Source organism: Centroberyx affinis, unplaced genomic scaffold (genome assembly GCF_046629955.1).
Source record: "Centroberyx affinis isolate AG114_WGS23_722 - 3 ecotype Tasmania unplaced genomic scaffold, CSIRO-AGI_Caff_v1 ptg002037l_1, whole genome shotgun sequence".
Classification (NCBI taxonomy): domain Eukaryota; kingdom Metazoa; phylum Chordata; class Actinopteri; order Beryciformes; family Berycidae; genus Centroberyx; species Centroberyx affinis.
This window is the reverse complement of record NW_027280373.1, coordinates 1-55,000: the sequence shown is the minus strand read 5'-3', so window position 1 is coordinate 55,000 and position 55,000 is coordinate 1. Positions and strand designations below refer to the sequence as shown.

The 55,000-nt window shown below is 42.1% G+C and overlaps 2 protein-coding genes across 2 annotated transcripts; one reads left to right on the top strand and one right to left on the bottom strand.

The window, feature by feature from the left end:
* Nucleotides 1-10,122: 10,122 nt before the first annotated feature.
* On the bottom strand, nucleotides 10,123-29,918 carry LOC139654097 (serine/threonine-protein kinase VRK1-like). Its single transcript, XM_071531132.1, has 13 exons — nucleotides 29,851-29,918; nucleotides 29,088-29,247; nucleotides 28,706-28,761; nucleotides 27,462-27,531; nucleotides 26,678-26,765; nucleotides 25,621-25,729; nucleotides 24,905-24,997; nucleotides 22,240-22,372; nucleotides 21,699-21,819; nucleotides 19,488-19,546; nucleotides 16,021-16,193; nucleotides 10,615-10,714; nucleotides 10,123-10,482 (listed from the first exon to the last, which is right to left on the bottom strand). The coding sequence occupies exons 2-13, from the start codon at nucleotides 29,245-29,247 to the stop codon at nucleotides 10,313-10,315; spliced, it is 1,332 nt and encodes a 443-aa protein (XP_071387233.1). The 5' UTR covers nucleotides 29,851-29,918; the 3' UTR covers nucleotides 10,123-10,312.
* A 1,662-nt stretch (nucleotides 29,919-31,580) lies between these two features.
* On the top strand, nucleotides 31,581-53,580 carry LOC139654098 (protein phosphatase 1 regulatory subunit 37-like; the record flags this gene model as incomplete). Its single annotated transcript, XM_071531133.1, has 7 exons — nucleotides 31,581-31,594; nucleotides 31,981-32,147; nucleotides 35,699-35,799; nucleotides 47,393-47,438; nucleotides 49,813-49,913; nucleotides 50,112-50,231; nucleotides 53,433-53,580. Coding segments are annotated over exons 2-7 (679 nt in total), but the record flags the coding sequence as incomplete, so codon positions are not given.
* Nucleotides 53,581-55,000: the final 1,420 nt, after the last annotated feature.

Here is a 55,000-nt window from a genome sequence, read left to right as displayed (position 1 = left end):
GGCAGAGAGCGCGGCCCCGCGAAGCTGCTGTTAACAGTTTCCCGAACGCAGATATTAAACTTTTCTCTCTCGGATTGCTTCTTTGGAGTCGTTAGCTGTTGTTTATCTCTTTGTGAAATATGTAGCGATTGAGGAAATGAGGCAACATCACATTCAGTCTGATGTCTTCATATGTTATTTTTTTAATATTGTGTTATACACTAATAAGGGTAATGTGGGTCAGTTAGAAAGCAATTGTGATTCAAAAAATGATTTTAGATCATGTGACTCTAAGAAAAATGGATAAAAAAAAAAAAAAAGTAATAATAATGTGATACTCTATATATTCCACAGGGAGGTCAGTCTTTTTACTCAGGGTTTGGGCCACTTCACTTTCCATTCAGTCAATTCAGTGCCATTCACATAATTATGATAGAACCTTTATTTTTGAAAAAAAGCTTTTAAGGCTGGATATAAGAACCTTTTGTAAGTGCACTTCAAGCACTTCAAGGGAAATAGTGTTTTCTGTTGCCCCCCCCTCCACATGGAGGTTAGAGGTTAGAGGTCAGAGGTCAGGGGTTTGAACCACTAGGACACCCTGCTGCCCCAGATATAAAAAAATATATGACATGCAGTTTCTTTGCAGCTGCATATCACATATTTCATATTGGTTTTATACTGGGCAGCTCCCAGTGTGAATGTGTGGAACTGTATGAATGTGAAGCAGGGTGTTTCTAGAAGAGAGGAGCATGGAGGTCTGTCAACTTTCCACAGATGAATAAAAAAAAATAAAAAAAAAGAATAAAATAGAATAAAAGGAACTCAAGCCCCACAGAAGACAAAGAGAAAAGTCACACAGGATCTGTTCTCCGGCTGACCGCAGCTCTGATGTTGCTGAACCCACAGAGAGCCTTACCGCAACATTTGTTCTGTGGGCTCCTGGTGTGGGACGTCGCCCCGGGCTCCCCCACCGGCCCTCGGTGTTCGCTGAGCGAGCGCGCCTCCCCCCCACCCCCCCCCACCCCCCAGCTACAGCACTCAGGCCCTGGTCGGAGGGAGCGCCGCCTGGGGCCAGTCTACCAGCCGGACCCTGTCGCCACTTCCAGACATCCAGGGGAACAAAACAGGGCCGGGGCTCCCCCAGGACTGACCCCCCCCCCCCCCCCCCACCTCCCAGCAATGCCACACATATGTGGGTCTGAAGTGGTGGAAGGGAGGGGGGGGGCGAGTATTGTGTCAGGAGACAGCTACAGAGAGAAACCATCCATATGAAAGGCTTGGAGTCAAGTGTGATGTACAGAGCTGGCAGTGTTCTTCCTATAGGGAAGACATGTATTGGGTGGTAATAAAGTATTAACTAGTGGGTAAGACATGCTATATATATATATATGTGTAGAATGTGTGCTCAAGTTGCATACAAAGGTAAAAATAGCAACAAAAAACACACCAACCTCTTTTCTGAGACTTGGTGTTGAGAGGTCTACATCTTCATAAGTCTGAGGTATATAAAGTCTATAAAGTCTATAAATCCCTCCAAGTCTGCATATTTCATAAAATATTTCAGTTTCATACTAATCAGAACACCTTGCATTGCAAACACTGTCAGTAGGTAATGCCTCTCATCTATTCATTTTACCATATCATAAGCCTGATTCAACTAAAAAAAACGTACAAAAAAAATTAAACCAAATAAATCAATGCAGTCAAGTAAATTCAACCACTTATGGAAAGGGGGCGAAATCAGATGCTGAATAAGCGAAATCAAGGCCAAAAATCAACAAAAAAAAAAACCCATACACATGATCAAATTTCAGCAACAAGAATTTGCATGAACTATGAACTTGTGCGTACAAAATAATTAAAGTAAGCGTCCAAGTTAACTAAAAAGAGGGATCGAAGTCTATCCCGTGCCTTGAAAACTGTATCCTCAAAATATATATTTCTCTCTTTCAACTCCTGGGTTCTGTAATGATAACTATAGTTTGGTTCTTTTGTTGTGGGATAGGTAAACGTAGAGATTAACGACGGATGCCACAATTTTTGCGCGTGAATTACTTTTTCTCTTACTTTGATTACATTTGATTACATTTTTTGGGATTGAATTAAACCACTGTCGGTGTTCAGAAGGATAACATGGGGATGATATTCCACCTGAGCCTCTATTTCAGCCAACAGGCCGCCCTGATTAGCCTCTAATAGATGTTCCATGGCCCGAGATGCAAATTGCTTAATAAATATGTCCACATAGGTTTATTTCCTCTTAATGGCACTCCCAGCATGGCGTCCATTAGTCGCTGTGACCCAATTTAAGCGCCATCGCTCACACAGCAACATCAGAGCACTGGAACGTCTCCGCTGCCACTATGATTTTTCAATCCTGCCGACTTCGACCGAAAAAAAAAAACGACCCCCGCGACCGGACCGGGAGGAAATTTGAGGAGGGGTTCTGGGCTTCGGCCTGGGTGTCGTGAGGGTTTCGTGCGTGGGTGGGTGGTTGTGTGAGGGGGGTAATGGGGCGAAAGTAAAGTTTGAATGGCGTCTTTTAGGAGCCCCCTTCAGGGTTTGTTAGGTGCCTCGGGGGGGTGCGAGGCTATGCCGAGACAGCGCGGGATTTGTACCGGCGTCAACGCAATTAAGGCTGGCCTCATCGCTGCCACGGGACGGCTGTTGACACTGGAGGATTACAGATCCCCCCCCCCCCACACACACACACACACACGTTTGTATGACTATGCTTGTGAGGGCCTTCATTGACTATATTCCTTCTCTAACGCCTAATTTAAACCGAATCCAAATTCCAATTTTAACTCTAATCCCAAATCCTAGTCCTTAAGTAACCCTGAAAGGACTACACTGACTTTTTGGGGAATTTGATCCATTGGTCATCTTACCCAATATGGCCTATTGTTCACCTTACCCATGTAATGAGAGGATTGGCACCAAAATCATCGTTGTGTCTCCAGTAGATGTATGTTAACACTTTAACATGTTGAGTAATCATAGGCGACTAGCATAAAAAGCTGAAATGCTAAAAATGATCAAATTAAAACTTGTAGCAGTTAATAGTTAGTTAATTTTAATGACGTGTCTAAATGCGTGTCATTCAAATTATTTAGTGGTAAAATAGAGATAAATTTTGCACTTTCATTGGCAGAAAGTCCCTCTTGTGCGAGACTTTGAGAGTAACGCTAAGTGATCAAAGTTAGCCAGAAAGCTAAATTTTTTTGCGCTGTTTATCCGTAATGGACTTCACTAATGATGAAGAGATTTTGTTTCAGAAGTTATGAATCTACAGGCCATGGAATAAAAATAAAACAATGAAAACTTTGGTTTACTAAAAGGTTTATCTTCATGCTCAAGACATTGCTAATCGCCTACAATGCTAACGCATTAGCATGTGCACCAGACAGAGCTATCTACCAGAGACATAGATCAAATTGGGTAAGGTGACCAATAAAGGTAAGGTGACCAACCAAAAAAAGTTGTAGTCCTGTAACTTTAACCCTTACCGTAACCTATACCTAATCCAAATTCTAACCTTTACCCGATTTGAAACCTTCTTAAACCAAAGTCCTAATGCTTAAACTAGCCCTTTAAAGAAGTGAGGACCAGCCAAAATGTCTTCACTTAGGAGAATTTTCCTCATCTATCTGTCCTTGTGAGGACATTTGGTCCTCATAAATATACAAATACAACAACACAACACACACACACACACATACAGTAAGTGGCCAAGGTTCCCAGTCGTCACATGTCCATGCAGAAGAGTGGTTGAGAGTGACGCGAGGACTGGAGGGGGTACATGTAATAAAGAAGTGTGTGTGGTGGTAGGGGATTGGGATGGAGGGGGGGGGGTCTCCACACCGTGCGCTGATGAACATGTCTTGTTGATGACCGCCGAGGCCAGTCAACGCCGCTGCCAGCGCTAAATCAAATTAAAGCCCCTCCATTTGGCCCGCGGCCGTCCCGTCCCCTCCCGTCCCGTCCCGCCGCTCTCTCGCCTCGGAAGAAGAGTCCGTCGCCCCGAGGACCCGAAGGGAGAGGAGGGTTTGCCGCTTGTTTCGACGCTCGCCCCGTCACCGACACACAGACACATGCCTAAACACACGGATATTGTTTTGTTTCGATTTAACCCAGGAAGAGTCGACAGAGATTAGAGCGATTAGTTGTCACCTATTAAATTAATCGCCAACTATTTTGATAATCGATTAATCGGTTTGAGTAATTCAAAATTCTCTGATTCCAGCTTCTTAAATGTGAATATTGTCTGGTTTCTTTCCTCCTCTATGACAGTAAACTGAATATCTTTGGGTTGTGGACAAAACAAGACATTTGAGGACGTCATCTTGGGCTTTGGGAAACACTGATCCACATTTTTCACCATTTTCTGACATTTTATAGACCAAACAACTAATCGATTAATCGAGAAACTAATCAACAGATTAATCAACAATGAAAATAATCATTAGTTGCAGCCCTAACAGAGATCCATCTTTCTTCACATTCACACTGGAAGCTGCCCAGTACAACCACAGCCTTCTACTGGAGCAGCTGCATAGACATGAATAGACAGAGGACCAAACATATTCGCTACATATTGATATGCGCAGGCACACACATATTCACAAGAAGGGGGAATCAAACAAGAGTGAGATTTAAAAAAACCCAACAACAATTGTTTACTTTTTCCTGCCCCAAGTTCGCCCTCGCCAAAAAAAAAAAAAAAAAAAAAAAATAACGAAAAAAAACAACAACATGAAATTAAATGTGTGCGTACATTTTATCATGTCTGGTATCGCCTTTTGAAAATTGCAGGTAGCGGAGTGTTTAACATTCTCTTGTCAAGCGTCCTCCTGCTGGGACAATAAATGCCTGTCCAGTTTTGCTCACAGCGGCGGCTGCAGATTACAAACAGCAGGAGCACGCTGGAGTCTGAACACAATACCGATAAGGACGCCCGTCTTAGCGCCGCCGCTCTGGCTGGCTTCTCCTGACGCCAGCAACCCGCTGCTTTCTAATATTTACACACAACTAGAATGGCAAATGTACCGTAACTTCACCCGCATGCACGCACACCTCCCCCCCCCCCCCTGCACCTGGAATTGGTGTGCATATTTTTTTTTGTCTTTTGGGAGAGAGGGGCCTGTGTTTTTTTGGGGGTTTTTTTAGGCGAAGGAGGGGAAAGGGAGGGCTAAATTACAGCACAGAACAGAGCGAAAATTTCCACGTTTTCAGCCGGGAGTTTTGGGGGGGCGGAGATAGGTGTGGATGATTGCGGCTGTGAGAGAGTTTTTGTTTCACGTTTTTTTTTTTTTTTTTGGAGGGGAGGGGGCACAGATGAAATGCAGATTTACTGCCTAAGCTGTGACAATTGAAGAGATAGGGAATGTAGACGGAAGACACGGGAGGCCACTGACACAGCATATTATTCACAATGGCAAGGCGAGAAAAAAAAAGGTGGTAAGTCACAATGAAATGGAAAAAATGATTTTTTTTTCACCTTCTTAGTGAATGTGTATCATAAATGTCCAAAAATATGTCAAAATCCCATTATTTTTACTTCCTGGAAAACACTATTTTTAGGGGTTTGCTTCATGCTGTACCAGTAGGCATACATGAAAATCCAACCAATAACACCATCACAGAACAACCCCCCCCCACCCCCCCTCCTCCGCCAATCCTATCATATGAAAACTTACGAACTTTCAAAGTGTGAGATTGGCAACATGGCACGGCGGCGAAATCCCTGTTTCCTTTTCATAAAACACCATTGCGGCTGGAATCGATTCATTTTGGAAGAATCCAGAATTCGTGAACGCTCAGGATCACGGGAACAGTCCCTTCCTGGCGTTGACATATCGTTTCAGCCGGAATGACGCTGAATTCACGGAACCTACGGAAGCAAAACACCGTCGAAAGTTGCTTCCTCGTGACTTTTATTCTTTCGCACAGCCCCCTGACAAAGACGACTCTTTTTCGAATTCTGGAAAACGAACAAAGGAGTGCAAACGCTCTTGGGAGTCAGAGGAGAACATATTTAAGGCATCCATAGCTAAAACATGCGTCCAACTCTTGGGAGAACATATTTAAGCGTAGGTGAGGGGGAGAAAAAAAAAAAAAAAAAGGAGCACTTGGCTAAAAATTCTCCCGTGTTCACGGTGTTGCGTCACCTCAGCCCTCTCCAGCCGCTACAGCGCGTACAAAAGCTGCACAGCGGCACATATGTGGACACACTCGTGCACTCTCCCGTATACGTACGAGCTCTCCGAGACACTTGTACACCCACTCTTCCCTGGCACACGTCCATTTCACATACTGTACATATACAAACATACGAACACGGCACACGAACTAAAAAGGAAAAAGGCAAATACCCGGGAGACGGCCTGGCAGATGTTCCGGCTACATTGCCGCACACATGAAAACATGGAGAGATGGTGTGGAAGTCACGGAAGACCTCCAAGGTTCCCGCACAGTTTCAACCTCCAAACTTTTTCCAGACTTTCCTATTCTTGATTTGAAGATGTTGGTATTCATTGTGATTTACATGGGTCATCTTCTTAAACTATGCAATATCACTCTAGAAAGTATTATTCTTCACAGTCACAAATGTCAGAATATGTTAAGATGACAGGATCTAAAACTACAGAAAATGTGTTGTAGCCTATGTACAGAGACGGTACAATAGATTTTCTTTTCAGTACTTTGCCAAAGCCTTTCTATAATTTCCAAACTTATAAATACCAGGAAATTAACCAATTATTTTTCCATACATTTCCAGGACTGCCTGACTACTTTTATGTCTTGAGGTCCATTCAAAGCTGTGTGTGTGGTGTCATGTACCAAAAACACTCTCAATCCATTTTTACACATTCATTTTCCAGCATCTCTCTTTAAGGCTCATTAATATTAACGACCCCTCTGTTCCGATTGGATAACCGTTTCAAGAGTGAAACGTGAGACGCCGCGGCCTGGCAGCTACAGGTAGGGAAAATTCTCCGGTAATAAACGACGACAACCGCTCAACCGCTTTGAAAAAAACTCTTTGTTAGTCTATTATTTCTTACAAAAATGATAATGAGCGAACCTTTGTGACGCCACAAAGTTACGGAAGTCCAAACGGCTCGTTTAGAGGCTCGCTGCACTAATATGGATTGGTTGGATTTAGTTGGCGACCGTGCCTTTTGATACTTTCACCATGTTTAGATAGACCATCCAACTCCTTTATCATCACAGAGGCAAGGGGAATCCTGTTTTACACCATATGGGACCTTTAACATGAGCTACATGAATGGAAAACGTAAAATATGAGCAAAAAACTCCAGTCACGCTTGGAACGGTCTTTTAACTCTGAACTTTTTTGGGACACTGCATGAAGCCTGCCTTAACTGCGCCTCACATTCGAGTTGGAACACTTTGGATTTCTCCCCCCCCCCCCCCCCCTCCTCCACCTCCACCTCCACCCCCACCCCCACCCGACACCAAAAACGCCGCCAATTGTCACAAACACAGGAATCCCACCGGCGGAGCGAACGGTTATCGAGTTATCGGCGCGTGGGGGCCCGGGGAGGGGTTTCGGGCATCCGTATCATGGCTCGAGTCTGGAGGGGGGGGAGGGCGAGAGCGGCGGTTAGGCCACCGCTGGGAGGCTTTCATGCTCCGCTGGCTCGCCCGTCGGAGGCCGACCGCAGCAAACACACGGGGCGACAGCCGCCCGCCACGCCGGCCACTGGGTAACACATCCGCGCTAAATCAGAGGCTGGCCCGGGGAGAAATTGTGCACTCTCTCTCTCTCTCTGCGAGCAGCAAAGGTAGGTAGTGTTGTGTTAAAGTGCCGTCCCTTTCCTCCCCTTCTCACTCTGATGTCCTGCCTTCCCCCCCCCCCCCCCATCTATTTGCTATCATTATGTACTACTGCCCCCTACTGCGGGACCACAGCTGTGGCGCGCCCCAAGGTCAGTGGCTGGGAGGCGGAGAGGGAAAGCCGGGCGGGGGTGGGGGGGGGCTCTTTACTCCCGAAGAGGCTAGAACGATCGATGGCAAACCGCCAGCCGCCGCAGGGGCCGCCGCCCCCCCCCCCACCTGAGGGCCCTCACAACACTAACATTAGGGGAGATGTCTTCCTCTACGTGGGGAGGGAATGGAGGAGAGAGGGGGAGGGTGGTGGTGGTGGGGGACAGCCTGTTGGGAGTTAATGAGGAAGGCGGGGGGGGGGGGGGGCATCAAGAGCCGAGGTGGAGGGACGGTCCATAGAGTGGAGGACAGGGGCGGGTTGAAGGAAAATGGACAGCTCGTCAGCAGCTTTTCATGTGTGAAATATTGCCCTGTACAGTCATGGTGACAGAAATATGGCTCTTATGGTTTTGACATGAGCTTGACAACGCTTTGACAAAGATCGTTCACACCACTACACCCAAAAGATGTGGCCATTTCACTGGCTGAATGGACAGAAAAGGAAAGGGGGACAAAACAAAGAGCTGCATTTTTTTTTCGCAAATGCATTTGATCACGTCTATTCAGAAAATGGGGATGAAAATCATCCCATCTCCTCCAATCCATATGCTTCGTACCCCAGTGCCCCAGTGTTCCTTCAGAGGTGGGAGAAAGTTAAAGTGGCCCTATTACAGGAATTCAAATTTTCTTCCATACATATATAGTCAGGTTTAATAAAATCATTGTTAAAATTAGATTTTGTTAAGAGTGGTTAAATATAAAGTCATTGCATTTTCCAAAACACTTTTTTTTTTCCAGGCAGTTTTAGATTAACTTCACGCTTCACAACTGGACTTGGTCCTGATTGGCCTCCCTTCACTAAACTATTACTAAAATCCAACCAGTTTGCAGCATTTGAACTGGAAAGCCTCCACTCAGCAGGTTTACCTCATTTGAATTAGAGGAGCTGCTGTTGTCGGCCAGTCAGGGTCCAGTATTGCAAGGACTTAGTCTTCAAAATGAATCTAATAAATACCCTTTCAACTAAACTACATTTTGTAGTTTAGTTAGTTTAGTCAGAACATTGTTCTTATCCTGACCCAGAATTATTTGAAAACAAAATTGAATTTGTGGCAAACGACGGAAGTTAACTTGCGGTCCTGTTCAACAGTTTAAACTAACTTTTCAAATGGCCATAATCAATAGTAAACTATAGTCAAACTCAACATGAAACTCTGTCCTTAACTGTGAACTCAAACTCAGATTCACAGGCACATACACTTGCAAAGAAATCGGTTTCGAGGGAGGCGCAAATAGCATCAATTTAAAATTGGCTGGGAAATAATCAAAAGTAATGGTAACACTCAAAGATAAACCTTGGACACAGGTTTCATATTAAAGGTCCCATATTCTACACTTTCCAGTGTCTTATTTTGTGTCTTGAGGTCCATTCAAAGCTGTGTGTGTGGTGTCATGTACCAAAAACACTCTCAATCCATTTTTACACATTCATTTTCCAGCATCTCTCTGAGCCTTACCAAGAACAGGCCGTTTCTGTCGCCGTGTCTTTAAGGCTCATTAATATTAACGACCCCTCTGTTCCGATTGGCTAACCGTTTCGAGAGTGAAACGTGAGACACCGCGGCCCGGCAGCTACAGGTAGGGAAAACTCTCCGGTAATAAACAATGACAACCGCTCAACCGCTTTGAAAAAAACACTTTGTTAGCCTATTATTTCTTACAAAAATGATAATGAGCGAACCTTTGTGATGGAAGTCCAAACGGCTCGTTTAGAGGCTCGCTTTTCTAATATGGATTGTGTGGATTTAGTTGGCGACCGTGAGTTTTGATACTTTCACCATGTTTAGATAGACCATCCAACTCCTTTATCATCACAGAGGCAAGGTGAGTCCTGCTTTAGATAATATAGGACCTTTAAAGCTACTTGACATATCTAGCAGCTTTTGTCAGTGTTCATCACACAGGAAACCATACCTTCATTTCAATTACAACTTTGATGCTACCCAAGTGGTACATAATGAATTAACGTCAAAGATTTGTGTCACGGTAAAAAGGTGGTGTAAACTATTCCGGCGAATAATAATGTGGATAAATTGGGTGGATAAACGTGGATTTACCCTCCACTACATTCCCGCTCTTAACCCTCAAACCTAAAATTAAAAACACAAGCCTGACAATTTAATTTCCTCTTTATTACAATGGATTTGTCCTCAACACCAACAAAACGAAACCTCAAAATCTGAGCAGTGCACAACACATACAAAATACTGTATCCATACTGTACAAAACCTAAAAAAACAAACAAAGAAGGCGATTATTAAAAAGCAGACAGAGGAGAGGGAGGGAGGATGGAGGAAGGAGTGAGAAGGGAGATAGATGGTCAGGCTTTGGTTTTCCTGGGTCTGCCCCTGGGCTTCTGGAGGGCGAGGCCGGGCGAGGTCTGGGTCTCCGTGTCCACCAGCCTGGACTTGGGGACGGCGTGTTTTCTGGGGGTGGTCGCCTTCCTTGGTCTAGCGGTCTTTTTAGGACTCTTCTTTACGCCGTTCACCTCTGTGGGGAGAACAGAAAACAGAAAATGTGATCGTTTTAATTTCAATAAAAAGAGTGCAAAATGTACTTTTGTTTGGTATCTTCTATTTGAAGAGCACTGAAGAGGCAAAGAGAGGGGAGAGAAAACTTTACCTTTCTTCTTCGGGGCTGTCTTTACTTTTTTCTTGGAGCCTCCATCAGCTTTCTCGGCCCCGTCCTCTTCATCTGACGCTATCTTTCTCTTGGCCGCCTTCTGAAAGAGGGAGAGGAAAAGAATTGAAAGAAAATTTCACCTTCAGATACTCTTACACTGTTGGATATCGTCAGTCTGTGATGTTCAGTCGCAATTTACTTTTTTGTTGGCACCTACTTTACCTCAACCTGCTTTGTGTACTTCTACTTCAGTTATCTCCTACGTTTCCCAGAATGCCTTTCAACAACCCCGAGAGAACGGGGCTGAACTTTCGAACCAATGTGAAAGTGTGAGTTCAGCTGTGGGTTATGTGTGTTTATATATGCTTCTATGCCCCTTATTCAAGACGCAACCTGTTTTGTGGCTGCATTGGATTCTGGTCTACTGAGGCTACTGGCCGTGGAGAAATTGGTCTCTCTTGCCTCTTCTACGATGGATTTCTCCCTGGATGTCTCCCTGCTATCAAACTCTATTGTAGGTGTGCTGGAATATTTCGACTGTATGGGTTGTAGCTGCTGCGGTAGCGGGCCAATCACACGTCGCATTAAATCGAAGAACGCTTGCGGTGATTTGGCTGCGAGCAAAACCGTACAAATAGTCATTTTTTTCTAGATCTGTGTACAAAAAGTATCGAATGCAGGTATCGTTTGACTGGAGACGCTTCGATACTACTTGGTACTGGGTTATTTCGGTCGATACCTTAAAAAGGTATCGAGTACCGATACCCAGCCCTAGACATGACGTCACAAGGCAAGAAATGCAAGATACATTGGTAATAGATGTTTTCCAAGTGTTTTAGGGTGGATTTTCCCTCAAAGAAAGACAATGACAAGGCGTGGAGCGTCGTTTGAGGCTGAAAGGCATAAAAGAAAGACTAACATTAAAGTGAGGCCCGGACTGAGGCGACCCGACTTGTCGAAGCCTCCAGCCCTTCTTGCTGTGAAGTCTTGAGCGAACGCAATTATCGCTCCAGCTACCGGGGACCTCGCAGACATTAATCCATTAAAACATCCGATTATACGTTCTTGCTGTTTTTTGAGACGGCAGCTGCTTTCCGCTCCTCTTCCTTTCTGCCCGTAAAGAGCGTTGAGACGGCGGGGTCAAACGGAGACGGGAGGTTTCTCGAAAAACGGCCGCCGATACGCGGAGCCTGTCGGAGGCGTCCGTTTCCGTGAACCCGTGACTTTATTATGTCTGCCCGTCTTTACAGAAATCAAAAGGTATGGGGTGGGAGGGGGGGGGGTGGGGAGGGTGTTGCTGAGGAAATCAAGAGGAATAAAGAAAGAAAAAGGTGGCCACTGGAAGAGTCATGCACTTAACGAAGGCAATCAAGTCCTCCGTCCTCCCTCCGTTCCTCCTCCTCTTTCCTCCGACTCTAAAATGAACCTCCACTCTCAGACCTGAACTATCACTCAACCCCCCCCCCCCCTCTCCATTTTTGCCTCCATTTTGACAATTGCTACCTCATGATCACCATGCGGCGCCCGCTGAGGTGAACAGATTGGCGGGATAATTACATACAATAACCGGCGCCGGGGCCCGGTAACCCTTCGGCTGGCAACGCCACGTCCCCAGTGGCATCTTCCATATGCAGTGAGAGAGAGAGAGAGACAGAGAGAGAGAGAGAGAGAGAGAGGAAGAAAAAGAAACTGGAGAGAGAGCTAAAGGAAAAGAAATGGGGATAGAGAGAGCAGGTCTGCAAATTTAATTGAGTCAACTGTAAGGCTATTCTTTTTTTATTAGATAGTTTATAGTAAAGAGAGACAAGACAGACTGGGGAGAGAGAAGGAGGGAAGACATGCAACTAGAGCTGCAACGATTAATCGATTAGTTGTCAACTATTAAATTAATCGCCAACTATTTTGATAATCGATTAATCGGTTTGAGTCATTTTTTAAGAAAAATAAGTCAAAATTCTCTGATTCCAGCTTCTTAAATGTGAATATTTTCTGGTTTCTTTCCTCCTCTATGACAGTAAACTGAATATCTTTGGGTTGTGGACAAAACAAGACATTTGAGGACGTCATCTTGGGCTTTGGGAAACACTGATCCACATTTTTCACCATTTTCTGACATTTTATAGACCAAACAACTAATCGATCAATCGAGAAAATAATCGACAGATTAATCGACAATGAATATGGTTGACAATGGTTTACTTCTCACCACGAAAACAGCACACTAAAAAAAAGCAACATTGTTCCAACCTCTGTAGGAAAGAAAATCGGACGCTGTGTCAGACATTTCATACAAATAAATGTCCGTCTTGCTACTATCACCGATTGATATGACATAATAGTTCAACCTATGCCCAGTTCATGAAAGCTTTTACATTTGCTGTTCTAAACACCCGGTGTCTGATATATATATCTTTCCTGGGAAAAATCCACTGGTGCAAAGGAAGGGATGCGTTCTGCGTTTCACGTCGACAGAATATCCAAAGAAAAAAAGACGTTGCAGTGCTGGACACACTGTTTGATTGACAGGTGATCTCTGGGAAGAGCAGTGCAGAAACACCACAGCAATGAGTGCTGAGCAACAAAGATTGAGAAAAGAAACCTCAAAACAATAGGATCTCCGGGATTTTCACTTTTAACTGGTGAAGACAGGGTATATGCAGGTTTATATGCACGTTTCAGAAAGTCAAATTTAAGACTTTTTAAGACAATGCTACCTGGAATAGAATTTAAGACCAATTTAAAAACCAAAATAAAGTGGTAAAACCAGCCTGTTTCTGACTGACCATGGCTAATAAAATCTGTGAAACTATAAATGGGTAGAATAATAACAACAAAAAACAACTGAAATGAATTGTTATGGGACATGAAGCCCTACTAACTCTACTACTAACCCTGTTCTAGATCAATCTAAGAGTGGACATGCAACGTAAAGAAACCTGTCATTAGAAAAATAAGAAATACAAAAGGTAGAGAGATAGAGGGATGGAGGAAGGAAAGGTCAGACCAGCACAGTTTTACAATAACGCTGTCAATTATTTTTTTTTCATCCAATACTAAATAAAATTAAAAATAAAAACTGCCCACTGCAGCAGTATTATGAAGCTTTTGCGGTGGATGCACATGACAATTTTGTTACAAAAAAAAAGACATCACAGTGTAATTTATATTGGCTAAAGCAAATACCCTGAAATAAAATGATGCTGTCATTAAATTATGCCATCAAAAATAAGAAATATATTGTTATATGTCATTTTGACCGTATTGACCAGTCCCAACGGAGGGAGAGGACAACAGAGATGAAAATGAAGATGAAAGATGGGAGGAGGGTAGAGAGAAAGAAGAGGGGATGACAGGAGGAGGAGGACAGGGAGGAAGCAGTGGACTTGACTGGGTTACTGTTCGGAACAGCATGTTGTCAGGTTACAGTCTTGATACCACATTTCATTCTGGATGTTAAATTTGACTTAAGTGAGGATATGAAAATAGTTTTTGCAATTGATTTGGGTAATATTGCTTTAATACTGCTTTAATACTTTGATATATGCTACATATGAAAAAAGCTGTGTACTGGGCCTTGGTTTGCGGGGCACGGTCCTTTAATGGACCGTGGGGCGACATGGCTCCAGCAGTCGCAGAGGATTTTTTTTGTTGTTGTTGTGTGTGTGTGAGTGCATAAACATAAGATGTGTGTGCGTGTGAAATACTTTGTCATCACAAAAAACTAAATGAATAAATAGGTTTGACACTACAATTGCCCCATTCCATTCGCGACAGCGGTCTGTCAGACCATTATGTAAAACTAGTGGAGTGCTGCTCGCCCTGCCCCGCTGCTGCACAGAGCGCTGTTTGCTTGTTTATTCAAAGTTTATTAATATTAATATTGAACGTGTCGCGTGTCCAATCCGACACTGCACGTCCCCTGCAATACACCCGGCAAGTGTGAAGTCGATCGGACGAACGGTTCTCGAGATATGCGAAGGACACACATACAGACAGAGATTCCTTGCTTTATAGTATGATGAGCTCAACAATAAAAGAATTTATACTGAAATAAAATCAAAAGGGAGACTTAACGGCACAAAATTATTATTGCAGTAATGTGCTTTGCCCCGCAGTACGCCTCCAAATACCACAGTATGGCAGTAATGCGGTTATTGTTGCAGTCTTAGAAAGACCTGGGGCAGCTGAACTGTCTCCTACTGGCCAGTGCATTGCCTCTAACCTAAGCAAATATACCATCACTGGCATAAGTCCAGATGGTGACACAGAGTGCTTGTTGGAAGAAGGTAGTTCAAATTCATTCTTTGTGCCTAATCGAAGTTGACAATGATGACAAAGTGGTTTACTTTCAACAATGCTAATTTCATTAATGGAATGTGGTGAACCTGGGCATAAAGTTGTGCACGCCCTGCATTCAGCCACAGGTCCACCCACAGTGAGGGAGGACACGGCCGAGCCGAGGAAAAGGGACCAGCTTCCCACAAGTTTCCCCCAACTGAAAACTCACTGTGCACTTATGTCAATAGTTATTATATAAATGACTATTTTGTGTAAGTCTTTGATTGTGTGCAGGCATTTGGAAACTTTCAAATGATTTAGTGTGAGTGAATCAGGCTCCTTGTCAAAAGGCCCCAACTGTTTTTTTCTGGGTTTGCTATGTACTGATTATATAGAGCACTGTCAGGTGACATAACAGCCTCTGGCGGCCATATTGGAGGTCAACAGCTCTTGGGCAACAATGCCTTTGAAGGTCTGATTCAGTTTTTAAATGTACAACTTGGCCGCCTCAACACAATTCAATAAACATAGTTAATTTCTGTGCTGTTTTTGACTGGGAACTTAGTTCCCAGTCAAACATAGTTTTTTGTGTTTAGATAAGGTCAGCTTGTTAGCTAGCTAACCATAGTATCTGATTGGCTACCCATCACTGTTGTTAACGCATCTGATATGCACACAAGTTAACGTATCTAGTAGAAGCTGGGGTTGGTAGTGGCTGGTATTTGCGTTACCATTACCACTAACATTGGTTGCTTTGCTAAATGAGCCTGCTGGCTAGTTAGCTAGCTAACAGTTTGTTCAGGTTAACTGGGATAATTATTCTGAAGCTACAACTCCGGAATCTGGAAACAAATCTACCTCATCAGGTTATTCACTTTCACGTATGAAGTTATTGCCCACACCCCAACAATCTTTTGCAAGTAACTTTCCTTGCTGATATACTGTATATTTAGACAAACTGCAAAGCCTCTATATGGGTGGCCCACCCAGGAAAATGATCAGCCACACAAATAATATATGTATAAGACCACATACATAGGTGCCGAAATGACCTGCCAAACTGTGGGAAACATTTTGTGCATGTACGTGTGTGTATATATTTGTGTGTGTGTGTGTGTGTGTGTTTACCCGGCCAGGGGTCGGTGCAGCTGCGCTGGGTGGAGTGTTAAATTCCAGCTTGCCGTCATCTTTGGCCTGGATGGCCTTCAGTCCGGCCTGCAGGATGCTGCGCAGCTTCTCGTACTGTGGTTTGTCATGGTAGTCCAGAGTTTTAACCTCCTCCATGAACCTCTGGATCTCATCTAAAACACGACGACACAGCAAAGCCTTAAAGTAAGATTTCACCCCTGTCAAAGCCTATCATTGACTGTGTTTACATGGACTTGAGTATCCCGGTTATGAGGCTTATCCCGGTTTTGATCATATGGCGTTTACATGGAACACAGAGAAATCTGGTTATTCATATCCCCGTATACATGATAAATACTAGTATCCCGGTTACTGATTACTGCATGCTATTTGCGCAGGCACCTGTGATGTTTACAACACAAACCGGCAATTTTGAAATCGTTAATCTGATATTCCTCTGTAACTGTTAATCTTAAATTAATTTGACTGTGGCTATTGAAAATGCGACCACTTTGGCTTATAGTGGGCTTAGCACCGTTGCACAAGGGAAGCTGATGTCAACACCACCGTCTTCTGTAGTGGCCAGCGGACGGTGACCAAGCATCTCGTCCAAAATTTTGTAAAATTTGAAATTTGCTGGATCAGAGCCACTTCTTTTGTTTTGATGTTTGGCCGTAGTAATGTTTCTTTAGTATTTTCCACCGTGACCTGACTTGCTCCACTGTACGTGTTGGAAACCGGCGTCCTGTATTCCATGCTTTCTCCCATCTAAACTGCCAAGTATATTTAATTCTTTCATTACCGAAAGACAAAACTCTGTTTCCTCATCGCTCCAGAAGTGAGACGCTCCCACTGTTTGTGTTTTTCTGTTACATCACTTGGCTGAAGCCGCGCCTGCGCAGGTAGTCGGCAGCGGTCAGAAACCGTGATGTGTACATGCAACAGTATCCCGGTTTCTTTCAGAGTACTGCAGCTAGCATAATCAGGTTTCTCAAAACCAGGATAAGGGCTTATCCAGGTTTCTGAAATCAGGATATGATGTTTGCATGTGCAAACACAAAAACGGGATACTTCAAAAACCAGATCATAACCGGGATACTCAAGTCCATGTAAACGCAGTCATTATCTGCTCACCCCAATGTCAGTGGAAACTCCATTGAGGTTTCGTAAAGACCGCCAAACAGTGAATTAGCTACTGCAGCTCCATCTCAGCTTTGTAACAAACTATTCAAGTGAAAAGGGTATGATGGTCCAAAAACTGGAGAAAATGAACATTAAAGTGTTTTGTAGACAAACAATTGAATCCAAAGGTCCTAGATCTACCAAATGATGTAGCCGAATAGCACGATATAATGATGCAAATTTGGACTAACAAGGCAATCGGATTATGCAACAGGAGCAGTTTAGAGAAATTTGCTGGTTGTTTTATATCCATTTTGATCAAGCACACCCTCCGACACAGCTGACTAGGGTGTGCTACTGGGAGACACAGCCAAAAAAAGACATGATTGCACTACAGACCACCATCCTACACATTTATCCAGAAAACACACACACATTCAACAGAAGGGGATGCTGACCATCTCCCATCCTCATGTTATTGACTGTCTTTGGTACACATTCGTCACCATAGCGTTCTAACGTTCTACTACGGTGGCAGAATCATGCTTAATTCTGTTTGGTGTGACTTTCTTCAGTCTGACACACACACACACACACACACACACACACACACACACACACACACACGCAGATGGAGTTGTAAACAACAGTTTGGTCGCGAGCGGCGGAGCAGAAGGAAGGAGGTGTGACGCTTCGTGTTCCGTCTCCTCCGTCTGAACCGACAACGCTGCCTGGAGGTCAAAGACATTAAGCAGCAACTCTCACCACAGCAAGATAACAAACGTCACAGCCGCCATTTACTGCCAGGACTAGAAATATTTGCCACAGTGTGTGTGTGTGTGTGTGTGTGTGTGTGTGTGTGTGTGTTCTTGTACTTCTATCCTTGTGAGAACCGATTTGAGTTTTTCACCTTCGGACTGAAGACGTTTTGTGAACTGAGGACGTTTTGGCCACTCCTTCAAAAGGTTAGTTTAGGTTAGGTTTGCGGGTTAAGGCTAATTTATGATTAGGGCTTTGGTTTAGGGTTAAGATTAGAATTAAGTTTAGATTAGGGGTGAGGGTTATGGTTAGGACTTGTTAGCGTGTTTGCAAGCTAACCATAGTGTCTGCTCATGTAACTATCAGTGTCTTGTCAGCACATCTGATTTGCACATAGGGCTGCGTGATTATGGCAAAAATGATAACCTTGATTATTTTGCTAAATATTGTGATCACGACTTAATCACAATTATGTCTCAATTTCAGGAAACAATTATTTTACTGCACTTTTGCACTGTTGCATACATTTTCACTTTTTTCTGTACAGTATTTCTCAAAGTAGCAGCAACTAGAAAGTATTGCTTTTAACTCTTATCGTCTTAATCTTATTGTGGTCCTTACTTACAAAACACAAATACTTTGGGGCACAGCTACAACCCTTGTGGCTGGTTTCTGATTGAGCTATTTATTTTCCCTCATGGCAGGTGTATGACTGACGTACGACAACAGTTTTGTCAAAATTCTTACTTTAAGGGGTACATTTATTTTGTTGTGCTGTGTTACCACAAAGTTGCTCCTATCATTTCCACAAATCAGCTACAGTTTCTTTATCCTGCCCTCAATGCATTCCTATTGGCTGGTCAGCCAGCTGTTTTCAATCTAGAAGGTATTCCTATTGGCTGAGGAGTCAACAAAGCCTATCTGAAAGGGCTACAGATTATCTGTGGCATATCTCTTGACAGGAACTAACAACAAACATCGTTGAGGGTTAATTGTCGTTTGCTGAGACACTATTTGAGGCACGGCTGATTGCATCTATTGAAGGAAGTTTGACAAGCCAAATACCAACCGCTTGTTCAGGTTACCTCGGGTGACTCTTCTCAAGCTACAACTCTTCATGTTTTGGAGTAGAGACTAGGGCTAAAGACAAGACAGTTTACTGTGTCACAGTAACCTTCATTTGGAAACAAATCCACCTTATTCACTTTTACTTAAACATTATTGAATTGCCCTACATCCATACACAACCATCTTCCTGGCACGGTTGCTATAATTTTAGGCATTATTTGTTCACACGGTCATTCATTCAAAACCTCTAATGCTCTGTTCCCACTTCTTTAGCCATTAAGCAAACAACATCCATCCTTCACTCAGAGGATTTAAGACCCAAATGCCAAATTTAGTCATCTTGTCATATAAATATCCTGTGTACCTTCTGAGTATTAAGGCGTGCCCCCTTGTGCACAATCCATGTCTTAAAGTCTTCTTTAAGCCGAGAGCTTTCACCTGGATTCACTTGGTCAGGTGGTGCGAATACTTTGTACACTCAGTGAATATTACTGTGTGTGTGTATGTGTGTCTCTCACCTGGCTTGTCTTGAGAGGAGAAACACTTGGACATGAACTCAGAGATGTTTTCTTGACTCCTGGAATAGAGGAACAAGCAACATTATTTTTCTTCCCACCAAAACTTTGACTATATGGTTTAATGTGGTAAAATGTGATGGTAAAATGACAAAAGTTGCTTTGTTAATATTTGTTTTACCCAATAAACAACAAAGCAAACATTTCAGAACCCTACTATAAAGACTTGAAATATGATCAAACTCATAGCTGGGTTAGAAAAACAATCAGTCTGACACAAAAAGATGTTTTGCCAATTTGTTGCGAAAAAAAACACTGGTTTTCAGGTAAATGAAATTCGACAATTTACCTAGCTGCAATCCCAACCTTGCAACTCTTCACCATGCCAACAACATCAGAAGAAAATACTATACTTTCTTTTTTTGAATATACGTATATACATTATACGGTAATCAAAAAAGGTAAAAATGGTCAGAATTTATAATCATGATTGATATAGATTGTGGCTGCCATTTGAACATCCATGTTTCTCTAGCTAGCAGAAAACAATGCATCTAAAGTTAGTCAGGTTGCAACAACCAATGACCAACGCAAGTCCTTTTTGCGTGAAATAAAATATGAAAGACAAAAGCTGATTCTTTGGTCTCTCCTCTCTGCTGTGTGACGAGGTCAGCACATATGCCACACATTCCCAACTGCAGAGCTGGAACGATGTCCCGTTTTCTAATATTTAAAAAAAAAAAAAAAAAAAGGCAGAATCATTTATGGCCGCCTTTAAAGTGGCAAGCCATAAATGGGCTGAATATAAAATGACTCCCGTGTATAATATTAAATCTAACGCCCACATGTCTATGGCAGTGTGTGTATATGTAGATGCAGGTGCAAGAGTAAATATGTCTGAGATAAATGCGTGCGTGCGTCAAACCTACAGCATTCCAAAATACTTTTTGTCCCCCATGATAAAATCAAAAAGGAAGGACTATGGAGCAGCCCCGGTCAGTCTGTCCGTCCGTCACGCACAATATCTCTGACGCCACTGATCACATTTTGATGAAATTTTGCGGAATGATGGGAATCATTGCTCCATTCCAGCATTTGCAAAATCACACCGATCGACCTGAGGACGGTGCTAAACATCACGCACGCCGCTGATCAGATTTTCATACAACTTAAGGAAATGATGCTTCTCACTGCTGGCATTTTCAAAATTGCAGTGATTGGCCTAAGGGAGAGCTACAATTACAGCTCAAAACACGGTGACATATTTGGTACTGATTGGCCTCGACAGGGACTTCATCATTTCTGGGGGACGACATGTTTACTGTTGGCTTGTCATGATTTGTTTTAGCCTACTTACAAAGGATGTCAGAGGATTTAGAAAGTGACAGGAATGTAAATAGTGTCTGTTTCATGTACAGGGATGCACAAAATAATGGAAACAATATTATCAAGTATCTATTAAGGAGTATGGCAACCCTTTTCCTTCAGAGCAGCTTCAATCCTCTTTGTCCTGCTGTCATACTGCATCCTGAACTGTGTGTAGTGGATATTAGACCTTCTTTCAAGAAGGAAAACTCCAGTTCTTTGAGACAAATCTTCTTCCCATAAACATTCAATGATTGTTAGATCTGCTGACTGGGGCCTGGAAGCAGTTTGACTTCACCCTGCTGTTCATGATACCACTCTTGTATTTGTTTAGCAGTGTGCGTGGAGCATTATCATCTTGGAATATCGGAGCATCAGGAGGGAACAGTGTTGGCAGGGCGCTCCTGGTCCTGTAAAATGGCCTCGTATACCTTTGCCGTTATACGACCATGCAGCTCAATCATCAGACCTATTGACTCCCAGTGGACGGCTGTCAGGCCATTACAGATCCACCGCCATGTTGCACTGAAGGCATCCCGTGGCTTCCTCCAAACAGAAATAGAATAGAGGAAAAACACTGAAAGACGAATCATCAGATCACTTTTTTCCATTGCTCAGGGATCCAGGTTGTGTTCCTTATGTAACAGGAGTGGAACCTGTATATATTAGGGGCCGGCCAGCTCTGCTCTGTCTCTCTTGTATTTCCATGTATTAGGCTATTAGGGGCTCGACTATTTATTCTTACTCTGTAGTTGCGATTTAGTTCGTATTTCAAGTCTTTTTCATGTAGCATTTACATTTTGTCCATCTCCTGTAGTTGAGCAGTAAATCCAGGTCTGGCTCCCTCACCTGATCTTGGAGTCCCTGACGTAGAGGGGGTCCTGGAGCTTGTCTTCCCAGGGCAGACGACCACACAGCCACTGAACCATGCAGTAGGACAGGATCTCCAGGTCCCCTCGCCTACATGAAGCTGGGGCCAAACAACCACATCAGCAGCAGCGATACTATTACCGTCTTAACTGGCAGCAGCAGCAGCATCTTGAGTACCGGCATCAATAACATTACCGTCATTTAAGGTGGAAATGTCTAGAGATCTACCAAAGCAATATTATCTAGTTGTGAGGGCTACAATGCAAATTCTTAGTGTTGTATATGATTCTGGCTTCCAACAAATTCATGAGAAACAGGCATTTAGAGTGCTGCCATTCCCATGTTTTTCCTTGGATTTTTTGGGAGCCAGTTGGTAATATTTATTTATTTTAAGATATCCCAGAATTTAGACTGGGGAAATCTTGGTTTTATGTCTTTCTCAGCAACTTCTTCTTGGCTTCTTGGTTTTCGAAAGTTGTATCTCAGGGTATAAACATAGTAGGTGTTTGCTTCTACCTACCCACTCCTTTGTGGGCATCGATGCTGGTGAACTCGATGGTGCCGTCGTGGCACCTCTTGGGGTCCTCCTTGTACTCCTTCAGGACTCCCTCGGGTGAGTACCTATATGCCAGCCCATAATCTACTAAGTAAACCTATAGTTCACAAACAAACACAGACCAATTCAGGCATGCAGACAGATGTTCACAAAACAAATGGATACTGGCAGATAACAGGGTATCTGCCAGTTTCAAGACTTTTAAAGTTACTGAAGTTGAATTTAAGACCAATTTGACAATCAAAAATAAAGACAAAAAACAGAACATACAGTAGCTAATGAAAGTTCTGCAACTACTTAAGGACAGTGTAAGAAAAAGGACACCAGAAATGTAAAAGAGTGGGCATGCATGTGGGTCAAACTTACTGTGACCAACTGTTAAGTGCAAGTAATGAAATAGATCATAAGAATCAAACCAAAACTACTGATGGGCCCATTCAAGTCATTGGTGAAACAAAATTCATAGCATTTGCCTTATTTTCCCTTACTTTCCAACTCTGCCTCAGCTAAATATCACTAAATGTAAAGAATCTGTTAATACCAGTTTACCTCTCATTGTGAAAAAATTTGGACCTTTAATAACCAGATACAAGATGTTTTAATACTTTAGTACTTTTTACGGGCTTAACTTGACCTGCAGATAGCCTATTCCACGTAGATTGAAACTGTTAAAATGAATTCACCTTGTTTTTTGATTTTAATATATTCAAAAAGCATCTTTCAACAAAAGGTCTGTATGTAGGGCCAAAGCTGCCATTTGAATATGATGGCAAACAGGCAGCTTGACTGACTCATCACTCCCGATCTCGAGTTTGGAGATACAGGCTCCTCTTTAAGAGGAGTGGAAGAAAAAAAAACAACTCATGAGGTAGGCAAGGTCCTTTGAGTTGGCTAAGCACTATTCTTTAGTGAGTTACACTTTCATGCCATTAATAATGTTTTAAGAGTGTCGCATTTGCCAAAAGGTGGAATCTCATTATTGGACTCCAACTCTTATTACCACTTATGTAAGCTTAACTATTATCATTTGGCCTACGGCATGCTCATATACTACAGCTGGTTACTGGTTGAGATAAACACAAACATAAGAAACATAATAAAGCCAAGCCAACATTCCCAATAACTCCAGGGGAAGGTATCAGACCAGCGCAGCCACAAAAAACCTCAGCCCCTGCTGAAATCCCGAGGGGACGATTTCTAAATTGTCATTTATAAATAGCGCTTTAATAACACCACCAATGATACATTATTAATCTCCAAATTAAATATTTGCCCCTGCCCCCACCTTGTTTGCTAGAAAAAGCTCTTTGCTGCTGTCATCTAATCCCCCCCCCCTCTTTTGGAACACACACACGGCACACACTCCTTCTCCAGGCCTTAATTGAATCTAATGAAGCAGCACAAGTGCATTATGATCAAAGAAATACATTCATCTTCCTACTTTTGAGTTACAATGCTGGGGTCAGAGAGTGCCTTGGTTTCCAACACCGAGAATTACAGAGCTGAACCGTCTGCTCTGGAACTAAATTTCCCATTCATTTACCCAATTATTAGCCATAACGTTTTAGCAGTGTAAGATAGGCTTTTAGATGGTGAAACCATGCATACCTACATATGTTCCTCTAGAATCCATCAGTCAAACTGATTTTTAATTTTGTTGATAAGAACTAATTTTATTCCTGAGTTCCTTGTGAAATACTACACTACCCACAAGCTTTAACGAGTTCCCACCAATCAAAGACGTCGCTGTTACCATAGAAACATTACCTGCTGCAAAGTTGTGCATGGTTGGTGGCCAAAGTAACTTCAGCTGCCTAGCAACCTGTATCTATGATTGACACCACTCCACCATGGTTTTACTGTCAGACATGATGAAAATTACAGCAAATCAGTAATCGCTATATTATTTAGTATCACTGTTCTCTCAAAATGAGATAAAGGGAATCAATGATGTCACTGGTGGCAATGATGTATGGAATGAATAGTTCATTGCCTCTAAAAAAAAAAAAAAAAAAAAAAGTCTCACCTTGTACCCTTGCCCTTTTTTTTTGGTTTTCATGTATGCTTTTTTGTCAATCTATTGTTATAAGCTTGGATTTTCTGAAATGTCTATGGAGAAAATAAATGAGAAATTCACCTCCGGGACCCGGGCCACTGAAAAAGGGAGCAGGCACGTTTGAGCTCTATACTCCTGCTAATGTCTCTATTAACTGCTAATAACTCTGAAAGCTTTAGCTCCGTTTGCTCTGGAAGAACAGCGCCCTCTTCCTGTTTTGTGCTGTAAAGCGATCCAGCAGATTTCCCGCCAAATCTGACCCAGTGACACACAATGTAAAATGCAGTGTAGAGGCTGCCAATATTATCAGCCTTGGTCTCATTTGTCTACTGTAATTATAATAATGTCCAGGGTTTCCGTTGGTCCTGGAAGATTTCAATGTCCTGGACAAATGGGAGAAATTCCGGTGTGCCGGTAATTACCGGATAACGGAAACCCAGCTAATGTCTCAAGATTAATGTGGTAATGACTTATTAATGTTAAAAAGCTACATGTAGCACCTGTAATCCATTTAGTATTATATAGAAAACACAGTGTTTCAATTTTCGTAGGTAGGTAGGAACTGCTACTGACCTGGTTGGGATCACTGTGGCTCAACAGGAGGTTGGACGCTTTAATGTCGGCATGCACATACTCATGCTCATGGATGTACTCCAGAATATCCAACTAAACCAGAAGGAAAGATGTTATGTCTTCATGTTAGTATTGGAAAAAAAGACATATCTTCTTCAGTGTTCATCTCGCTGTTTAGTGTGCAAAATCAGATACTAAGGGCTTTGTATAATTGTCAGAAACCAAAACAAAGCAATTCAATTCTTTGCCTTTTTCCCTCAAGGGAAGGATGGAAGAGGTCAAAATGGATTTTACCTGCCTAATCATTTTCTTACAAACTAATTGTATAAATCTATATTGTTCATTAAAAGTACTTGAATCAGTACTCTGTGTCAGCTGTTTAAGTTTATCACTCAGAATTGGCATCGATAAGTGCCAATGCTGCATCCCTATGCTGAATATCATGTACAGTTTTCACTTTACCTTTAGTAACATACATTACAGTGAAAAATACATTCTACTATCGTCCTGTAAAGTGAGTCCTATGTAAAATTCCCTGATATTCCCTAACTTTTCCAGAGAAAGTATCAGATTCCCTTACTCTCCCTGTCTGGGATAAACCTCTCAAAATTCCATGACCACTGGGGGCATCTAAACGAATCATATTCACCACTTAATCACAATTCATTACGCAATATACAAGAGAAATAAAACCATCTGATAATTGAATAACCAACCAGTCGGAGGCCGAGCTGCAGAACCAGTTTTCTGGGGAACCTCTTCCCGCTCTCCTCAAACTTCTTCTGCAGGTCTGTGCCACACCTATCCATAACCATGAACCGATACCTAGAGGGGAGGGGAATTAGTTCTTAAGTAGAAATACCAGTTGTCATGCATCAGGGAAGCTCTCATGATAGGGAGTTAGTGTGGGTGTGGTGATCGTCAGCAGTATCAGCAGGGGAGATTGGAAAACAAACCATAAAAAAGGCACTTTGAATCGTTTGACTATTGGCACAATGCGGCCATCTGACCAGCAGAGGGCGTTAATAACAGAACTCGGCAATTGGCTAAGCAAAGGAACCAGCAGCAGGCGTCTCATTGGTTGTGTAAGCGGGATTTCCCCACTGTGCTGATTAATTAAAACAAACCCTGTGGCAGAATTGGCGACTTTGTTGCTAGATGTAGCAAATTCTCTGACCACAAATGTATTCCTCAAATGTGACGACGAACAAATCCAGCCGCTTTTTCGAACTACGGGGGACCGGTGTTGGCTCCCAAAGCATTTGGCATTTTGGGTGTCCGCAGGTCCTGAAAAAGTCTTTAAATGTCTTGAACAATGAGCAATTTTATTATTAAATTTGAAGTCTTCAAATTTCTAAATTCAAAGTCTTTAAATACAGCCTTTGAGTCTCCAATACAGTTTTAGAATACAAATGTTGTGGTTTGTTTGTGTGCTATTTTTTCTAGTGAGAAATAGACCTGTTTTCTGGTTAAACTTCCCCCCCCCCCTATTTTCACAATCATTTCAGTGAGCTTGGTCTTTTATTTTGATCTAAGGTTTTAAAAAGTCTTATAATTACCTTGATGAAACATACAGACATCCTGAAATCAATACGGCTGATGCCACTTCTGTGCAAATTAGCATATGTCATCTTGTCTTTATGCCACAAACAACATTTTTGAAAATTGAAATAGCTTTCTTTTTTTCAGTTTTCCCCTTAAAGAAACAAAAAGGCCAGGTGGAAACATGGAAAAGTGCTGAGTGCAACCCCCTGTGGAAAGTCCGGGTCTTACCTTTTCCCTCCTCTCTCATGCAGACCGGAGCCCCAGTACTTGGGAACTCCCAGATACTTCATCTTGTGAGACTTCATCCAGTTCTGAACTACAGAGAGAGAAGAAGAAGAGAGAAAACCCATCAGCAAAGCTACTTCTCCTGGCTAAAATGTTCCGAAAGCATGTGGATAAATCTATGAAATACATATTGTGTAAATGAAAGACAGCATGGCAAGTCAAGTTAACATTCCCTACAAATTATTCTGAACACTGCAGGCTGCTCTTGATAAAAGTTGCTGGTGGAAGTGGAGGTGGGTGATGGTGGTGATGCTCAAAGTAATAAGGGTATAATTCCGTGGGGGGGAGCCGGGCAGCGCGGCCGCAAGCTAATCTGCTGGTGGGACAAATATTTACCAACAACGCGAGATTCCACCATGAATAAAATATGAGCCTTTGGTTCCTTAGTAATATAACAGTTAATTGTCAGGGGAGATTGACATTTGGATTGTTATTATATAAAATGCAAAGCTGTGGCCTGGGGGCGAACGGCGCAGCCACCAAAAGCTCGCTGTTGGGGAGAGTCTTCCTCTGCAAGGCCCCTTCGTGGCCGAGTTACGAGTTCGTCTTTTTTAATTAAGAAAGTTCCGTTTCTTTTATTTGTTTGCCCTGGTGGTAAGAGACTATGTTGTGTTTGTGTTATGATCATGAGGGTAAGTTTGACTTGGTGGCATACTTCTAGGTGTGTGCGTTTGTGTGTCTGTGTGTGTGTGTGTGTAAGATGATGAGAGATGGTGTGGTGGCGTACTTAGATCAGGCTTGGCAGCTCTCATGTAAAACTTCAGCTCGGAGAACAGTGGTCCGTTGTCGCTGGGCTCCTGTGGTGAAAACAGGAGGTATAGTTAAAACCTAGATCAGACTGCAAGACAGTTCAGGTGCCCAACAAAGGCAGTTCAGACTTAACAGTGGTGGGAATCTCTGAAGTTGTTGTTAAATGTGACTTCTTTTGTGGTTCATTCTCTTTTTCTTCCCCCTGAATCTAAACTCCCCATTGTAGTGTGAACGGGCTTGAGACTGCCGACTCTGGCCGTTTGGGCCGACACGATTCTTTTCAAACATGTTTGACTTTGCCGGGCTGAGTTTGGTCGGGCTCATGTAGTGTGAAGCAGTACTCACCAAGACTGAAATCTGAGAGTGACACTGGCCACAGCCAATGGGAGTTCAGATACAGGGGGGAGAAAAGAGAATGACCCAGAAGAGAAGTCATGTATAACCACAACACCCGCTCATATAGATTAGTTTATATTAGTAAGATTCTCAACTCCCCTTCCTCAACTATTTAAGTTCCTATACAATTTCCTTTGGAGGAATAAATCTCATATAAAATGGTATGAAATGGTGACAAGCCTGTATCAGCCCACATAAGTATGCAATTACAAATTAAGTGAAAGAAGTCTTTAAGACATTCTTAATCAACATAACCCTTGTAATAATGTCACTTCAGGTAGATAGATAGATAGATAGACCTATTTTATAACTGTTTTTTATAGTGTACTGTTTTGGACAAATGGGAAAATGTTTTTGAATGACAGAAATTTGGTAGTGTGAGATCCCTCATCTTTTTCCTGTCACCTAGTGTCAACAGCCTCCTGACACAGACCAGTAAGCAGACCAGTCGTTTAGTGTGAACCAACCTAGTTGGGAGAAACCTGAACGGTCTTGTAGTCTGACCTAGGCTTAAGTTGCACCTTGACAGGTTCAGTGTTGTTTTCAGAGTCAGATGCCATGAGCTCATAAACAAAAGAAGTGATGGGTTCCTAGACTAGGCTCACATAACAATAAATGGTTTAGCGTGAATAGCTCCTATAGGTACACAGGGAATGTACAACAGTGTAGAATAAATGGTAAACATGTGGATGAGATCAATAATAATCATCAAAACCACAATAAGGACAAGGCTGGAGGAAAAATTGAATAGTCTATGATACAGACATATACATACATACAACATGATAACCTGAGTTGATGCTGAGAGTTACTTTAGAGTCTTACCACTTTGATGACATGTGGAGCATCGGCCCCCACAGTTTTAGCAGAACTTTCATCAGCTGGAAAATGAGAAAAGGAAATGTACTTGATACAATTTGAATGCTTTATATAACAATGTATACACTAATAATATGGTCAACTTTGCAGGTTTATATCTTGTACCGTACAATATTAAAGTTATACATATGCATTACCATTACTATTGTCTGTGTCCACAGTCCAAAACAGTTCAGCTTTATCAAATAGCCAATTAAGGCATGAGGTTTTGTTTGAGTAAAATGTCAGCCTGGTGAGAAATTATGCTCATCATCATCATCTACTGATGGCATTTGGCTTTGTATGTTTGACTTTTGAACTGGGCCACTAGCCACCCACCCATCCTTACCCAAATATATGAGGCCAAAGCCCCCCTGGCCGATTGGAGCCCCCAGCTTCCAGGCCTTCTTCCCAGTGTCTGTCAGGACCTCTCCGGGTGGGAACTCCTCTGCCAGCTTCCTCTTAGCTGGACCTCTGCCCTTCCCCGGTGCCTTGGCCTTAGGAGGCATCTGAAACGCACGGTCACATTTGTATGAGGCCACTTCATTCCTAATGCATTTCAGACACAGGCTTACAACGTGCAAACGGAGCTCTGCAATGTGCACAGACCCAAACTATTCATACGACGGCGTAATGTGTGACCTACCAGTATCAAATCTAAACTAACGTGACGTTTATCTCCGTTTGCAGTTTCTTGTCGAGTTTGACTCTTGCTAACTTTGGGTAGAACCAGTGTTCACTTATCAGTAGCAAGTAGCAGCAGCTTAGAAGTTAAGGTAAACGTCATTCACTAGCATATCTGACGCTAAGCTAACTTATAGTTGTGATTGAACTTAGCTAAAAGCCTCCTGTTTGAGCTAAAGCTAAACCGAGCAGGTTGAAAATGAAACCAGTAACGTTACGCTACTTTAAATTAGCTGTCATGCTAGCAGTGCTGTCTGGTTAGCACCGTTAGCTGACATTAGCTGCTAGTAGCTAACGTGAGGTAAGACAAATTCGTGCATTCCCGTTGCGTCCCGACACTGTCAGATTAACCGACACATACAAAGAGACGTTTCCACCGTGAAACCGCCGCGTAACGTTACATTTTAGATTATAAGAAGAAGACAAACCTTAACGTTGACGTTTCAGTGTAAACTACGACCAAACTTCCCGCAAAACTCCACGCCAGGAAGTGGCGTCACGGCATTTTGCGATTCTATTGGTCAAGTACGCTTGCGTAACGTACAATAGAGATCCGTAAAAGGCGTACAAGCACAGTGGGAAAATGTGATGTTTGGGTTTACTGGTCAGGTAAGGAAGAAAATAACTCTCAACTAGCTTATTTTTTTCATAGCTACATGTCCTATACACACATGAAAGTTACACAGCTGAAAATGATAATAAAAAGCTGTCAAAACTGTACAGCTGCTTTCTGCACAAGGTATGTGTCTGATACATGTATCCCTCTCCCCACCATAATGTTATTGTTCTTTGTATGCTACCTAAATGTGTTATGTACTTGTGTCATTTAACAAAAGTGAAAACTATCTTAGCCTAGTTACATGCTTACAGTTTATCTGGGCAAATAATGTAACCAAATCACCAACAACAGATTAATACTACAACTTAACTAACATTACTGCTAACATTCACACATGTTTTACAACTGACCTATTACTGGCACTAAAAAAAATGGTATTGACCACATCATTGCTAATAAATGTAAAGTACTGTGCAGTCTAATCTTCATGTCCCAAAACTTATGTTGTTGTTTTTTTAAAATTAGATTATTTGATGAAATTAGTGTTCTGTTGCCTTATAAACACACACATGTCACATAAGCGTTTTATGGTGTTGGATGGTTCCCTTATTAACTTATATATCAGCTGGTAGGCTCACTGAAATCATGCATCAGGGTGTAAAATGAACAAACGCTTGAATTAATAAAATTCACTAGTGAACAGGAGTCCACTTTTTTGTTTGGAGTTTGCTTTGTTCACATCTTTTGCTGTTGACTTGTCCTGCATTCTTCAAGGGTTTTTGGTAAATGTGATTGTAGCCTCAGGTACCAGCAGAGATGAAAAAAAAAAAAGAGCAAAATGTTGCAGTTTTAATTAGCAAGCACTCAAGATGCAGCCTGCAACAGATATGCACTGCAGCAACTAGAATAAATAGCGCCGTAAAAATTCTTATTAGCTTGTAATACGTAGTTGCTGATAGGTCATACCAAGAAGACGTGAGATAGGAAAGAATAATAGAAAAGAAAGAAAATATTACATGTAGTCTGCATCAAATTCCAGGAAAATTTACTCTTTTTTTTGGTTATCTAAAATTTCAAATACATGTAGAAACCTTATTATAACCCATTAGAAACACAACTTTTACACTATGCTCCACTGATTACAGTTTGATTTTACCTAATCTATTTTTATCATGTGTTTCTTTGTTGTGTTTCTTTGCCTATATCATACATATATATTTTTTCAATGTTCAAATTGCCACCCCAAAGCACCAACATACCCCTAAAGTCAGGTCAAGGGGCAACAAACCCTCTAAAACAGTGGTTCTCAACCTTTTTCATATCAAGGACCCCTAATTTAGTCCACATTAGGGCCATGGACCCCCATTTGATGAGATTTTGTCTCTCAGGACCCAAATCTGAGAATATTTTTATTGTTAGATATGATTTTGTGATCAAAATAGTCATTCTAAAATGACAAAATAATGAAGTTTAACAATTCATCAATTTGCTGGGGACCCCCTGGAATGCCCACAAGGACCCGTGGTGGTCCCCGGACCCCACGTTGAGAACCACTGCTCTAAAAGCTAAACAATACTTTCCTACCTTGCCTAAGATCTCGTGAACGTGAATAGGTAACTAAATGTGCATAGCCTTAAGTCTTTTTTTTTTTTTTTTTTAATCTGTCATTTGATACAAAGATATTGGGTTTCACTCGCAAACCCCGGTGCACAACTCATGAATAAGATATTGTTCCTTTAGTGCCTTGTCTTTCCAAATGCCACAGAGTAGAGAGAGCAGCACTTTACACCCAAGAGAGCGGATGGTACAACTATTCGTACATCACCTGTTGAGCAGACATCGCTTCTGCCGCTTTGAAAAGAGGATTACTTTAACAAGCGTCGCCTCGGAAGAGATAGGCCCGTGATGGCCGCTGACATGTCAAGCGTTCGCCATTCGAGGTGAACCGACCCGTGGCTTCGAAAATACCCTCCGCAATCGGTGGCAGTCCTAGACAGAGAGAGATGACCAGGTGTAGTGATCAAGAAAACGACGAGGGGAGCGACGAAGGGGCCGAGAAGTCGAGCAAGAGCCAGAAGAAAGGCAAAGGGGAAAAGCACGTGTCCTTCCCCCCCGACGAACAGATCGTGTCGGGCTTCGCCGAGCACAAGAACACCGACAGAAACGGTAAGCTGTGGTTCGTCTGTTCGTCTTTTTCATCTGCCCAGTGTGAATGCAAGTGTGATTTAATCGACTGAATTGGTGGCATTTGGTTATCTTTGTTAAAGTCACAGTGGAATGATTTATTTTTTGCCTTCGTAGCTAGCCTAATTCTCCATATTAGAACGTGCACCTATTTAACAATAAATTACAAAAAAATGCAAAAAATGTTGTGTTCTCATATTTTATATCAAAATTCCATTACTTTTACTTCCTGGAAAACGTACATTCAGTGGTTACTAGGGATGGGAAGATATAGCGAAAATTCAATATATAGCAGTACAAAAATGTGACAATACGCATCGTGGGGCAGAAAAATATATCGCGATATTAGCACCATTTTATTCTGCTGTAATAATCACAATGAGCACTTGCTGGATATTAGCCCATATTAGCCCAGGCTATTAACATTACGCGAATAGAATATAATATTTGACAAGGAATTAAATTATTTACCTCTTTTAGATGGGTGATTTGGAGGGAATATTTGTTATATTGTGTCGGTACCAGGCATCGTTTTTGAGACATTTATTCCTGTAGTCTTTGAAATAAAAGTTGTAGAGAACTGGGAAGCTGTGCATGGCGGGAATCAACTTCTCGTCCAGTTTACACTTGCCAGGTGGAACTATTGTCGCGGAAATGGAATCAAACCGGTAAGGAGGCAGGGAAGCACAGAAATCTGTTGTTGGCTGGTGACCATAAAAACGTTCAGCCATTGCCAACTTCTCCTTCAAGTTTCCCTGGTCGCTCAGCCCTATAGGAAGTGAATGCACTTCTGCTGATTTGTTCATTGTGTTGCAGTGTGAACGCACAGCTAGAGCACATTCAACAAGCAGCACTGAAGTCTCTGTTATGTACTGTAGCTTCTGCTCAGATTCTGTTTTTTGTCAGTTGGGTGAAAAGTGAAGAATGTTTCAAAGCTAGGTTCTTTATGTGTCCGTGTCATCGAGACTACTTGACTTCAGCTAGGTCCTTCATGTGTCTGTGTCGTCGAGCCTACTTGACTTAAGCTAGGTTCTTTATGTGTCCGTGTTGTCGAGCTATTTGACTTAAACTAGGTTCTTTATGTGTCCGTGTTGTCGAGCTATTTGACTTAAACTAGGTTCTTTATGTGTCCGTGTTGTCGAGCTATTTGACTTAAACTAGGTTCTTTATGTGTCCGTGTTGTCGAGCTATTTGACTTAAACTAGGTTCTTTATGTGTCTGTGTCATCAAGCCTACTTGACTTAAGCTAGGTTCTTTATGTGGCCGCTTTATGTGTCCGTGTCATCAAGCTACTTGACTTAAGCTAGGTTCTTTATGTGTCCGTGTCGTCGAGCCTACTTGACTTAAGCTAGGTTCTTTATGTGACCGTGTCGTCGAGCCTACTTGACTTAAGCTAGGTTCTTTATGTGTCTGTGTCATTGAGCCTACTTGACTTAAGCTAGGTTCTTTATGTGGCCGCTTTATGTGTCCGTGTCGTCAAGCTACTTGACTTAAGCTAGGTTCTTTATGTGTCCGTGTCATCGAGCTACTTGACTTAAGCTAGGTTCTTTATGTGTCCGTGTCATCGAGCTACTTGACTTAAGCTAGGTTCTTTGTGTGTCCGTGTCGTCGAGCCTACTTGACTTAAGCTAGGTTCTTTATGTGTCCGTGTCATCGAGCTACTTGACTTAAGCTAGGTTCTTTATGTGTCCGTGTCATCGAGCTACTTGACTTAAGCTAGGTTCTTTATGTGTCCGTGTCATCGAGCTACTTGACTTAAGCTAGGTTCTTTATGTGTCCGTGTCATCGAGCTACTTGACTTAAGCTAGATTCTTTATGTGTCCGTGTTGTCGAGCTATTTGACTTAAACTAGGTTCTTTATGTGTCCGTGTTGTCGAGCTATTTGACTTAAACTAGGTTCTTTATGTGTCCGTGTTGTCGAGCTATTTGACTTAAACTAGGTTCTTTATGTGTCCGTGTTGTCGAGCTATTTGACTTAAACTAGGTTCTTTGTGTGTCCGTGTCGTCGAGCCTACTTGACTTAAGCTAGATTCTTTATGTGTCCGTGTTGTCGAGCTATTTGACTTAAACTAGGTTCTTTATGTGTCCGTGTTGTCGAGCTATTTGACTTAAACTAGGTTCTTTATGTGTCCGTGTCATCGAGCTACTTGACTTAAGCTAGGTTCTTTGTGTGTCCGTGTCGTCGAGCCTACTTGACTTAAGCTAGATTCTTTATGTGTCCGTGTTGTCGAGCTATTTGACTTAAACTAGGTTCTTTATGTGTCCGTGTTGTCGAGCTATTTGACTTAAACTAGGTTCTTTATGTGTCCCTGTTGTCGAGCTATTTGACTTAAACTAGGTTCTTTATGTGGCCGCTTTATGTGTCCATGTTGTCAAGCTACTTGACTTAAGCTAGGTTCTTTATGTGTCTGTGTCATCGAGCCTACTTGACTTAAGCTAGGTTCTTTATGTGGCCGCTTTATGTGTCCGTGTCGTCAAGCTACTTGACTTAAGCTAGGTTCTTTATGTGTCCGTGTCGTCAAGCTACTTGACTTAAGCTAGGTTCTTTGTGTGTCCGTGTCGTCGAGCCTACTTGACTTAAGCTAGGTTCTTTATGTGTCCGTGTCGTCGAGCCTACTTGACTTTAGCTAGGTTCTTTATGTGTCCGTGTCGTCGAGCCTACTTGACTTCTATCTTAACAAGAAATGCATTTATGACTTAAAAGTAGGTAGGGATGTAACAACACATTCAGCTCGGTTCGGTTCGAGAAATGATACTCGGTTCACAGTTCGATATCACAATATTTGGAGCAAAATCTGAATGAAGACAATTATGATTGAAAAGAAAAGTCCCTTTTTCTTTCTGAGGGAAAACAAAAGTGCAAACCATAAACAAGGTGACTACAGGTTTCTGTAAGTTAAACCTGCAATAAGTGATTTTAGCTACATGTCAAAACAGAGGGTGCGCTCTTTAATTTTAATGAAGAAAAAAAGAAACGATATACTGACTGAAGTGTATCCTCTGCACTCGATTCACTTAGCATTTCATTCTTTCAGTTACTTTGAGCAGTTTGTTATTCTGGCCTATAAGGTCGCAGATGAAACTGAACTTTGAAAGACTGTCCAGGTCTTTGTGTTCATCTTTGTTTAATGGAGCTTGAGATAAACACTAAGAGAGATCACATGCCATCCAGCTTTTGTAGGACACACAGAGATCAAAACATCCAAGTGTTTCAATCTTAAAAATCCTCTCAAGTCTTTCACATCTGGAAGATCCCATCCCATAAGGCTATGGCTGATAAATCGAGACGCCTGATTGGTTGATTTATTGTGCAGACAGACATTCATCCGGTCGTCTGTCCTTCCTCAGTTATCATTGACTGCCATCTTCCCTGTAGTCTACACACACACACACATACACACACACACACACACACACAGCACAGTTTACCGTATGGCATTTCTGAGCCCCCTAAGCACTTTTGAATGGTTGTTGGTGGCTCACTGGGATGCAGAGACATTAAAGCAGTAAATGAGTGTATTCTTCTATTTTAGTTGACAGCTGCCTCACCTTGACAGAGGTAATGGTGGCCTACCAGCAGAGCTGCAACAAACACCAGGTCCAGCCCCGAGCACACATCCTGCAGCAGCTCCAGGTACACTGCTTCAAATATTTGCAATATTTGTTAATAGTCATTTAAAGTGGTAATCCTCTGGGTCCTTGTTTGTTCATTGTGTCTCCATCGTTGGTGCTCAGAGCTCATCGCTGTGGTGTTTCTGCACTGCTCTTCCCACAGATCACCTGTCAATCAAACAGTGTGTCTTGTCTGTTCAGCCATGGTGGCTATCGCTGGTCATGCTAACTACCTAGTTCTTCTTCTATTTATTCCAAACAAACCGGAAACACTAAATGACAAGTAGTCTAAAGTATAGCCTGACAATTCTAACCTATTAACCAATCCTAACAATTAATTGAACTCCGGACTACGGCTGAAAGATATTGACAAAAAATCGAATTGCGATTATTTGACAGAATGTTGCAATTGTGATTTAAACCGTGATTCATATCATCACAAGGTTTTCTAGTCAATTTTTTTAGAACTTTAAAGAAAAGTACGGAGCCAGGGAGTGGCCATCGGGAGAAAAATTATTTATGTTGTTGTTGCACAAATTGCCAAAACATGCCCTCGAAATAGTGACTATTCTCGATATATAATACATGCGCTCTTAATGAACTTATTAAGCATATTGGTGATCATGTTTAAATGTGGCCTGTCCTGGGTGTGTTGCAGCCACCTGATTGTGTTTACATGGCCTGAAGGTTAAGTGGCTAAATATGTTGCAATATTTGGGGGATTTGCCTATTCAGTGTAAACAGACAATGGATATTAGCATACCAAATCCTTACTAGGCCTATCTGCAATACCTAAAAGGTTCCGTTTAAGTTGCATTTTTTCCTAAAATACACAGTTTAACGAAATCGAGGGAACGAATTGTATCTCATGTGCATGAATGAACTAAAACGTGCGCACGTTACAGTAAATCGTGGACTCTATATAACTTTTTTTCTCTCCCAATGGCCACTCCCGGTCTCTGTAGAAAAGTGATTTTGATGATAAAAAAAGAAGTGTGTGTCAGTGTGCAGGATTTCACCAATATTGTACTTGATTCATGGACCAAAGATTACCTGCAGCCCTAAATTACCTTGTTTAGAAATCAATTTAGACGTCCCTCTGTCTTGGAATGAATTGCAGCCTTTGTTCATATTGCAATTTCGATTTTTATTTTAGATGAATTGTTCAGACCCCCCCACCCTCTGGTTGCATAAGCATGATACTTTTCCACTGTGTACATTGTTCTAATGTTGCATTTAGATTCCAGTTGTACACTGTTGGAAGCAAGTGGAATAGCATGTATTTTCAATTAGCGACAACGCTATAATCTGACAACATGCCGGCGACATGTTTAATACAATTTGAAAGTGCTTTAGGGAGAAAAAAAACTATTTCTCTGTAACTCATGAATTTGTTTAATGTGTTTTTTTGTTATTAATAAACATGTTGACAGCCTAACATAGAGGACAAGCACAGTGGAGGATTATTCAGGCTTATATCTGATTTATATGGAAATTAATACATGCTGTAAAAAGGTCATTTTGTAAAAACAGGAATTGAATTTTCATTTACTCTAATTCCTTCTTAAAAATGTATTTTTCTTCACTTTGGTACTTTATTTTACTCCAAAAATATTTCAACAATCAATAAGGATTTTATTTTTGAATTTTATTTTTATTCATAATTTTTTTTGTCACTTTTAGATCTGTAATCACCACCAGTCTCTCGCCTTCATTTTAAACCTTCATCTAAAAAAATCATAATGTACTTTAAACACATATACAAACAGGGAGGAGTAGATGAAGGTGATATTATTTCAATTTCAGGCCCAAATCGGATGGAACCCTCACTCAGTTTCAAATACCTCTGCTCCATTTGAATTGGATCTTTTCCAAGTGGTAAAGCAGAGTGGATTGAACCATCACTTCCAGCCACTTGGTATCAGTCATGTAGTGGGAAATATAAAAGAAGGTAAACTATGACCTCAAGTTATGATCATCTTAAGGCACACAACCACAAAATTGACACCTTTTCTCCCCCATTCTCACTTACATCAGTTTTGTATTCCCCACTATGATGTATACTATGAATTTACTAGCAAAGACACTTTGAACCTATAGTATAAAATCAAAGAACAGGGGCAGAACTACTTTTTCGCATTTGAGCACATTATGTTTTTGCACCAATAATTTTTGCAATCTCACAATACAGACTGACTTATTGAGGCTATTTTGCTGAACTACCGCCTCCAATTGGTGATCATCATGACGCAAACAACCACCAATATCAAACAAAAATCAATGCTATTTTCAGAAAGGCATACAATCCTTTTGTTCTCCTTAAAAAAAACTCGATTCTCATCATTTTGAGTCTACCTAACGTATACAGAAATATTGACATCAGCCTAAAAAAAAGTGGATAAACTGACTTTAACTGACTTTATGTGGGTTTACCCTCCGCTACATCCCTACTGGGTCGGTAGTTTTAGCAGAATGTGAAGCGTCTCCCAAACTTTTCAAGAGGTAAAATTACCAGTTTAAAAAAAAAAAAAAAAAAAAAGGCTTCAACGCAAATAGTGACAGTAGATCCTCGGGGGCAGGGAGCCGGACTCCCGCAGAGACGGAAAAACCGTTCCAGCAAAAGTGAAATATTGCTTTAAAACAAGTGCGTGGACCCCCCCACCCACCCACCCACCCACCCCCCCACCCCCGTTCGGCTATGCTGCATCAGCAACTCTGCTCATAAAATTACCGTGTACCGTACAAAGATATTACAGCTCTCTCGAAAGGATCGATCTCGAACGAAATGAGATCCTCCACCCCTACACACACACACACACACACACACACACACTACCACTTTAAACATATTTAAACAGGGTGAAGTGTTGAATCATAGCGGATTAATCCCCTTTCATCAATTTACATCAATGTCATAGCATGTCTGAGAGTGAAGTCCGTCAAAAAAGGATTTATGATAAAGAGGCGTTTTTATGCAACGGTAAGATCTGACATATTGGAGCGCATACACATATCTATACGTACACACACACACACACACACACTCTCACTCACTGGGTAAGTATGCACACATATTAACATGCCTTGGATAATTTGAATCGTTTCATTCAATCAGCCTCAATCAGGCTTATTGCCGCATAGCGCTAACAGCATCTCCACTCCAAACAAGAGGCTAAGAGCAGGTTAACTGCTATGTGGGGCTGAAGTTAGCGGGATTGCAAATAATAGCACAGCTGTAAATGACGACACACACACACACACACACACACACACACACACACACACAGAGAGAATGCTTCATACGATGCTTCATGTAGGTTACATCGAGCACGTCACACGTCACAAACACACTCGTAAGCACACCCACTAACAAAAATTCCTTTTCTCTATCTCTCAGTCGCACACACACACACACACACACACACTCTCTCTCTCTCTCCCCAATAAAATAAACTCACTCATTCTCTCTCGCCCCTCGCCCAGGCAGACGCACTCGAAACACATACTCTGCCATTTATAATTCATTTTATGTACTTACTTACTTTACTTGGACCCAGCCATGTTAAAGAACATCGCTTTCCACCCCCCCCCCCCACCCCGCATAAATTTCACTTGAGATCAAGGGGAATTATTTGTGGAAAATTAGAGACTTAGCAGTGCTTACATTAAGCATACAGCCGCTGTGTATTATCTCCGAGGTGCTAATGAACCCAGTTGCATTCGAAAACGAATGTAGGTGGTCCTCCTGAAAGAGTAAAATATGTATGGTTAAGCAGTAGCTAAGAGGGGCAATATTTAGACCAAAAGGGCTGCATGCGAATGAATCCATAATAAGACTATGCAAAACGAAAACTCGACGCCTAAAGAGCAAATTTATTAAATTAGGTCTTTTCAGGCGAGGGGCGATTCCCCCGAGGACGACCGTTGAAGACTATTTAAAGCTTTTTTTTTTCTTTTTTTTTTTTTATTGCACCCGTGGGCCCCTTTGCGCTTCTTTGAAATGTTTTAAGTGGATAAAACAGTATTGCTTTTGGTGACATCTTCATAGGAGTGGTAAACAATAATAGGTTGGAGCCGGCGGGGGTCTAAGGCCGCCATGCTTAAACTCCCTAATTTCACTGTACAAACCTCTGAAGTCTGCAACACCGAGCTTTGTGTGTTCTCTCTCTCTCTGGCTCGGGCTGTGATTATAGAGATAATGGAGATGATCAAGCTCCATCGCTACTTGGCTGTTTGGCACGAGGGAAGAAGGTTAACTGCAACAATTCATATTCAATTCCAGGCGAATGGGAAACATATTTGGCATTTTTTTTAAATTATATTACATTTTACTTCAGTATAACCGTTTGTTCCTACTCAATTTTCGCACTCAATTTGTTGGAAGGGTCCATAGGGAGGATGGGGTAAAATGAAACACATTTTACATTTTGTGCTACTACGGCGAAATAAATGTGAATTTATTTTAAAGAATAATTGCTATGTATACTTAAGACGCTCGGGCATGTATGGAAATTAAAACATTTTCTGTACCTAATACAGTTTTAGAAATATGACACATTAAAAAAGTTGGTCAACTTGCCCAACTTGCCCCAGGGCTAATGGCACATTTTACCCCACACAGCAACTCACAGGCCTATGCTAAGTTTCTCACCTTATATTGTACCTCATAAAGCCTTAAACTAAGATATAATGATGCGTCATATAACATATATATTTCCATTTAGATACAATAATCATCATTATCATCTTTACCATGATGAAATCACCTGTCATATAGCAAATTTTTGTATTTTTTTTTTTGCTCTCCTCGATGGCTCATCTTACCCCCGGTTCAACTTACCCCGTTCTCCCCTATTATTTAGGATAAGGGTTAAAGATTGTTCTTCAGTTTACAAAGCGCTGGAGGGGGGAAAAAAATGTTGTTTTTAGGCTTTAAGTGAAGTATTTTCCAACCCTAACCCTCCAAACACAAAAGGATTTTAACTCAAGGACGCTAAAACTACGAGTTTGTATTCTTTTCATGATGTTTGGAGAATAAGCTAGGCATTAGTTGCGTGTTGGCAAATCTTCTAATGAATAGCTAGTGGTTGTTTCCCTTGCAGATTATTCAGTTGAGTGGACTGAGGAGAAATCAATTACCACAACTTAACTTTCATTATTTATCCCACAGCTACAAAATGCCCCTAGCATGACAATTCGCCGCTCTTAAATTCATAGGGTCAGATCCAATTCCCAGAAATGTTATTTTCCCAGGCTAAATCCCCCAAAGGAGCGCGTGTGTGTGTGTGTGTGTGTGTGTGTGTGTGTGTGGGGCGGAGGAGGGGGGGAGAATCCCTCCAGAAATGAAAAGACAAGAGAAAATCTGTTTTTGCAGACCACCGCTGCTTTCTCAGCTCTTTTGATTAGCATTAATGTTGCACTGCGGAAGTCTTACCGACGCTACTGTTACAGCTCCTTCCCCACACACACACACACACACACACACACACACACAAAGCTATATCTTTCCCTGCCTGTGTAATTCTAAAGGGAACATATTTTTTTTTTTTTTAAATTAAATGCATGCTGATTGTTATTGCGGCACCCCCCGTGTCTGGAATAGTCGGCAGCGAGGTAAATGTCACTAAGTGCCACACTATTTTTCCTTGGTGGTTGTTAGCGGGCTTTGCATGCAAAATAAAAGCACTGAGAGGAGGAGGAGGAGAAGGAGGAGGAGGAGGCGCTGGAGTGTTTCTGCATGCGTCGGAGCGCGGGGGGGGGCTTATCGGGGGGGGAGCAGCAGGGGGGGGACCGGACATATGTCGCTCCACTCGTTACGGGGGCCGAGACGGGCGATAACGGAAAGCGAAAAAAAAAAGGAGAAGCCGGGGGAGTCGGGTCGGCGGGACGGGGGTCGGCGGGGGACGGGGGTCGGGGATGTCACGCACACCCAAACCGCCAAACCGCCAAAACCACGTTCCTTTCCAACGCGATTCTGCCTTTAACGCTATTTGGGAAACAGCATGCATAACTGAAAAAAAAAAAAAAAAAAAAAAAGGATTAAAATGTCCTCTATGTGTAAAAGAGTCTCTTTTACATTCGCTTTCCTCTAATTGAATTCGAGGCAGTTGCCGTTAAACTGAACGGCGCGCGCGACGCACTATTGGTGGCGCGCTATTAGGGTGAATTGAATTTGCACGGTCGGGCGGTCGCACGAGTAATATCAGTGCTTTTGTAAGTAGGATAATATTACATGGACTCGGATAGGGCCCCGGATTCACCGAGGGTTCGCGCGGGGGGGGGGGGGGGGAGAGAACGTGAAAACGACCCGAGTCAGAAAAGCCGCACTCTTCACTGACCGTGCGCGATGAGGGGAAAGCTGCGTAACGGCGCCGGTCCGAAAATAAAGCCTCTTTATAGCTGTTATGCATATGTAAATTCTATGCAAATCATGGAAGAGCCTTTGAAAGGTGGCATAAAGACTTTTGCGGTAAGAGTTTGGTCCGTTCAGAACGGCTGCTACCGTTCCTGCATCGTCAGACAGCGAGGCGGAGGGGTTTTTCCATCCTCGTGTCTCAGGTCAGATCAGAGAGCGCCTCTGGTTATAAAGGGGTTTTAGTATGGAAGAGGTGCCGGCCTGGGTGGATTAGTCTCCAAACTGAAGCAGTGGGCGCTTGCGGGTGGTCATGAAGGGGCAGTTTGCAACAGTTACATACAATAACTACATAAAGGTGAAAACTCTGCCCTGTGCAAATACATGCGTACATTGCCCTCGCAATACAGTGCAATGACTGTTGTCGTGTTTTGGTTTCCAGATGAATCAAAGGTGGAAAAGGTAAAGAGAACTGCAAAAAATCTCCATATTAACAAGTCATTCAGTCGGTAACACTTTACAATAAGGGTCACCAAGTTAAGGGTTAGTTAATGCTCAATAAGCATTAACTAACCCTTAATTAACAGTTAACTAATGTGTCTGGTAATCATTTACTAATGGTGTTCATGTTAACTAAGGTATTAATTTACACATTTAATAGTCATCTTTATAAACTATTAAATAATGTATAAATTAATACCTTAGTTAACATGAACACCATTAGTAAATTCCATGTTAACTGTTAATTAAGGGTTAGTTAATGCTTAATAAGCATTAACTAACCGTTATTAAGCATTAACTAACCCTTACCTTAGTGACCCTTATTGTAAAGTGTTACCCATAATAAGTTTATAAAGATGACTATTAAATAATGTATAAATGAATACCTTAGTTAACATGAACACATTAGTAAATGATTACCAGACACATTAGTTAACTGTTAATTAAGGGTTAGTTAATGCTTATTAAGCATTAACTAACCCTTAACTTAGTGACCCTTATTGTAAAGTGTTACCATTCAGTCTAATGTTGAGTCCTAAAATCGTAATTTTCTTAAAATAAGTGAAAAAATGTCACTTGTTTCCAATGCAAATCGACTTGTTTCAAGAACTGTGTAGAATCAAGTGTCATTTTCTCGACAGCAGTGCAGTGATCTGCCTTCTTCTGCCTGTTTCAACAGACTGACTCTACATTTCTAGAAGATTCCTGAAACAAGTGAAGCTGCATTGGAAACAAGTGGAATGATCTCACCCCCAGTGGCAGATTTTTTCACTTGTTTTAAGAAAATTAGGATTTTAGGACTCAATAACAGACTGAGTGACTTGTTAAGATGGAGATTTTTTTTTCTACAACTCACAGCCATTCGGTACATCTCTCATCTTTTTCCCCTAGCCTTTTCCGTCTCCTTCTCTCTCTCCCCCCCTCTCTCCGTCTTTCTCTCTCTCTCTCTGCACAACTCGTCTGATACGCAATAGCTCGACCCAGCCAACTTCCTCCTATCTAAACACCATCAAATCGAAAGAACTCGCAGGACTTTGAAAGTTGAATGTGCCACACGGCTCCCCGACTCACAGATCAGGATGCCGAACCGCCGAGGCTGTGTGAGAGCGACACACACACACACACACACACACAAATACACACACACACCGCACACCACTCAGGGTTGAATGTGTACATTATTTTTGACATCAACCGTTTAAGGGGACAGTATATTTTACACAAAGTGGCATTAATTAAGTCGGCAAACGCACATCATCACGCATTTCAAAATCTCTATAGACGAACAAAGGGAATGACAGTGGGAAATATTGTGAAAGTCAATTAGAATTTTATGTACGTTTTTTGGATCTTTCCTTTTTTTTTTTTTTTTTTTTTTTTTTTAAATGATAAATTAAGTTACTAATTTTGCCTGTGCTCTTTCTAGACACTGCAGCTTTAATTGCTAATTGTTAACAGGGAATGAATACATTTGCATATTAATTAGCTCCCAATTTACATTTTTAATTTGCTGCCTTCAAAGGGTGTGAGATAAAAGGTCGTGTTATTTTAAATAATTTATCCTTTATTGCAGAAAAGATGCTGAAAGGAAAATGTGGGGGTGATTTTAACCCCTAAGAGCTTCGACTGTGGGAAAAGTGCACGGTAAAAATACATACATATATATATATTTTTTTTTCATTTTTTTTTTTTCAGTTAATTAAATGGGTTAGGAAAAAAAAATAAAAATGGTGCACTCAAACAGTTTTTAATACAAAGCCACCCGGAGAGGCAGAGCCGCCCTGGACGGCGGAGTGAAGAATAGCGAATGCACCAGAGATGACTTCTGTGGAAGTCAAGTTTAGAAACCAGATCCCTCTCTCTCTCTCTCTGCCTGTCTGAGAGAGAGAGAGAGAGAGAGAGAGAGAGGGAGGGAGCGCTTTTCTTTTTATCACTCCATTTTGTCCTCTCTCCCTCCTGACACATCAATTGATTTGGCAGCCGGCGCCTTCGGTTTCCGTCTCCACCACGAGGCAGCGGCGAGCGGAGGGGGAACGCACAAGTTCACAAATTCATTAAGATGAAAAACAGCCGCTACTGTATTTTTTTTTTTTTTTTTTTTTTTTTTTTTTTTTTTGCGTGGAGAAGGAAGTGCTGGAGTGTGTGTGTGTGTGCGGAAGTAGGTGTCGGTGTGTGTTTCTCTCTCTCTTTCTTTTTCTGTATATATATATATATGTGTGTGTGTGCGTGTGAGAGTTTTGCACAGGCTTACTGAGCATCATTCATTGGCCCCCCCGATGCCACAAACAAACCGGCTTCACCAGGAGTCACCGGCCGGACGTCACACGCTTTTTTGTTAACAGGATGCAAAATTCAGAGGTGGTGCAAATCCATGCAAAGTCAATGGAAGGAGGCGAATGGAGGGAGAGGGATGCTACTTCACTCGAAGATGCCTCCACTCCAGTTGGCGTGTCTTCAACTTCATCCAGAGCGGCTTCAAGCTTCAAGTTCAATATCTTTATTGTCCCAAAAGGGAAATTGGTTATGCAGTCAGGGTAAACGCGAGGGTAAAAACGACATGGAACAAACACCAAAACACATTAAAAAAAAAGTCCCTAAAACACATAAATCCCTAAAATAAGATTATTGGTAACACTTTACAATAAGGGTCACTAAGTTAAGGGTTAGTTAATGCTTAATAAGCATTAACTAACCTTTAATTAACAGTTAACTAATCATTTACTAATGGTGTTCATGTTAACTAAGGTATTAATTCATACTTCATTTAATAGTCATCTTCATAAACTATTAAATAATATATAAATTAATACCTTAGTTAACATGAACACCATTAGTAAATTACACTTTAGTTAACTGTTAATTAAGGGTTAGTTAATGCTTATTAAGCTTGATCTAACCCTTATTAAGCATTAATAAGAGTTAGTTCATGCTTAATAAGGGTTAGTTAATGCTTAATAAACCCTTATTAAGCATTAACTAACCCTTAACTTAGTGACCCTTATTGTAAAGTGTTACCAGCTCATTTATCATTCATAAAACAGTGAAAAAAAGAGCAACATTCCACAAAGTAGACCTTGGTGGTGCTGCTGCCAAGCCTGGCGCTAAAGGATCAAAATGCAGTATGATAGAATAAAAAAAAATATATATAAAATGCTGAACCGGAGTTTCAACCAACCTACATTGCCTCATCTAGAAAGATATCAACCAAAAACCACTAATCATAATGCGTGGGTCTATTTTTGCGGGGGGGGGGCATTTCTCAAGTTCATCCATCAAACCCATGTTGAGTAAAGCGAGGCAAAATTTCACCTCACTTGCGGACAGGAAGCCTCCTCTCCGGTATTGTATAGAAGTTGTCAAGCATTGCGAGTGTGTGTGTGTGTGTGTGTGTGTCTCGGGCCGAAGCCGATTAGCCGGGTGAAACTCGGCCTCTCCCAATTACAAACCCGGGGGCCCTCGTATATACACAAACAGCGCAATTTACGTCCCATCGATGTTGTCTAATTCTTTCCAACGGGGGGAGACGCGTCACGGCCGTCCCTTTTTGTCTCGCGCCTTGCTCTCTTCCCCTTCCCCCGCGGGCACGAGAGCCGGGGAAAAGCCTTCCAAGTCCTTTTGTACTCCCGCGTCCCTTTGAACAATGAATCATATTTACGGGACGAGAGGAACAAGGGGAAAGAGAAGACGGCGGCGGCGGCATCCCAGTCGCACAATGGGATTTGCCGAGACATTGTTTGTTTGTTTGTTTGTTTTGAAGCTGCTGATATCGGATATTTCACGTTGATTTTCGGTGTCTGTAAATTTGACCGTTTTGGCGAGTATTCAGTGTTTCCTGTGGAATTTTTTACTCTTATCAGGGTGGAAAAGCCTCTGAAACTGCATTTAGACCATCATGGGACACTAAAACTCTCCACTGAAACCCACACTGATGGAATTCCTTTAGGGTTAGCGGCTCTTTAAGGCAGGGTGACCTCACCTATACAATGGTAGGGAAACACCGGGATGCATTGCTGCCTTTAAATGAAATAATTCATTCATAAAAAATGATGATTAAGTAGATTAAAGTCATGAATAAAACGTGTAAAGAAAATAAAACTCGGCTTATCCAGACTTTTTCTGCAGCTGTGATCATCGGGGAACCTCCATCATATCAGAAGTGGAGACACACTGACTGATATCTGATATTTAATAAAAGACAAATATCGGCACAATATCCCAATATATCCCTTGTTGCAGAATCCTCATCTGAAGGAGGATGCTTCCTTGTTCTCTATTATCTGTCCCTGTTTTGCTTGTCAGTAGAAGACAAAAAAAAAAAAAATTACTATTTTCCACCATCCGCACAAATCTGCCACCTCCGGTGATTGATGCAGTCAAATTAGATGTATGTGGAACATTGGCTCTGGCAAATGAACACATCAACTGATGACCAGCTGTTTCTAATTATTATACACTGGTTAATTAGGACGCCGTGTCACCATCGACGGCGGCGGTAAACTGTGTGAAATTCATAATTCATGCTCTGGCGTCCAATAAGCCTCCCGGATCAAACCGGTACAGTGTGGCATGGATGGAGAGGCCGAGTGGAGGGGGAAAAAAAAGAAGAAAAAAAAACGACTGGGGAGGATATGGTGCAGTGTCGCTGCCAACGAGCTGTGTGTGTGTGTGTGTGTGTGTGTGTGTGTGTGTTCACGCCTCGCTCTCACACCTCCTGCTTCTACCTCTCTCTCTCTCCCTCTCTCTCTCTCTCTCTCTCTATCAGCAGGGTATCTGTGTAGGTGGCAGTGTGAAATGTCTGGATCTCAAAGGTAAGCTGAACGCCTCACTGCATCATTATTAAATATGATTGAGGGCTTTTGCCTTACATCCATAATACATGACATTATTTCTGTCATCTTTTACACATACAGTCAAAGTATAATTATACAAAAAAAAAAAAAAAAAAAAATCGGAGATATTTTTGAATTTGTTGCTGTTGACAAAATATTGTTTTTTGCTTTGGAATAAAATGTATAATTTAATAACAAATAGTGATATTTTTGATAGTGTGTGTGCTACCTGTCACCTACTACACTGATTCTCAACCTTTTCCATATCAAGGACCGCTAATTTAGTCCACATTAGAGCCACGGACCCCCATTTGATGAGATTTTGTCTCTTGGACCTAAATCTGAGAATATGTTTTTTTGTTAGATATGATTTTATCCAGAATTCCATGACTGTCTGTACTGTAGTTAGAGAGATAACAGAGAAACTATGATCAGAACAGTCATTCTTCTACATTCTCTAATTATGTTCACTTCTTGTAAATGACATAATGCTGAAGTTTAACAATTCATCAATTTTCTGGAGACCCCCTCAAGGACCCCTGGCGGTCCCCGGACCCCACGTTGAGAACCACTGACCTACTACACACACACACACTCTGTTTGTTTTACCACACTTGTGAAGAACTTCATTCCCTAATCCTAATCGGAACTTTAACCTCATTTTAACTCATTTTAAACCTAAATCCTAATCCTAAATTTAATCTTAATCCTAAACTCACTTTAACCCTTCACCTAACCTAAACCTAATCCCGATTCTTACCCTTAACCCTAAACCCAAATCCAAACCCTAATCCTGCCCCGTGTAGAAGTGAGACTCAGCCAAAACGGCATCACTCTGAAAAGTCTACAACTCAAACTGGTTCTCACAAGGATAGAAGTGCAAGAACACACACACACACACACACACACACACACACACACACACACACACACCGCGGCAATAGCATCCTATGCAAAGTTGTGCGGTGATGCCGCGATGGGCGTCACCGTCGTCACGGACTGATGACATCTGACTGCGGGTGTCGCTTCCTTATTATCTTCCCAACGCAGGGCGGATTAGAAAAATGGGATTTCAGATCGCTCTCCCTTCCACCCCGCGCTCCCGCTCCCACCGCTCCGTTAAGTGATAATTGTAAAAAAAAAAAAAAAAGGGGTGGGGGGGGTGGGGGGGGGGAATCATTTTGGAAATAATTATTATAGTAATTATCATTTTCCCTTCTTGGCCGGGGAGATAAGAATTAACCCAGGAGAGCGAGAGGGGGAGAGAGAGAGAGAGAGAGGGAGAGAGAGAGAGAGAGAGAGAGAGATCGTCTACGCCAGAATCTTTCTCTCTGTCTTTTAAAAGTCATCTGGACTTTGTAGTCTGATTACTGCAATGTGTTGCAGTAATCAGATTACAAAACTGGTAATCTGATTACTGTAATCCCTTCAATTCACTGTAAAAAAAACAAAACAAACACAGCAATCACACACTTGGAAACAATAGGATTACTTGTTGGATTACTACAAATTATCAAAATGGGGAAGGGGGAAAAAGTAGACGAAAAGCATTTAGATTGGGAGATTGAAGAACATGATTCCACATATTTTAACATAATAGTGGATAATAACTTGATCAGGATTGGGGAGCGGCACATTACAGTAATCAGATTACAAAAAAATTGGTAACTCTGATCCCTTACAGTCGCTGTAAAAACACAGTAAAACAATAGGATTACTTGTTGGATTACAATAAAATCGAAAAAATGAGGAGGAGAATAAAGGGAAAAAGGCTTTTTGATTGTTGAGACATGGCAAAAATAATTCCACACATGGAAATAATGGTGGATAATAGTTCAAATTGTGGCAAACTGGAATAAATTGTGCCTTTAATTCCATATTCAATATGGTAATCCAAAGTAACTCAAAGTAGTCAGGCTACGTTTAGAAGTTTTGGAAGTGAAATCGGCACATTCCAGCGGATTATTATTATTGATTACAATTTTCTGCAGGTAATTGGCGAAGGAGGGCGACCGCAGACGGCATTCACATCTTAGAAGTCCAATCATGGGAAAAAAAAAAAAGAGTGGAGGCGTTATCATTATTTCTTTTTCTCTATTTCTGATTACGCCTCAGAACTTTATTATAAAAAACCCCCCCAAAAAAACACATGCACACACACACACACACACACATACAAGGGTAAACTTTGCTTATAAAGGAAGTTGTTGTGTCGTGTGATTTTCGAAAATTCCCATAAAAAAAAATAAATAAATAAAAAGAGAGAGAGAAAGCGCATTCGGAGCCATGCAATTTTGCCTGTTAGCAAACAGCCTCCCAATTATCTTCTGTTTGATTGCTTGCCTCTATCAAGGTGAGCGATTAGACCACCGCTCCTGCGAAGCTCTGGAAGTCATCCTGAAATCGCTGCACTTTGATTTCATCAATCTGCAGGCGGCCCAACTGGAAGAAAATGTGAGTTTTATGAGCAAAACTTATTTTCCTCATCTTCGTCTTCCAATTCAATACAGCTTCATATTCAGGGGCCTTCCCCCCTGTATCAGATTATAGGCTTTTTTTTTTTTTCCCTTCCAAAAAGAACTTCATAACATTCCTGTCAAATTTGGGGCCTTGCTTTCTTCATTTCTCTTTCTGTTTTTTTTTCTCTTCCAGGGAGCGTCGTCCTTGCTGGATATGATTTTGTACTATGAATCTACAACCCATCTTGACATTTCTGACAACAGCAGTATAGGAACATCGGGTTGGAGGGCCCTCGCTCATTTGATAAAGCAGGTCGGCTGACGCAGTGGAATAGTAATCCTTTTTTTGTAGGCTCTCTCTGGGGGATATTGTACATTCCAGAAAGTGAGTTTGTTGTGCATTACATGGATTGAAGATGCAGGGCAGAGCGAGCGGGGTGAGAAGTTCTGAGAGGCTCATACCTGCACACACACACACACACACACACGCTACATTACTCCAGCATCACAGATGTCATTAGCAGACATAACTGATTAGCTGTGAGATGAGAATCTGTCTGATCGCAAATGTCATTCCCGACTGACTTCCCAGATCGGCGGGATCGGAGCTGGACCGGTTAGGAAAAACACACTGGCAGGAATCTCACCCAACCAAATCTCATGGATTTCTTAAAAAAAAATCTTCCTTTCAGACAGGTTCTCAGTTTATCCTTCGTCCTGTGGCGATGGAACGTGTTCCTTCTGAGGAGGACTGACATTTATTTTGTCAAACTGGTACAAGTTTTTCAGGACAGCCACTCTGTGTACTGTCTGATGAAAACCACATGACTCCAGACAAGTCGGTCTTTTTCTTCTTTCTGTTTCTTCAGCACATAGAGGGCAACACTCTCACTTCTCGGGAAAAAAAGAAGGAAATAAGTAGAAACGAGGCAATAGTAAACATGTCGCCCCTGCAAATCAGTAACAAGGTGCGTCGGTGGTGTAGTTTGAAATTTTGACCTTTAAATAGAGCGTCTTCATCAGGCCAATCAGTGTAATGTTTTTAAACGCCAGAACACAATGCTGGAACTCATCTTCCCTCCAAGTTTCATTAAGATTGGACCTGTGGTGTCTGAGATCACATTTGAGATTTGAGTTAAAAATGTTGACCTTTAATTAGAACAGCCCTATCAGGCAAATCAGTGTAATTTGGTCGACCCTCCCAAATCCAGCAAACCTCCGCACATCTAACCCAATACCCACAAACCCTCCCCACATCTACTCTAATACCCTCCCAAACCCCCCCCCCCCCATATCTACCCCAATACCCACCAAACCTCCCCACATCTACTCTAATACCCTCCCAAACCCTCCCCACATCTACCCCAATACCCACCAAACCTCCCACGTCTACCCCCAATACCCTCCTAAACCCACCAGACCTCCCCACACGTCTACCCCCAATACCCTCCTAAACCCACCAGACCTCCCCACATCTACCCCAATACCCTGCCAAATCCACCAAACCTCCTCACATCTACCCCAATATCCTCCCAAACCAACTAACCTTCCCATATGCACCCCCAATACCCTCCTAAACCTGCCAAACCTCCACACATCTACCCCAATACCCTGCCAAATCCACCAAACCTCCCCACATCTACCCCAATACCCTCCCATACCTGCCCAAACCTCCCCATATCTACCCGCAATACCCCCCAAACCCACCAAACCTCTCCACATATACCCGCAATAACCTCCCAAACTCACCAAACCTCCCCATATCTACCCCAATACCCTCCCAAACCTGCCAAACCTCCCCACATCTACCCGCAATACCCCCAAACTGCCAAACCTCCCACATCTACCCGCAATACCCCCCAAACCTGCCAAACCTCCCACATCTACCCGCAATAATTTCCGAAACCCACCAAACCTCCCCACATCTATCCTAATACCCCCCCCAAACCTGCCAAACCTCCCCACATCTACCCCAATACCCTCCCAAACCCGCCAAACCTCCCCACATCTACCCCAATACCCTCCCAAACCTGCCAAACCTCCGCACATCTAGCCCCAATACCCCCCCCAAACCTGCCAAACCTCCCCGCATCTACCCCAATACCCTCCCGAACCCAACTAACATTCCATATCTACCCCCAGTACCCTACAAACCCACCAAACCTAACTATATCTACCCACAATACCCTCCCAAATCCCAATATCTACCCCACCAACCCGTCAGCCAAGCGTTTTGTTCTTTCTCCCCGTTTCTCCTCATAATGTCAGCTAGGACAGAGGCCAGAGTGTTTGACAGCAGATGGCGAAGATTCAGTCCAAACTCTCTCTCTCTTTCTGTCTCTCTCTCTCTCCATCATCTACCCCTCTTGTTCTTCCTCATCTTCTTCTGGGCAGGTTAGAGAAGGGTTTGATCCCACATCCTCATCGCCAACTCCTATCTTTCTCTAGATACTGTAATGTAATTGCTTCAGGAGAGCTCTACTATATGCTCAATAGGGTGTGGGGGGGGTTCTAGAAAGCGAATCGACAGGTTTAATAACACTTCTACATGGCAATGCAGCACACACACCGTACACACACACACAAAAGTCACACACAAATACTGCTACACGCTGCATCAAGTAGGTTTCCGTATATATTAAAGGAATACACAAGGTTTTTGGTAGATTACGTATTAATTGATGAGAACATACACATCAAAATCACCCATGTGTCCATGCACTGGCTTAAGCATACACTATGTTGAGTGATAGTTGGCTCCATGCTAACACTTTAGCAGTGGAATTTCAAAAATCCCATTCCCAATCCTGAATTTGGATCCCAATCTTCCAGCCGAATGCTAAAAAAATGATTTATTTAATCTATTTTCACAATCAATTGTACTGAACGAATCACAGACTCCTCATACCATGGCTGCACAGACTCAACACAGTGTATGTATGCAGTTAGACAGATGAACACACATCAGACCAGACATCTGATCTGATCCAAACCGACTGGATTCACTTTCCACGGAGAGAGAGACCGATCCACTGTCTTTCTGTAGAGTTGGATTTTATTTGATCTTGTTACAATATTAATTACTGAGCACAAAGTACTTTTGAAATAAATTAGAGAATGGCTGTTGATTATAATAATTAGCGACTCTGTGCCAGAGACTTGTGTAGGAGGAGGTCAGTTCTATCAGTGTTGTTGCAACTAAAACCTCTTTAATATAATATTTCAACTGGCAATTTACCAGCATCCTCCACAGTTTTGTGGAAATATCGAGAAATGACACTCTGACTTGTCTGTGTGTCTGTATGTTCAGTAGTCCATTTGCCTCTGTTCAACTGTACACTGTGTGTGTGTGTGTGTGTGTGTGTGTGTGTGTGAGTGCCATATGCGTCTAGTATAGTAAAGTGGTAGGTGAATGTGGGTGAGGGTGGGATATATGTAATTGTCACCGCAAGAGTATCCAACTCCTTAAACCTTGTATCTTGTGTGTGTGTGTGTGTGTGTGTGTGTGTGTCAGAGTGTGTGTCTGTCCAGGCTGGACGCGTGTAACGTGTCCCTGGTTGACTATCCAGCCCAGTCTCTATCTAAAGCTCTGCTGACCAGCCGGCTGGCCGTCCTGCACCTTCACAACGCCCAGCTCAGTGGCACGCCGCTATTCACGCTGGGTACGGTCTACACACACACACACACACACACACACACACACACACACACACTCTGTTTTTTTCTCACTGAACACACCTGAGCTTCAATATGTGCTTCAATAAGACCGTGTTTGTGTTAAGTATATGTTTTGCGTGTGTGAGTGATGACTGTGTGCACGTGCGAGTGTGTATGTGTGTGTTTGTTGACCGTGTGTGCTTGGTGTGTGTGTGTGTGTGTGTGTGTCCTGTGGCCAGCAGGACCAGATTTTGACCTCTGACCCTTCAGTGGGCCTGGACCCGGATTAGAGCCTAATCTCTTACCTGTCACTTTACACACCGCTGCACACATCTATACAGGCTCTGCCAGCCAGGACACAACACACACACACACACACATACACACTGTACATACATATATATATACACACATTTGCATATGCACACTTGCAAGTATACACACTTTGACATAAAATAATGGCTTGTGATACATATCCTGACACATAAGTACTCTTATCATTGCATATGTGGACATACAGTATATACACTCACACACACACACACACACACACACACACACACACTAACACGTATACTTGCATACACACACACTCGCACATGATAATATAAAAAAAGCTCTGTGATACATACACTTACACCAAAGCCATATGAGCACTCTTATCGCAACATATGTGAATACACACTCTCTCACTCTCTCACACACACACACACAAAAAAGAAAAAAGTGTCACCTGAATGCAAAAAAAAATAAAAAAATAAAAAAAACGTAAAAATTACGTCGTGAAACGGAGACGTCAGCGATGTCCGTTCTCGCTGACCTTCATCGATTGGCTGCTGTTGTATCTCGGAGCGGTGGTATCCGTGGTGACGGAGGAGGGGGGGTGGGGTGGGGTGGGGTGGGACAATGACCCACAAATGAGTTGGATGGAGAGAGAGGCACACACACACACACACACACATTTACCGGACGAGCGTGCACACACATAAACACACGCGCCGCGCAGAAGCACAACACTCGGAAGGGGGTTGAGTGCTGTAATGTACTTGGACGGACGGATACACACACACACACACACACACACACACACACACACACACACACATACTGTAGTCACATGCTGTAGAGGTAGAGAATGGGCATTAAGGTGTGGAGCTAATAGTAAATAAAAAGGAGGGTAAATATAACCTCCAGTCAGTGATCATCATCAGGCAAAGAACCACCATCAATGTGAACAAAAATCTATTATATTTTCAGAAAATCATTAAATTATGGGTAACACTTTACAATAAGGGTCACTAAGTTAAGGGTTAGTTAATGCTTAATAAGTATTTAATAATTAACAGTTAACTAATGTGTCTGGTAATCATACTAATGGTGTTCATGTTAACTAAGGTATTCATTTATACATTATTTAATAGTTTA

Bases quoted from the DNA above. Each gene is read 5' to 3' on its own strand.
- LOC139654097 (XM_071531132.1), bottom strand. From the start codon at position 29,247: ATGCCTCCTAAGGCCAAGGCACCGGGGAAGGGCAGAGGTCCAGCTAAG. The intron at 24,998-25,620 runs GTTGGTTATTCA...CTTCTGGTTTAG, and splicing joins TGCAGCTCGGCCTCCGACTG to TTGGATATTCTGGAGTACAT. The intron at 16,194-19,487 runs GTGAGAGACACA...GTCGTGTTTTAG, and splicing joins CTCCTCTCAAGACAAGCCAG to ATGAGATCCAGAGGTTCATG.